Below are 70,211 nucleotides of genomic sequence, written 5' to 3'. Positions count from 1 at the left end.
ATGTATCCCTTGAGTGAATAACTCCCCAGTCTCTCCAGCTCAAGTTTAAATAAGCATTTGTGACTCTGAAGAAATAGAAATGTTTTGCTGAGGGGCAACCAAAGCAATATGGAGCTAGCTCAGGATTATTGCTGGGTGCTGAAGCAGCCTTTAAAGCTCATGTGTTCACAAATTAAAGAAGTTAAATACTTCATTCAGAAATTATACTGACACCTTTAATGCCATTTTTCTTCTGTCTCAGTAGCAACATTTCTTTTACATTACAGATATATCCATGGGCAGGGGGAGATGGCAGATTTGACCAGTTTTAGACAAAATACCAATGCTTCCATCTGAAATAAACTCTTAGGACAAGTAACCTCTTTTAACATCATGCAAACTATGATCTGCAGTTCCAGGTGGTTTAGATATACATATATTTATATACACACATTTGGGGGTACAGCAGTAACACGTTTTGATTGGTCATCACAACTTTTTAAGATTTTTCAGCAATGTGAATATTTCACCTTCTTGCCAGCTCCTTCCACTTCTTCCCCAGCTGCAGTGCTCAGTACAGAAACAAAACTGTGTAAAAAAATCACTCCTAGCTGGCTTACAGGAGTGCAAAGTACCCTCAACCCTCCTGAAACAGCCCAAAATCTCCTGTGTGTGGGTGAAGAAATCAGGAATTTGGGCACAAAGCTGTGCCACCCCTGATATCCTCACCTGGAGCAGCAAGCAGCCACGGACCAGATTTCCAGTCACTGGAACACCAACAGGACAGCAAGGGAAGGAATTGGAGACAGATCCCAAAAATCCCAGCCCAAAGTGGCTTCCAGGGAAGCTCCCAGGCTGCTGCAGATGCTTCCACCCACACACATTTTCAAGTACACAGAATTTTTAATTCAGAACCACATCCTTCATGATATGCAAGGCACAAAGATCCATCAATTCAGGGTATTTGGGGCGCAGGGGATGAAGGTTTTGTTAGCAGCTCACGTGAAAATCATTTTATTGAATATTGAATATTGAATATATCAATCTGATGGCACTGGAGTTTGACGCTGATGGCAGAACCTAAAGCAGAGGTTTCATCCAAAATCCTTTGGAATCAATGTGATTCTTAACACCAACTTCAGTGAGGCCAGGATTTCGGCCTAAATTCTATTTTTAAATAAAATGCATAGGTTATTTCTAGATCACTCTGATTGCTAACTAACTCATGGCAGCTTTTCTGCCTCCTGGGATATTTTCTGTGAATCCCAAAAGCTTCCATTTTGCATATAATAATTATATCCAATAAAAAAATAGTATGAAGCAACTCCCAAAATCCAAAGGTCAAAAATTCAGCTAATATATGTTAATCTTTATTATGGAACAATGAGATAATAAATAAGTTTATGAATTCACATGACCTGTACAAAAAGCTGGGAAGCTTTTGTACCCAGTTAGGTACCAGTTATTTGCCTTTCATATTTGTGAAACAAATAATCTAAATTTTTATACACCTGTGGAGTTAAGGCAAAACCAGAAAAGACCTTTAACACAACAGAAGGGTTGGGAAATACACAGAAATACAAACAAGGGGGATCTCATCTCCAGCTGACAAAGTGTCTAAGGAAGGAATCCCTCAGGAGCTGAATGAAGCAGTAATTATCAATCAAGTTAATTAAATTGAAGAACAAGTGTGAGGTGTCCTGCAGGGCAAAGCTGTGCCTGCACCCCACCTTTAACCCTGAATGGTTAGAATCTGCTTTTCCTTTTAGGAACCAGCACGTGGAAAAGAGGAACCCCTTCCATACCCAACCAGAGCACATCCATGACCCCTCAGCTCATGGAGGCTGGACTTGGCTGGGGCTGAGCTGAAATATTTGGGAGAACCATCCAACACACAACACGCAGAGGAGAGCCCAAGCCAGCCACTCAGGACCTGAATGACCTCTCTAAGACAGTGGGATGGGTGGTGGCAGTGCCCAGGACAGAAACATGACCAATATATCAATATATCAACACACAGCTCTTTGGCAGCAACACACTAACTCTTGCTTGAAGTCTGAACTCAAACTCTCCTACATGAAAGACTCAGTGCCAGTCTTTTCACAGGTAAAGGAAATCCACTTTTTCCCCGAATCCAGGAAGTGAAGTTGGGATAAATCTTGCAGGCAGCTTTAGGCTGAAACCTTAAGCGTTGATATTTATTGTCTGCTTTAGTCTCAGGCCAAAGATCTTGGACACACAAAATTCTGTGGAACTTCTGAGTGGTTCAGATGGGGCCAGAATCCATGGAGAGAATCCAAAACCACCCATGAGAAAGCAATAAGGAACCATCACTCCATGGTGGCAAAACGATCTTCGTGGGGCGGAGGCGAGGATGAGTCCACACCGGGATGGACACCACGGGAAAATTGATTTACAGGGGGAAGACCAGGAAGCCAGAGAATGTGGAGTACTGCCACCCACCAACCAGGTTTCCCTTCTCCAGCTTCAGGTAAACCTTGTCCTCCTTGTCCAGGTACAGCAGGACCCCGTTGGTGGCGGCTTCACGGGTGACGTCCTTGTCCCCAGCGAAAGCAGAGATCACTGGCTTCCCATTCAGCATCAAATTCACCTGCAAGAGAGCCCCTGAGAAGCTCTAATTAACTGCAAACCATCAATAATTTCCCCTGAATATTAACCACAGTGCAAGGCCCAAACTTCAGTGCTTTTTGGGTTGTTTTAAAGTAATAATGACATTTATTTGGCACAAGCACGTGGATGTTCATGAGCTGGACCTGCAGCTGAGTGAGGCATCACCTCAGTTGGTACAACTTTGCCTCTCAAGGGTTATTTAGTCACACAGGAAAAATAAATATATATTTTCAAGAAATTTGGGCACCCAGAGATGTTACACAAGGTGTCACACCACAGTGGGCTGGGAGCTCGCACTTCATGGGAACAAAATGTGTGTCCCTCTCAATACTTAGTTGTGAAGTTTAGAACAGATTTTTACCTTTATAAACTGGCTCCATTTTTTCTATAAAACACTTCTGAAGCCAGAACAGCTCTGAGAGCAGCGTCTCTAAATAAAGATGGGCAGGGCCTGGGGGAATGGGCAGATCCAGGCATTTTTCATTTCCCCCATGGCAAGCTCTCAGCTTTGCTGCTTTTCCTTTCCAAGCAGCCTTAATGCAGTCACAGGGGGTGAATTATGGGATGCTTACCCACATGCACTGTGCTGGCCGTGCATATGGTCCCATTAATTTTAATGGGAGTCACCACAGAATAAATTAGTGCTCAGCAGAAGTCAGGAGAGCAGAGGCTGGTATTTATTTGGGATTCACCTGTCTGGGAAATCCACTTAATCAGGTGTCTCCGGGGAAACAACTGCAGTTTAATGATATTTAATGGCTCTAACAGATGTTGTGGGGGCAGAGCAGCATCACTGGTGTGGGGAGCCTGCAGGTGATTTAGTGGGGCTGGCTGTGGCTGAGGCTCACACCCGTCTGATCCACTGCAGTGGTTTCTGGTTCTCCTCCCCATTTACCCCACAGGAAAAGGGCATCAGGGCTTTACTCGTTGCCTGGCTTGGGTTTCTCACTCTTTCTGCTCCATCAGGTTCCACTGGAATCATCTGACAGGAATTTAATCACACCAGAAGGCACATGAAGGTTTGCAGGGATGGTCTCGCACTGACTGCTCTCCATCCATCACTTCAGAACCTCTTATCCATGAAAGATTTCAGGCCATGAGCCACAGGTTGGAACACTCCCTGCCACGAGCCCCAGACTCCCACGTTTGAGCTCCTGGTTTGTGAAATTCCAGGGTCTGAGCTGAACTTCCAGAAGCCAAGGCTTGGCATCTTTCTTGGCAAGGGGCATTTAAAATCCACTGAAGGGGCTGGCATAGAGTTATTCAACCTTCAGCATGCCAGAGAGTGAAAAGAACACTTGTGTTTAATCAGGCAGCTCTGCTGCTATTAAGGTACAAAAGGAAGTGCAGAATTACCCCTTTTCTCTAATACATCACACACTTTTTATACATTGTATGATGAAAAAAGGAGTTTAAATTGCTGTAAAAGTTCCCCAGAAGACATTGCTACAGGGATATAACCAACCTTGGTCCTCAGCACACTGAGGGCATAACAGGTACCTGGCACCAGATGCCAGGGCACAAATTGTTCCAAAACCACTGGAATCTGGTACCCAGAACTCCTGTGCTCCACACAGTGAGTTTAACCCGGAGCAAACCCGACTCTTCAACAGCATTTGAGGAGAATTCTCTCTTTTACTCAGGAGAATTCTCTCTTATACTCTTGAATCACTCACTCTCTGGAATGCTTTATGTCACCCCGATATTCATGGCATGGAAGTGAAGTTGTGGTGATTTATCTGAGGTGAGGATCCTGCCTTATTTCTGTTAATTTTAAATTAATGGGCTCTATAGCTAGGTAGTCAACGCCACAGGTTGCTGTAAACGAAGCTATTTCTCCTTTAAATCATATTAAATGCTCCCGTGCTCAGTCAATATTCTCTCCTAAATAAACCATTTAAATGAAGATTTTATAATCATACTCATCAACATACCTGAATTGTTTGACTCTGGTAGACTTTAATTACGTGAAAATTGAAACTGTAAATTCCTTTCCGTGGTGATACAAAGACAGACTCCAACGTGAAGAAATTGCCCACATTTACAAGGATCTACAAACAGAAAAATACAGCATGGGGATTAGTACAGCTAAAGAAAAATACAGATTATTTAATTTAGAAACCATTTGCCCATGGAAAATTTAATCTACATCTAAGCTGGTTTATTCATTTTCTCTCTTTTACTTTGGAACAACTCATTAAATGGGTATTTAGTTGTATTTATAGGACAACTTTGCTACAAATAAACTAAGATGGGAATTATTTCTCACTTTGCTTCTACACCATACCCTCAAGTCCTTTCTTCCACACATGTTTTTAACGAGGCGTTTTTGTTCGTCATTCCCCAAAATGACACAAACCCACCAATTCTGGGAGTGGCACGTGGATTTTGGGTGAAAAGTGGCCAAGCCAGGGCTGCCTTCCCAAGGAGCCAGGTGTGAGCAAGGACTGCAGGAGCAGCAGGAGGCAAACCCGGCTCTCAGGCAGGCTGAGGTCCTGGAGCACCTGGCACAGCCCAGCCCAGCCCGGCTGCGAGAACCAGCTCTGCACCAGCACTAATAATCATAATAATCAGGGTTTAATTAAACAGGGAGCAGTGACAGAGGGGAATGCACGAGATGAGTGCATCACCCATATGCTACACATCCTCTGTAATGACTGCATTTTGCTCTCTTAACACCTAATCATGCGTTATTTTTAATTGATATTTCCAGGCTCCTCTGTGGCAGGCAGAGCCCTCGGGAGCCTCCAGGACTGTCCGTGGAGTTTTGGGGTGATTTTAGTGCCAGCACTAAGCTGTGGGGCACATCTGGCTGCAGCTGCCGCCACAACCGACTGCTGAGCACGGCGGGGTGTAGGGACAAGGAGAGCCATCAGTGTCAGGGACTCCGGGAGCGGGGATTGAAGCGTGTGTTGGGACCTGCCCGTTAACACCGGCGCTGAGCTGAGCGCAGCTGGACCGCCAGATGTGCCGGGAAAGTTACAGCGTTTTCCCTCACAATTCTCTCTTCTTCCCCACTCAAAAACTGCCCAAACCATCTAAATCCAACCCTGAGACCGTCCCAAACCCCTCTGGGGCGATGTCACCGCGCTGATGCCACCGAGCACCGAGGCACCTCCCGCGCTCCGCCCGCGCCTCTCCGGGGCCGCAGCTGCGGAGGAGCCGGGGTTCCGCACCCGCGGGACAAACGGGGACCCCGCGCAGCCCCAGGCTCAGCCCGCCGTGCCCTGCCCCTCTCCCGGGGCGGATTGCCAGCTCCCGGCCGGGATGCAGGATGCGGGATGCAGGATGCGGGGTGCGGGATGCGGGGTGCGGGATGCGGGGTGCGGGATGCGGGGTGCAGGATGCGGGGTGCGGGATGCGGGGTGCGGGATGCGGGGTGCGGGATGCGGGGTGCGGGGTGCGGGATGCGGGGTGCAGGATGCAGGATGCGGGATGCGGAGTGCGGGATGCGGGGTGCAGGATGCGGGGTGCAGGATGCGGGATGCGGGATGCGGGGTGCGGGATGCGGGGTGCGGATGCGGGATGCGGGGTGCGGGGTGCGGGATGCGGGGTGCGGGATGCGGGGTGCGGGCACCTGTTGCCGCGGGCGATGCTCGCCCAGCCCCGGCGGGCGCGGCGCTCACCTGGTCGAAGTAGATGATGCGCGTCTTGTTGCTCATCTCGGAGGGCTCGTGGTTGGTGCTCCGCACGGCCGAGAAAGCCACCTTGGAGTTGGCCGCCCGCACGGAGATGCCCAGCGGCGAGGAGGACGAGCCCTTGGCGTCGGGGGCCGGGTTGGAGTCGCACACCACCAGGCACTTGCCCTCCAGCACGATGGGCTCCGTGTCGTTCTGCGCGGCGGCGACGCGGCCGCCCAGCGCCAGGGCCAGCAGCAGCAGCCGCCAGCCCATGGTCCGCACCGCGCCCCGCTCCGGCCACCGCTCCGCTCTGCCTCCCGCCGGCACCGCTTTATGGCTTCTTCTTCTTCTCTTCTTATTCTTCTTCTTTTTTCTTTTTTTTTTTTTTTTTCTTTCTTTCTTTCTTTAAACCACGCCGCCAAAAGCCGCCCAGAGAAACGCGCGCTGCCCAGAACGCCCTTTTCTCCCCTCTCTCCACATCAAAAAAAGAGCGTGAGAAAGGGAGGTGGGGTGCAGAAAAGCCCTCAGGTGAATTATTGCTGAGAGGGAGAAGCGAGAGCTGGCGGGGCAATGAGCCCGTCTGGCGCTGCCATGCCGGCGGTTCCAGCTGCGGATCCGGGATGCTCGGAGCGCTGAGTGGGAGCTTCCCAAAGCTGCCAGCTGCTGCTCTGATAGCAGCGGCAGAGCTGCACACTCCCCTTCTCTCCCTCCCTCCCTCTCTCTCTCTGTGTCTCTGCTCCCCCGCTCTCCCGTCACCAATCCCCCCCTCCGCAGCGCTTAGGTCACAGCAGACCTGCCCGGCGCTCACCTGGCGAGGTTTCAGCCCCACAGAGGCTCCCCCGGGAATCGCCCCCTCCTCTCACACACTCCTGTCCTCCCTGGCAACTTCTGGGGGCTGCACAGCCCGAGGGAGAGCGCCAGGACATCGCAGCACCCCGATTTCAGCAGGAGGAGGAGGAGGAGGGTGGGAAAGAGCTGCAGCTCCCTGAGAGGCAGCACCTGAACCTGCCCGAGTCCCCCGGGGCACGGAGCTGCCGGGCAGGGGTTGGTGTGGGCTGCTGGGCAGGTGTCTCTATAGATATTCCTCCTAAAATCCATTCTAACCCTGCTCTCTGGCAGTTTGGAGCCATTCCCTGTGTGCTGTCCCTCCATCCCTGGAAATCCTCTCTCCATCTTTGCTCTTGGCTCCTCCAGGCCACACTGAGCTCACCCCAGAGCTTCTCCTGCCCAGTGAGCAATGCCAGCAGTGCCAGCAGAGCTGCCCCATCCCGTGCCCACCCTGGAGCCTCCTCTGGGCTCTCCCAGCAGCTCCAGCTCCTGGATGACTTCCACTGGAGTAAAATGGGCTGGAATTTGGCCAGGGGACCCCACAGCTGGAGCAGTGCAGAGCTGGGCTGTGGCTCTAACTTTCTCCATGTGCTGCTCCAAGAGACATCAGGGCTATCAATAATAACCCCAATCCACAAATCCACACCCGAGGAAGCAGCCTGTAGAGTCCCTACCACCAAAATCCTGATCCACGTCAGAAAACACCTCTTTTTTCCTACCCAAACAGAAGGAAGAGGGCACCAAGTTTGTTTCTTGCAATCCTTTTTTTTGGGTGGCTGAGCTGGGCTTTAATTGCTGAGAAAATGAGGGAAGTTTGCTGTGGGAGAGGTGAGCTGAAAAGTGGAGATAGCATTTCATTCATAAGCAGCAAGGTTAATGATTGCTCTTACTTTATCTGACAAAGAATTCCTCAGTATTGATCCAGCTCCCTCTAACAGGGATTTTGTGTTTCTTGCTTTGAAAGAAAAAATGAGTAAAATAAATAGCAACAGCACACAACAATGGAAATTCAGTCAGATTAAGCTCACAGCTTCTTTCCCTTTCTGGACACACACTGTGGAAGCCTGAAACTGCCTCCAGTTGGGAGAATTTTGCTGTTTCACAGGAGACTTCCAGCACTGGGGCAGCTTTCTGACAGAGGGAAGAGCCACAGGATAAAACACCACGTTTGCATTTACATTTCCTTTTACCTCTCGCCTTGTAAACCTGCATTAAATACAATTTCTGCATCAATATTGCATGATACCTCCCCAATCTCTTCTGCAACAGAACATCCTGTTTTGTATAATTAGACATTTGCCTTACAAACGGGAGGATTAATCTGCCTCAGACTTCCTCTGTGCCTGGAGGCCTTTGGAATCTTTCTAACCCCTCTGTAACAGAGCCCTCCTTCCCCTCCTGGCCTTTCTTCTTCAGCCTAATTATATTTCCCCTCTGTTTGCTGAGCCTGGGGAGGTTTTTGCAGGGCGCTGAGCACCCCCAGCCCCTCCAGGGTCTCCCCCAGGCTCTGCACGGTGCTGAGCCCACCCTGAGCAGGAGATGGGGCTGAGGGGGAGCAGGGGGCTCCATCCCATAATAGAGATGGCATTCCCCACCTGTCAGACCATTCCCTGTGCTCTGCCATCCCTCCAGGCTGGAACTGCAGCTGCTGGGCTGGCTGCAGGGCCCCTGTGCCTGCTGGCTCCTGGCTTGTGCTGCTCACTTTGCTGGGCAAACCCACGACAAGTTCACCTGCTTAAAAACGGCCTGGAAATGTTTTAGAAAGGAAATTTCACTTCATTTACAGGAGCATAAAATGTAAACGGATCCTGTAGGAGTAGAATGAAATCTTCTGCTGCACAAGTGACTTCAAGGAGTGGAAGGTTTTGGTCTCTAATTCACTCTGATGCAGACTCAAGCCTAGATTTTCCTTGCTTTATTTTAATCTAAAAATCCAATTTTCCTTGGTTTTCTAAGTAAGCTTTTTCTGTAGTTTGCCTATTTTAATGCACCTCACCTCAGTCCATCCCATCTTCAGGAATTTTTTTCACTTTCTGCAGCAGCAGAACAGAGAAAACAATAAAACCCAATTTCCTACATGTATTTATTGGGCTGCTTTAGTTTCCCTGGCACTCTGCTATGATAAATCTGTGTTCTGATGGCCTCCTCAGGAAAGGGGATTTTCAAACTGCCTGTGAATTTCAGGGTGATTAAGAAAATGAGTCAGCAGGATGTCTGCATGTGCAGGGTAGCCCTGCTCAGATCTGCTGACAGCTCTGGCATCTGAGGTCTTCATTCAGCATTTTCGAGCAGCCAGACCTTCTCCCTGAGCAAAGCTGAGCCCCAGGTGAAACCTGGGCTTTGAAACTCTCCCAGGCAGACGCTGCCAGTCCTTCCAGCAGCACCTACTCCTCCAGGGATGTCTGGGAATATTCCAGTTTTTCTGCTGCTCTGAGTCCAAGGCTTAGTCTGGGTTTACATCAGAGTAAAAGTGAGAGAAAATGTGACCCTGGAAGTTCCTCTCGCTCCCCCTGAGACCCCAGCTGTCAGCTGTCTGCAGATGTCATCATTAATCTTCACTAAACTACCCACAAATAGCTTGATATATCTCATATTTATGTTTATTCAAAATATTTCCAGGAAATATTCACATGTTTAACCTTCCTGTAAAAAGAGAGGTCAGGTGGATTAAGGCAAAAAAACAAGTACACACATTAACTGCTTTTAAAGCAGGTATTTGCATTTAAAACTTGTTATAAAGGAAAATTTAATTTTTATTTACTATTGTATTTCTGTTATATTTTTGTATGAATTCCAGCCTTTGGGGAGGGTGTCAGCAAAGCTTTCCTGCCTGCAGAAAGGGAGAGACAAATGCAGAAAAAGGATTTACACACCTGAACCACAAAATTTTGTGCATTTTGGGCTGAGGAGCTGCAGCTTGGAGAGCAGGGGCATCACAGCAGGGCTGTCCTTGCACAGGGCAAGTTCAGTAATTCCATCGTCTGAAGGGTTTGGATGGGGTTTGATTTTCCTCGTCAGCTGAATTCCTGACAGCAGAGGGAGAGATCAGACAGTTCTGAAGGAGCAAGCCTCAGTGTAAGCACTGATGGCAGCAACTGGGGATCTGATCTGGGAGTTATTTACTGACTGAGAAAAGTTCTGGGCTGGAATTGAGAAAATTCCTATTTATAATTGCATCATTTCAGGCCAAGTCCCACAGAGCTTGCTCAGGAACATTTCTAGGAGCTACAAGAAGAATTTGGGTATAAATCTGCTCATCAGTATTTGATCTTTCTGGACAATAACCTTTGGGGTTTTTTAGGTCAGTGCTTATGAGCAAATGGCATCACCACAGCAGAGCTCATCAGTTATTTACCCTTATGCAAAAGTGTCAGTGATTTCTGTTTCTGAACACATTTCCAAACTGCATCCAGGGACTCAAATCTGCATCTGAAACCTTTTGTTTCAAATGTCTCATTTGCCAAATGAGCTTAAAGCAATATTTAGCTGCTTTGTAGCTTTCTCTTGTTTAATTACCGCTGACTGCCTTTGTATGAAATGTCCCCAGTGGGCAAAATTCATCCCTGGGTAAACAGGCAGCAAGTGGGGAGGCTTAAAGCTCATTTAGCAATGCCTGCAATCATTTCTGTGCACACCCAAAACCTCTGTGCTGCTCACACACATCACAGCCCGCTGGGAGGTGAAGGATTCAAGTCAGTGCTAAAGAAAATCTTATTTTCACCAAGTGCTCACCCCTGAATTATTTGGAGCTTTCAAAGTCTCTCCTGCTCTTTGTTACTCTGGGAATAAAGCAGCTTTCAGGACATTTTAAACAGTGGAAAAATTCATATTTGCATTGAATGTGGGGAGAAAACTTACCAGTTGAGCATTCTGGAGCCTGACGGAGCCATTGATGCAGGGAGTGGAGCCTTGCACTGTGAATATCCACACCCCAAATCCTGGGAGGGGCAGGGCAGGCTCTGCCCAGGAGCTCTTTGAGGCTCTCCATCAGAGCAGCCCCTGGCTTTGGAGTTTCCCACATTTTCTTCTTTAAGATGAGCAGTTTCAAACGTGCTTGTGGTTTTTCTGAGCCATCAGCTTCTTGGAGGATTTTCTGAGGACTCTTCCAGCTTTGGTTGTTGCACAGTGAGCACCCAACAGCCCTTTCAAAAATGCACTTTTATTCTCTTTATTAACAGCATTTTCCCTCCTCCTAAAACTGGTTTGGATTAGAAAGGCATTAATTGAAACCAGAAACCAACATTCATAAGTGATATCAAAGCTTTTCTGCACAGAGCACCTTCCAAGTGACCACAGTTTTAATTTTACTGCTCATTTATAAAAATTAACAGCAGCACTCTGCCTGGTGCCTGCAGTTCAAGTAGGAAAGGGAAAAAAAAAATAGGAAAAGTGGAAAGCAAAGTTCAGCCACTGCCCTGGGATGTAATTGTCCATTTGTGGAAGTTACATTTTTTCCATTCTAGTGCTGGATAATCCCTGCTCTTTACATTATGGGTTAGAAACCCTGGGGGAATTCTGCCCCTGGGGAAAGATATTTGTATTTCAAGGTGGGAATTCCTGGAAAGCCCTTGTGAGTGGGAGCTCAGAGCCCTGCAGTGACCAGCTCCATTCCTTCCAGCATTTCCTGGGGCAGGTTCCAATGCTCTGAGGCTTTGGATAAAGGCAGGGATTTCTCCTGGGAGCCCCAGCCCGGGTGTGGGGCTGCTCTGAGCTCTGCCTCTGCTGAAGGCCACTCTTGTCCAACACCAGATACAGAAATTATCCTCCCTGCTCTGTCACCCTGCCAGAAATGTGCACTTTAAGGAAAAAACGTGCAAAGAAATCTCCTTTTGCTCCTGGAGCCAGTGGTTCTGACACTGCTGGGCCAGCAGCAGAGGAAACTCAGTGCAGATTTGACCCACAGCTCCACACAAATATTGAGATTAATTTCAGTGACCAGAACTTCTTATAACACCTTCACTAATAGTTCATATTCCAAAATATGCCAAAAAATCAGCTCTGTGGGGAAAAAATATGTAAAAATGTAAAAAAAAAACATGTAAAGATGTAAAAAACCTGCAGTTCTGGTAGGTCAGATTGTTCCTAAAGTAATATTTTCCACCAAGAGAAGCATCACCCAAAGCTTTTATGACTTTTGCAGGATAAACCCATCACCTGCTGAGGAGGGATTCCCAGGACATTATCCACAGGGAGCCTTGGAGCTCGTCTATATAATCCCCAATAAATGTTGAGGTGTAAAAAGCATTATTCTCTATGCCACTAAAACACAATAATACAATTTAAGGGAGCTGAAAACCCCAGCCTTGTGCTAAATAAGTTCAGAAATAAAGAATGAGGTATGGAGCAAGTTATTTTTACATATAAATCAGGATGTCTCAAGCTCCCAGGCACTGAAGGAGCAGCTTATTTAGGAAAATGGAATCAGCTCTCACGCCATAGGAAAGCTTTGTGCTCTCTGAAGGGGATAGAAGTCCATGCCAAGAAGGTATTTTTTAAAATTTTAATTATTTTTTTAATTAATGCTCCAGGATGTTCACACAAAGGCACAGATATCAACCACTGGGCAGGATATATTTTTAATTGGGAGAGGCCTTGCCAGTTGAGCTATGAAACAAGTACAAGCTGTTAAACAGAATAATGGAGAAGAAAGACTTGGGGGGAAAAGTAATGAGGGGAAAAAAAAAAGGAAAAAATCTTCAGTTAAAAGAGAGCAGGATTTTGGAGCTGAAAAACCATGAAACTTATCATGAGCATCACGAATGCTGCTCAGGGATGCAGGGATCCTGATGCCATGGGAATGGCTCTCAGATCCAGGGTTGTGTGACAGGAGTCCATGTAAATGAAGAGAATTCAGAATTTGGGGCTGTGCTCACACACATCCAGGGCTGATCACACACATCCCACGTAAATGAAGAGAATTCAGAATTTGGGGCTGTGCTCACACACATCCTGTGTAAATGAAGAGAATTCAGATTTTTGGGACTGTGCTCACACACATCCAGGGCTGATCACACACGTCCCATGTAAATGAATTCAGAATTTGGGGCTGTGCCCCCACACATCCCGTGTAAATGAAGAGAATTCAGAATTTGGGGCTGTGCTCACACACATCCCACGTAAATGAAGAGAATTCAGATTTTGGGGTGCTCTCAGGGCAGGGCACTGTGGGACAGGGCTGCAAGGAACCAAAAGGGAGCAGAATTTTCCTCTCTCAGGCAGAACGAGGGGTGGGAGCTGCAGACCCTGCAGTGCCACTGCTCTGGTGCTGACTGTCAGATTCACTTTTCTCTCAGCCCCCCCTGCTTGCAAACCTGGCAGGGAAATGCCAGATTTTGTCAATGCCCTTTTACAGCTGTTTGCTGCTTTTAATGCTAAACACAATTTTGTGTTTGCAGCTCTAGGCCTCCTTTTGCTCCCATACATTGAGCTCCAGGTAATTATTCGAATTAAAAACATGCAAAAGCCAACAAACACAACAGAAATATCTCCCCTTATAAAAACCGTGGATAATTCCCTCTCATGTCCATTCCTTAGATGCTTCAGGACAGTTTTTTATTTTGCTGCTCTGATGTTCTTCTCTTCTTGCTAATGCAAATCTTATATACTGATTCATTCCTGTAGCATTTATGGCAAATACATGACATTTGCTATAAAAAGTGCTATTTTTTCATCCTGCTTATTGGGACAAAGCAAAATAAAACACTCAGCCAGATACTTTCTTCATTACATAGTAAGTTTGCAATGTTTAATAACAAAATAAACAAGAATCTGTTTAAATATTCCCCTCTGTGGGTAACAGCTCCCCATTTCATTATAAAAATGTGTGAAGTATTCTTTAGAAATTAGATCATCATACAGAATAATGGAAATAATAATTAAAACTGGGTCAGAAGTCGGGGTATTCAAAGGAAAAGACTGAAAAGAGAAATTATAAAAGGTCAAAAGTGGGGGTTTTTTCTATATATGGGAATCTCAAGGTAAAAAGCACAAAACTGAGAGGCTCATCAGTGACCTGGGATATTACAGGTTAAATACCACATAAAATTACAGATTTGAAATAGAATGTCTCTCAAAATCAAGGTGTTCTGCTGCACAGGTGAGCTTGGCAAGGTGCTGCTTATCAACAATGAAAAAAAAACAATTAAAAATTGTTTCCTGGGCTCCTCCTTCCCTCACCTGCCCATAAAATGTGTGTTCTCATGGTGTGACTTCAGCACACGCCTTCCTGAACTCGCAGAGGAAGGAAGAGATCCACCCAAAGAGCTCCTGGGAGTCCAGGTCTGCTGGCTCCCCAAACCTCACCTGCAATTGGAAATAAAGAATATTTCACTTCAGCACACCTGAGTGATCCAAGCCAGGAGCTTAATGAAATTTCAACAGCAGAGAAAAGTGAAATTCCTCCATTATTGTTCATATTAATATAAAGAAGAAGAGGAAGAAGAGGTAAGAGAAGAAGGGGAAGAGGAGGAAGAGGCAAACTTTGAGCTGTCTGAAATCTCCAGGGAACTGAGATCCAAAATATCCCAAATAAAAGCGATCTAGGGGGCTGACACTGAATTACCTCAGTAACCTGGGTTAATGTCTCTGGCTGGACCACACATCTCCAGCTGGAGAGGAGAAAATTCAGCAAATCCTGAAGTTGTCTGGCTCTGCAGCTCGGAGGTGAATCCATTAATCAAAGAAAATGTGTACAAAATGTCCTAATCCCAGGACCAGGATATTGCTCCAGTTTCAGAGGTTATCACTGCATTTCTGTCCCTCTCCTTAAGATCTCTGACCACTGTTAAATATGGGATTTATTTCTTTTTCTGCAGCCAGCATAAATTTAAGGCAAGTGGGAATTTCTTGCACTCCCTTCCCCTCCTTTCTTCCATTTAAAAAAGAAATGTAGCTTTATTTTCATTGCATTTTAATGTGATATGTACCAGTACGTTGCTATAAAGCTTCTTCATTTCCTCACATCTTTTTGACAGCTGGGAGAGATCCCCTTCATATTTCTGAATTAAATCCTGTAATAAAATAGAACTTCTTAATTTGCTGTAGGAGCACAGATTAAAGCAGGAATTAAACAGCAGTGAAAACAAAATCATTCAAGGCAAAATTTTCATGTCATAAAAATTTCACATTTGACAAAAGAGAAGCACAAACATTCCCCTGCAAGTATTAAGACATCAAAGACAAAAAAAGGAATATTAACATTAGAGAATTTTAAGTGTATTATAAAATGACAAAACCTAAATCCATTCAGGATAAAGTGCAGAGCCAGAGAAGCATCACAAGGCCCTGATTTCCAGAATATTTGGCCTTTTTTTCCTGTGCAGCAAACACTGCCACTTCCAGGTGCTTAAGGGGCAGAAACAGGGCTCTAGAAACAAGCCTGGAAATAAAATTTCTTCATTTTGCCTTGTTTGTAACACCCAGATTTTTTTTTCTTTTTGAATTCTGAAAAACATTTAAAATTATGAGCTGGTATTGGGTTAAACTACAGAGCTAGTGTAAGGACTAATTAGAGAGTTAACTTGGTTTAAGTGATTATAAGTAGTTGGAGAATCAAAAGTAGGATCTTGAAAAGATATGTGTTTTATAGGTGATTATATAAAGAGATGATAAAGTATATGAAAATTGGTTATAAATACTACAATAATACTTTATAAATAATGTTTATTATACAAATCAGTAGATTTATATTATATAATTAATATATTAGCAGTAAGTGTTGGAGGAAATTTTTTTTTAAAACATTTATGCAGTATTAACTGTAGTAACTATTAATTAATGTTATTTACAGAAGACAAAACAACTGTGAAAGAAACTCCTGGAAGCACAAAGAGGTGTGGGACAGCAGAGGTGCACGTGGCCACTCAGAGTGGGGACACTGAGCTGCCAGCAGCCCTCCAGGGCAGGCTTGGGTGGGATTCCAGGATGAATTTCCCATCCAGAAGGATTCCCAGCCCTGGCACAGCTGCCCAGGGCAGGGCAGGGTTGAATTTCAGGATGAATTCCTCCATCTAAAAGGCTCTGCAGGGCTGGCACAGCTGCCCAGGGCAGGCTTGAGTTGGATTTTGGGATGAATTTGTCCATCCAAAAGGATTCCCAGCCCTGGCACAGCTGCCCAGGGCAGGGTTGTGTGGGATTCCAGGATGAATTTCCCATCCAAAAGGATTCCCAGCCCTGGCACAGCTGCCCAGGGCAGGTTTGGGTGGGATTTCAGGATGAATTTCCCATCCAAAAGGATTCCCAGCCCTGGCACAGCTGCCCAGGGCAGAGTGGAGCCCCCAGCCCTGCAGGGCTCAGGGGAAGGGGAGGTGGCATTTGGGGACAGGGGTCAGCTCTGCTGGCTTTGAATTCAGTGCTCCTCGAGGGCTTTTCCAACCTGAAGGATTGGAAATGATTGATGGATAATCAGGACTGGATGATCCTGTGGTCCAGGGCATGATCCTAAAGATGATTTTTAAGGTCCCTTCCAAACCATTCCATGGTTCTTTGATCCTCTCTAAACCCTCTTCTGTCTGAGGGCAGAAGAAATTCTTAAAAATTCACTCTAAAATTCCTGTTATCCCAAAGTGCTTCCCAAGGGCTGCCTGCTCCTCATCCTTGCCTGGGAAGGGAAAACAGGAGGTGCAGAAACCCTGAAAACCCTTCCCACACTGCAAATTACAACATGAGGCACCCTCAGAAGGGAATAAAAAGGCACTTTCCCTCAAATTCTCCTTATTCCCAGGTGTCAGCAATAACTCCCAGGTTACTCCTCCCTTACTCCAGCCCACGGGGAGGTTGTGCTTGATTTACCTTCAGTTCCTTGCAGAACTGGGACTCCTGGGGTGCTGCCTTGCTTGCTTTGGGTTTGAGGAGCCTCCTGCACTGGACAAGGTTCTCCAGTTCTTTTTTTAAAACTAACAAAAAGAACAGAAAATGAGGAATTTCACCAGCACGAAGAGCTGTCCAAAGGGCTGCAGTTGTCTCATTTAGGGCACAAGGAAAACAAAAGAGAATGTGGGTCTGCAATACATTTATCTAGGAGTATTGAGTTCCTGGTGGGAGGTAGAGCTCCTGAAGGAGGCATTTCCTCAGGGAAAAAATGTGATCACATCCCTCAAAGTGCAGGATAATGCAGAGCTCGAGAGTGTGGTAATGCTGCAGCCACAAACCTGACAATCCCTAGGCTGAGCACTGGGATCAGCCATGGAAATAACACCCTGAAAAGCCACATTTTGTGTAGGAAATTCTGGGTTCTTTTAAAAATAAAAGAATAAAGATCCCCTGTGGAACAGTAAGAAATCAGTAAGAATTCTTGTCAGCTGGGACAGAGGGCACAGCCTGGGCTCTGGGCTCCTCTGGCATCTCCCAGCCCGTGCTGGGCAGCTCCTGCAGCTCCTGCAGGCTGTGCCTGCAGCTGGCAGAAGCTGCTTCCCAGGATTTGGGTGCATCTCCTCCCTCTGTGCCCTGCTGGGACTGCCCTGGCACAGCAGGAACCCACGGAGGGAAGAGCCCAGGCAATCCCACCTGGCTGCCCTGCTGAACCCACCGAGCTCACAGGTCATGGGGCTGTGCCAGGGAGAGCTGGAAATCCATCCTACAAAATCCATCCTACAAAAACCATCCTACAAAATCCATCCTACAAAATCCATCCTACAAAATCCATCCTACAAAAACCATCCTACAAAAACCATCTCACAAAAACCATCTCACAAAAACCATCCTACAAAATCCGTCCTACAAAAACCATCCTACAAAAACCATCCTACAAAAACTATCCTACAAAAACCATCCTACAAAATCCATCTCACAAAATCCATCTCCCATTTCAACAACCTTGTTCTGCCCCTCCTGTTGATTTCACTGGTGCTGGAGTCCTTTTCAGAGAAGGAAACCAGTTTGTTTCCAGAAAGTTCTTGAACTGCAGAAGTTTCTCCTGCTGCACTCCCAGAGTCCCTCCCAGCCATCACTGTGATGGAGCACTTGTACCCCTTAACTTTTGTATTTTATGACAAACTCTATTTACCATGGCCAGTACATTTTTTTACATTTCTAAACCACCTGGACACACTTCAATATTCCTTTTCTTTTTTTAATTCCTCACAGTAGCATGGCAGGTTAAGCATCTCCATGGCAACACTTCACCTCAATGTTCTGAACCTTTAACACTCTTTACAAACTACAGAGGGGCAGTGAAAACCTGTTCCAAATGACTGCACAGTGCCTGAAAATCTGCCTGTGAATGTAGAATTTTACATTTTACATTTACATACCATCAACTTCAGCACTGAGGCCCTTCATGGACGCTGGAAAGGAAGAGGGGAAAATCATGATGATGACATTTATAATGATAATATCATTTATACAGTGAGAAGCACGGAAGGTGAAGGACTTATTTTTTTTATTTGTTGATTATTTTCCCCCTTTCCCTCCTCTCACCATCAGGAACAGCCTCAAACTCTGTCAGCTCCTGAGGAAAGGTGGCCAGCTCGGGCTGGTGCAGGAGGATCTGTTCCACCAGGGCGTGCAGAAGGGTGAACGTCCTGTCCCTGCCCCTCAGCAGAGAGAGCTGCAACAGAGCAGGGCAAAAACACCCTCAGCCATCAGCCCTCAAAAAGAAATAAAACACGGAAAAGGAACAGCAGAGATGCTGATAGAACCCAGGAGTCACTGTGATATTTTCTGGAAAAATCCCTTCGCCAGGATTTCTCTCCTGGGAAGCTGAGAAGCCTCAGAAAAAAAGGAAAACAATATTATCTAATGTGCTTCTGCTGTGTTTTGCTGCTTTAAAATGTGGTTTGGAGATTGTTTACCCACAGGTGAATTGTTTTTACTTATTGACCAATCACTGCCAGGCTGTGTCGAGGCTCTGGAGCAGAGAGTCACGAGTTTTAATTGTTACCCTTTAGCTTTCTGTCTGTATCTTTTCTCTATTCTTTACTATAGTTTTAGTATAGTATTCTTAGTTTTAGTATAATATTCTTATAATATAATATAATATAATATAATATAATATAATATAATATAATATAATAGATATAATAAATATAATAAATGTAATATAATATAATAAATATAATAAATATAATATAATATAATATAATATAATATAATATAATATAATATAATATAATATAATATAATATAATATAATATAATATAATATAATATAATATAATATAATATAATCTTTCTAAGAACATGGAGTCAGATTCCTTCCTTTCCTCACCATCATGTGGGGACCCCAAAAATACCACACCCAGGTATGTTTGGCAAGAACAGAAAACAACAGAATCCAACTTCTGCTTTTCATGTTGCTGCTTCACACACGTTCCTGGCTCACACCTGCTGTCTAACCAGGGCCTGCAGCCCACACAGCTCCTCATGCCAAGGGATTTTAATACCAGGGCAGGCAGCATTTTGATATTCTGGCTCGTTAGAGGCACATGCAGCAGCACAGAGCCAGAGCTGCTGCCTGCATGGGGAGCACAGCTTGTGGTCCCAGGCACCAGAGGATTCAGTGCTCAGAGCAGTTTATTCTCCTCTAACCCAGGGCAGGTGGTAAAATCTGAGCTCCTCATTAGGAGTTATTGCCTCTCTCCGCACTGAAAAGAATTAAATTTATTATTTTATGGCATTAATGTGCTAACAATATTAGGATACTAATGCTAGCAAACCTTAGAACAGGATGATTTTAATCAGAAGAAGATGTTCACTCACTTTGGCCAGAGATGACAGTCGGAATCCTTTGGCCACCTCTTTCCCAGCTTTTTCATTCAGGTGGTTCCCCATGGCTAAGATGTACTCCAAGACAGCAACAAACTTGGGGCTGGACTGCAGCTGCTTGCTGGCTTGGATGTTCTGGATGATCAGCTGGAACACACAGACCTTTGTCACCACGATATTGTCTGAAAAATACCTTGGCCAGGATTTTTCTCCTGAGAAGCTGAGAAAAATTCTCAGAAAATAAATGTAAACAATGACTATTTGTTTGGATATGAGGTCTGGAGGTTGTTTACCAACAGGTGATCTTTGATTGTTCCATGTGAATTGTTTTTGCTTAATGACCAATCCCAGTGTTGGATTCTCTGCGTCTGTCACAGGTTTTTGTTATTCATTCCTTTTTTCCTTTCCTCTCCTCACCTTCTGATGTATTCCTTTCTCTCTATAGTTTAGTATAGATTTAGTATGTAATATAATATAATATAATATAATATAATATAATATAATATAATATAATATAATATAATATAATAATCAGCCTTTTGAGAACATGGAGTCAGATTCATCTTTTCCCTTGTCCTGGGACCCACAAACACATGGACAGACCTTCCTCAGACAGACTGAAAATGGGGATAAACCTGTGGTGTCTGTGCCCTCTCTGCCACCCCTCTCTGTCCCCACCTGAAGCCCCTCCCTGTCCCAATCCTGTCACCCTGTTCCTTTGAGTTCTTCTAAGCCTTCTGATGTTGATATTCTTGTAACAAACTTTCTCACAGACTTTATATAAATAATTGGTTTGCATTCTTTTCTGGAAGAGGAGAAATCTGATGGGCTCTTGGTTTGTGCAGTGCCATTGGAGAGGTGGCACCTCCAATCACTGTCACCTTTGGAAATCTACAAATGTTGGAGTCAGAACTAAACTTCCCTCTTTTTCACCTTATTAAACCCATTGGCCACGTCTTTCTATTTTGTGTCCTAGAGTGCCAAAATCCCTCAGGGATTTTCAGCAGGGCCAAACTCCCCCAGACAAAGCTGTGCTGGCACAGCCAGCCCAAAAGGAGTCACATCCTTTGTGGCTGCCAAAACAACTGCAGCTCCTGTGCACAAAAAGGCTTTTGCTGTTGGGGTGCCCAAATTCCAGGGATCAGGGGAAGCAGGGTATGGAGCTCCATCCTTCAGCTCCCTCCCTTCATTTACACCAGCTCAATGCTCTTATCAAAATTCTTAGCACAGTTTCCCCACAAGGAAGAATAATAATTTCCTGTACTCAAACTCAGTATAATTCAGTTTTCCCAGGGAAGCCACCTCCCTTCTAGGACTATAGGTACAGGAGGGGATTTTGTTTTCAGTTTAAAAATCTGTATTTTTTTAGTACCACACCTCTTTTCATCAGTCACCAACACAGAAATTTAAAAACAGGGAGAGGATGAAGCACATGGGTGCACTGAAAGCTGTTGTTAAAGCATTTATAGCCCAGCTCAGGGCCAGAAGTTGCTGAAAGCCAAAATTGACATTGTCCCTCAGGATTTTAGGTGTATATTTTGTGGTTTAAAATACGTGCTAGCATGTATAAGAACACACTTAGACACTAATTAGCTCTTCAGTGAACATTAAATATCCATCAAAGCAAACAGTGCGTGGATTAATTTACAAATATTCAATATTTGGCTTTAGTGGAAGACAGCAGAGGTGCAGCTGCACCAGGCAGGGTCAGGAATGTCTGCATCTCCCCCGTGCTTCCCATCTGCTCCTCTTCTGAGCTTCCCTCTCTGCTACTGTGCTTTTAATCACAGCCAGGCAAAGGATAACTCACAGAACTTTCACATTTTATTTTCATTCCCGTGCAGAACGAGGGCAAAACCTCTGAAGCATTTTTGTGGTGTGGAAATGCGTGTTTTGCATCAAAGCATGGACAAAACCTGGCAGGTAAGGCAGGGTCCAGTCACGAGAGTGGCACTTGTTTGTTTGCATCCCCCCAGCCTTAGTCACCCTGGGAAAAGGCAGAGAAGACTTGAGCCCTGGCTCCCAAAAATTCCAGTCCAGAGCTGTCATCCTTAGGGGGAACAGCTCCTTCAGTCTTCAGGAAATAATAAATTTCTTGGAGATTTGTCAAATAAACTTCCTCCTTGCCTTAGACTGTTTCTTTCAGAGGCCAGAACCTCCCCACAAAGGGAATTGAATTTTAATGGTGAAATTCACTTCTGTCTCACCCAAAGGAGGAAAGTTTAATATCTCCAGTAAAATTTTGAAGATCTTTTCCTGTTCTTTTCTCTCTCTCTTGTGGAAGTCTGTTCTGCTGCCACACCCATTACCCTGAACCTTGGTGGAATAAGGACAATATCAATCACACAAGTGGAAAAAAAACCAAAAAACAAACAAACAACAAAATAATCCTCCCAAACTACACAGCCTTGAAATCTGTGATTTGGACCTCTCTTATCAAGCTGCCAGGATGACAGGCACACCAGGAGGGCTCCAGTACTCACGGGCTCCAGGTCTCTGATGCTCTCGGGGAGCTCACGGACGCTGAGCAGCAGATCCAGCCTCTGGCCCAGCTGGGGGATTTTACACATCTGCACAGAATGGAGCAGAACAGGAATAAAAAACTCACATTTATACCAGAACATGCATATTCCTTTCATTATTGACTGAGCAATTCAGCTGTTTGTCTAATTTCTGTGCTCATTTATTCATTTTGTTCTTGGCCTTGACCCTGTGGATACACTCTGGGACATGCCTGCAGATTCACTGTGTGCTGCTGGGCAGACATGATTGAAATCAAGTGCAGTCCTTTCTTGTGAGCAAAAATGGTTTAAAAGCTATAATTTTATAGATTATGGCTTCTAGATTTTGGGAATCTAGATTTAGATCAGGATAAATGCTCTGTAGGAAGAGGAGGGAGTGTGACTTGGAGACACAAAGGGATCCACTGTTCTCTTTTTGTCATCTACCTGTCCCAAGTCTTCATCAGAATAATCCTTTCATTCTGATTCTGGGTGAGACTGTAAATCTGGGTTCTAAACAACAGCTTCTTGCAGTGGTTTTAGCTTGGAGAATGTCCTAAAAATAGGATGTGGTGTCTTTTAGCATTGAAACTCCTCACCTCTAACATAAACTGGTCAACCACGTGCAGCTCTGAGCAAGGCCCCTTGAAGGACAGGTACCTTTCTGCATCTTTGGGTGTGGGCAAATATCTGTAAAGAGAAAATTAAAATTAGGGCTCCTCTTCATTCTGATAAAATAATTCTGCCATTCCTTGCCCTGGAATTTCCTGCATTTTGTGTGGTTTGTGTGGTTCATATTTACTGCTTATCCTTTGGAGGCATTTGAACCAACTGGGAGATGGGAAGCAAGAGTGATCTGCAGACACCTCTGGATATGTGGAGATGATTCCATGTAGATAAGGCTTGAAAACAGCCAGAATGTCCACCTGCAGACGTTCAGGGGATTTAGAGTGACAGAATACTTTAGAAAAGCTGAAACCATGAGGCAGAGGAGTTCAGGCCCTGATTTCCAAAGAGGCTGGATCCTTTCTTATCTCTGTTATCAAAGAATCACAGAATATCCTGGGCTGGAAGGAACCCACAAGGATCATCTTTGTAATCACAGAATATCCTGGGCTGGAAGAAACCCACAAGAATCATTTCTGTTATCACAGAATCACACAATATTCTGGGCTGGAAGGGACCACAAGGATCATCTCTGTTATCAAAGAATTATAGAATATCCTGGGCTGGAAAGGAGCACAAGGATCATCTTTGTTGTCTCATAATCACAGAATATCCTGGGCTGGAAGGAACCCACAAGGATCATCCTGTCCCCTCCTGGCTCAGACACCCCACAACCCCAGCCTGGGAGGGTTTCTCTTCTTTATCATGATTTTTACAGATTTTTTTACTTGCTGAAACAGTGACAGCACAAAACACAGACCCACATCCTCCTCCCGAGGCCGCAGAATATCCTCCAGGGCCACAGATTTTCAGAAGATTGATGTTTTCAAACATGCCTCCACTTGGAAAAACAAACACAGCAGCACAGCTGCCTTCCTTTGGAGGTCTTGCTGCCTGTCTGAGCCACACTGGGGGAATTCACAGCATTTCTTCAGAAAAGCTGAATCCGTGTCACAGCTCACATGTGAGCAGAGTAAAGAAGCTGAAATAAGTATTCAGGTCTGCTCTCTTTACTTTCTCTTAAAACAAACTTCTAAATTTGCAGCAAGAGTGATTAAACATTCATGGGCAGAGCTATGCATTTCCAGGAAAAGTCAGGGAATTGACTCAAACATGGAAAAAAGCAAATATTTTAGCACGTTAAGCACAGGACAAGCACTAAGACTTATTTTGCTGTTGTCAATAATTAATATGACATTTCAATTGTAAAATTGCTGGGGTTTGAATTAACTCTGGATTGTAGCAGATGAAAATGTAATCCTTTCAGCCCACTTTACCATTAAGAAAAAAAAATGAATTTTCATTTAAAAATAAGTTAGCTGTTGGCAAATGAAAGGGTGTTTACTCATCATTAAAAATAGTTTGAGCTTTTAAGCAAATTCATAGAACGTATTTCAAAAGGTGACAGCAAACATCTTCATTTAATCAAGAGTCTGATACCCCATAAAATTCTTTAGCTGCATTATGCATAGAAAATGGAAATAACAGATTATCTGGAAGGTTTAAAGCTTAAAGCATTAAACAATGGGAGCCATGAGAAAGGAGGCACAAAACCACGTGAATGCATTCCATAAATATCTTTGTACATGAATGCAGCTCTAATGGAATTTGCACAATGAAAAAGATTCCTATTCCTCTGAAAAAAAATTAAGTTTAGAGAGGCATGGAGTGCTTTGCTGGTAAGACATGAGGATAAAGAACCATCCAGAGATGGAGAGGTTTCTGTATCAAATTTATTCTGGAATTTCCCAATGATATCCCACCACTTCCACTGGATACATGAGCAGGACACTCTGCCTTGAAAATGGAATTTTGGCTTTGACTTTAAGTATTTTTCACTCTCCAATAGCAGAATTTTGACATCTTTAAGTAATTTTCTCTCTCCTGATGCCTTGGGTTTTAGCTTTTATGTTTTTCAGGTTCTGTGCTGCTTTAGTGTGTGGGTCTGGGTTCACATCAGGGGATGGTGAGCTCTGCACAGAGCAGGGACACAAAACAATTCCTGCTCTGGTCAGTGACGAGTTTTTATTATTCATTCTTGTTAAGCCTTCTGATGTATCCTTTCTCTATAGTTTAGTATCGTTTTAGTATAGCATTAATGTAATTAATATAATATAATTAATATAATTAATATAATATAATTAATATAATATAATATAATATAATATAATATAATATAATATAATATAATATAATATAATATAATATAATATAATATAATATAATATAATATAATATAATATAATATAATATAATATAATATAATATAATATATCAGCCTTCTGAGAACATGGAGTCAGATTTATCTCTTCCCTCATCCTGGGACCCTCACAAACACCACTCAAGCCTTCATTTTGAGATGAATTTCGACTGTTTCAGTTACACTCAAAACTCTTGGGGTGGAAACAAAAATTCTGTTTCCTCTCAGTGCAAGATTTGCACATGGATTCATCGATTTTGGCAGTAAATAACAATCCCAGGGACAGAATCCTTGAAGCCAGATAGCATGGCTTGAATCCTTGAAATTATACAGCACAGAGCAATACAACAATCAATACCCCTTACACATTCCACTGCTGGGAATATTCCCTCAGCATTATTGCCATCAAAGAAAGACTTCAAGGAAAAAAGTATGATATTTCAAGCTTCATTGCCATCATCATTATTATTATTATTGTCTGATGGCAAAGAGCCCAGAGGCCATAAATCAGTGGTGCCACAGCAATTTCAGCAGCCTGGAGATCCTGGACTGAGGCTGCAGTGCCAGGACTGAATCCTGAGTGTGAGAATTCACTTGTGGGGAATTTTGGAAGGAATTTGAGAAGGGATTTTTGAGTTGAGTTTTGATGATTTTTCAGTTTATTTTTCTTATTTTCTACGCAGGTAGGAAGGGTGAGTTCAGCTCACATCGTTACAGCACGGTTCAGAAGGTCACTAGACCCTTAGTTACATGACTTTTTGAGCAGTTATTGACTAATAAAACACAGCAATTCCCCCCAAAATTACCTTCTCAGCGCTGTAATCTGCTCATCTGTGAGCCCACCACTCTCCTCGTGGATGATGAAGAGTTTGTCCTTCAGCTCACTCGGTTTTATACGGAAACTTTTAAGAAAAATGTCTGGAGAAAAAGGATTCTGGGTTACTTGGAAGGAAATGCTCAAGGGAAGGGAAATCACCAAAGTATCTCATCCTATGCTTAGCAGAATTTAAAAAACATTTTAAAAAAAAACCCCAAATAACCAAAATATAAAATATTTAGCAGCTGCTACCATAAGGCAAAATCTCAATCTTCATATTTTCTTTAAATTTACAGAGCAACCATCAAGGAAAAACAAATCTGAGGATGATTTTCTTGTCTCTTCCTGATACCTGCTCCCTGTGTGGCAGGAATTTCTTTTTTCAACAAGAATCCATTAGAGAACTTTGCTTTTATTTGTATTTTCTCCCACACTGGCCTTGAATTTAGTGTGGAGATCTCTCAGAACTCTCATTTTCCTCTGGTGTTCCACTCAAAATCTCTCTCAGAATTTGGAACCTACTGGCATTTTGGAGCTTCATCTTTTTATTCATTAATTTAAGGACTGTGGTTTGCAGCACTTGCAGGAAGATTAATCAGAACTCTCAGGATCAAATTAACTTTTGATCTGAGTAATGTCCATTATAATAAGGACATGCCAAAACCCTCACTGATGAGGATAAGATTAAGAAAGGGATGTAGAACGTCTCTGTGAAAAACTGTGAGAGGAACAGGATCAAAAGGAGGAATTGTGTTATTTGCAAAGCAAAAGAAAGACATTTCCTCAAAGAAACTGCAATAATTTAGTAGATAAAAGTGCTATTACAAGATTCTTTTATCTGCAACAGCACTTTGCCATCACTCTTCCTTTTAACCCTTCAAACTGTTAGTCAAGGGATGCAGTAATTCTGAGATATCTCCATTTACATGTCCCAATTAAAACTTTACATGCTCTCTAAAAAACATTTTTTCTTATTCATATTCATCAAGATGAAATCATTAAAACTTCAGAACTGACTGCCCCAAATTCTTTACACATGTAACCATCTTAAAGCATCTCTAGGTTATAGAAATTTTTTGGAAAGGCATCTTTGTAGCAGAAATCAGAGTGCTCTTTGAAGAACAATTACTGCTGCTCCTTTAACATCTGCCTCTCCTCACCAAGGGAATTAAAAGAGCTCCACAATGTTTTATCAGGAAGAGCAGGACTGGGTGTTGAGCTGCTTCATTAGCTCTGAAAGGCTGCTCTAGGTCAGGCTTTGGGTGGAATCCCACCTGAAGCAGGAGAGCAAAGGGTTGTGGAGTCCTCAGCCAGGGATTCCTGCCCTGGAGCTGCCCCAAAGGCTCCTCACCCCAACCCACCCCCCTGCAGGGATCCCTGACCCCAGTGCAGCTCAGCTCTGTGAGTTCTGCCTGCCAGCCTGCTCCTGGGGGCTCTGCAGCCCACAAAATGGGAAAAGCCTTCGTAGTCAGAGGCTTAAATTGACTTTACAGGTGCTGGGGATGATTTACACATCTGCCCCAGGACAGCAGCATCACTGCTCAGTGCCACGGCCAGGTTTGGACCAAAAAAAAGCAGCTTGGGGGTTTGTCTGTACTTTGGAGCAGCTGAGCCCTGGGGTCTTGTTTTACAAAGACAGAAGCACTGAATGAAAAGAGGATTTGCACCCAGATCACTGCCTGGGCAGGGGCAGAAAGCACAGACAGCAAACGCAGGCAGAGCTCAGCCCAGGCTGCCGGAGGAGCACCAGCCCCTGCTGATCCACTCACTGAAGTTGTGCGCAACTTTTCTGTCCAGCAGGATGTGCTGATTCACGGGAGGCTCGCTGCCCAGAGGCACTGCTGTGTCCTGGATCTGGAACTGCTCACACAGCCTGCACACATCTATTTTCCTCTTGCACGGGTCACACGATCCCCAGACAGATTTTTGAATCTAAAAATACAGGAGGGACAGAGGGTAAACAAAAAGCCAGAATAACAGAGGCTCTTTGTTCCGGGCAAACACAGAGAGGAGCATCCAGGTCATTTTGTGGCACGGCTGGATTCCTGTAACTGCCCACGCCACATGGGCTGCAATATTTAGGTTTTTTCCCGTTAACGGCTGCCCTCGGTTTCATCCTCACCTTGTCACAAGGAACGACATCCCAGTGAAAGGCTTTGGTCCTCTTTGCTGCTGGAGGGGCACTGCAGGGCTGTGGGAGGGCAGGTGGGGCTGGTGGCACCTCGGCCCTGCCCAGGGCAGGTGGCAGAGCTGGGGCTGCCTGCCCCTCTGCAGTCCCTGCCAGGGCTGCTGCAGGCTTGCTCAGGCTGCTCCTTGCAGAATTCCCACCAAAGTTGGGCGTCTCCTCTCTCTGCTCATCCACAGGCACAATGAATTCCTCATAGTCAGCTTCGGGGGAGCTGCATCCCTGGGAGCCCCCCGGGGTGGCAGCGCTGCCAGGCTGGCAGTGCCGCTCCAGCAGGGCCAGCCAGTCCCTCTGCAGCCTGGCAGCAGCCTCTGGCCTGCTGCTCTGGACACTCAGGGGTATCCGCAGCCTGGAAGGGAGAAATGGCACCCAGACACAGCAGCAAGAGAGAACAGCACCCTGCCCAGCCAGCTCCTGCACCCGCCAGAGCAGCCCAGGGCTGCTGGCTCTGCCCTTCTCAGGGTTCTCTGCTCTCCAGAGCTGAGGTTTGGCCATGCAGGGGCTGTGCAGTGACCCCTCCATGCCTCCTCTCCCCCTCGGGAAGCAGCAGTGTGTTACAGGCACTCAGAACCTGCCCACGTCCATCCCTGCATGAGCCATCTCCTGTCCCACCAGCTGCTCTGGGCAGGATTGCCACGGACCAGCTCAGTTCCACTTTGGATTCCTCCTGAGAATGCTCCCCAGAGCTCTGCACAGCAATGGGAGGGGTAATCCTTGTGATTGTGGTGGCCTCATTCCTCCAGGAATGTTGTTTTACTCTGGGCCATCCTCTGCTGCCTGAGCCTGTTTGCAGCACTCAGAATTTGGAACCTACCGGCATTTTGGAGCTTCATCTTTTTATTCATTACTTTAAGGACTGTGGTTTGCAGCACTTGCAGGAAGATTAATCAGAACTCTCAGGATCAAATTAACTTTTGATCTGCGTAATGCCCATTATAATAAGGATATGCCAAAACCCTCACTGATGAGGCTAGACACCTCTGTATGGGATTCAAGGCAACCCCACAGCAGGAGAAATGACAAGGAGGACTCCATCGATATCAGAGGCTAATTAATTACTTTATTATACTATATTATTCTATATTATATTACACTACATCTAAACTGAGTCTACACAAGAACTCAACCAGATCTCGTGGCTGTCTCCTGACCAACAGGACACAGCTTGCAGAGATTGGTCAAAGAAACAAAACCCCATCACTCTGGGTAAGCAATCTCCATACTCCATTCTACTTCTGCACAAACACAGGCACAGCAGATGAAATAAAAATTGTTTTTTCTTTCTCTGAAGCTCCTCACTGCAATTCCCAGAAAACATCCCTGGGAAGATGAGCCTTGCTTTTCCCTGTGGAGGGAAATGCAGCCACAGCTCTGCTGCACCAGGTCACTGAGCAGCAGCTGTACTCACAGGTAGTGGTGGTCTCTGGTGTGCAGGGAGAAGGTGCTGCAGGCAGTGTCCCTGCCCTCCCCCAGGCTCACAGCTGCCAGGGGAATTGTGGCTGCAGGGCTCCTGCCCCCCAGCCCCAGGCAGTACAAGGCCAGTTCTCCTTCCCGCAGCTCTGCCAGGCACCTGGGGGACAAGGGATGGACACACAGCTCATTCCTCACTGAGGGCTTCTTACACAGCCTGGCCCTGGCTAAAGCACCCACAATGTCAATAAACCTCCACATTTTTACAGCATCCTCCATGGAACAGTCAAAAATATCAATAGCAGAGAACAAACTCTTTGAGATGTTCTTATTTGAGAGATTCTTGTTTTCATCTGACACCTAAATAAAGTGTGACATAAAATCTGAGCAGCCTGCCATGCCCAGTGAGAGCTAAAATTAAATCTGACCATCAATTCAAAATCACCCAAGTCCTGCTAATTTTTCAGCCATGCTCTGTCCCTCCCTCTCCATTTGCTCCTCTTGTTTATTTGGGATAGTGGATCTTTGGGACTGAGCTTCTAAAGGACTCCACCTGTGGATTCCAGCAGTGCATAAGGCTCCAGAGTTCTGTGTCTTCCAGGTTTCACTCCACCGAGCTATAAACAAATCCCCAAATTTAGTTCCCCATCATCCAGCCCAATATCCCTCTCCTGGAACTCCTGTTACTCCGTGGCAACCCATCCTGGACCCATCATTCCCAGGAGTCACTAGGCAGGAAAGGGTTAAAGTATTCTGCTCTTGAGGGCTTCCAGCAGAGGTGACTGTGCCAAAATTCGGGGAAAAGCTCTTTAAATTATAATTAACCCCAGAAGAAATGGCCTGAGCATGCAGAGCTTCCACTGCAGCAAAGTCCTGTGCTTTGGCCTCTCCTCTGGAATTCTGCCCTGCTCTTTATAACAAGGGGTTGGGCTTTGCTGTGGGTTTACTCTTATTTAACATTTTGCCTCCTCCTTTTTCTGGAGGGTTTCTGCCTTTCTTTTTCATTCTGGCACTTCTACAAAACTCTCCCTCCACTCTCTCTTCAAGGTGTGGCTGGTTGATTAAAGTGTTCTGCGAAGAATTTAAGTAAGTTTAGCTGCTCCAGAACAAATTAAACATAAAATAAAAATTGCATCAATTCCCATACAAGCAGTCAAAGTGATAGGAATTGTTTAATGGGGCTGGCAGTGCTATTGATCTCTGCTTTCTTCCAGCAGGGACTTATGTTTTAATCGGATCTCCAGATGCTGCCACCATCACTTACTTTGCCAGGAAAAAAAAAAAAAAAAAAAAGGAGGAAAAGAGAGGATTAATATCGAGAAGAACACAACAAGGGCTTTGCTTCACCAGATAAATAGAAATCAATTTGTGTTTGTTCACAAACCTGTTCAGCGTTGCAAGGTAACAAATCCTGGACACACTCGAGGATAGTGTTTACAGCACATACAGTGGCAGCCTTTTAAAACCAATTAAAATCATTTTCTGTGAAGTGTGAAGTCTTTTGAGGTAATTACCCTATGCAGATAATTACAATGTGAATTTTTTTCATTAGCTAGACAGAATTTTTTTTTCTTTAAGAAATTTCCAGGTGTTTTAGGAGCTGTCTCAGGTTTGTTGGCAGAATGGGGAGCAAACCATGGAAAACCAGTGGACTACTGAGAATGGAGGGAAAAAGTCATGAGAGAAACAAAGTCCCAGCATCAAATCGGTTCTGAGCACCATCACCATTAGAGATTTGTGCTGCCAATGCTCCCAGCAGGCTCCAGGTCACAACTTTGGTTTTTTGGGTGCCCTGACAGCTCATTGCAGTGCTTCCATCTCGTGCAGACTGAGCATCTACCTTTACACTTTAAAAACCAACTAAATAATAAAGTTATTATCAGCACATTCAAATCTAAATGCTTCTATCAGAAGTTTTAACAAAATGCAGAGCTCATACTTCACCCATTCAGAGGAGGTTAAGGTGTTCTGCTGCAGGTCCAGCAGCCCTTCGTGGATCACATCACATTCTGCAGCTCTCCCAGGGCAGGACTCTGCTGGTCTCTTGCAAGAATTGCTCTGAATAACTCTGCTCAGCAGGTAGATTATCTAGATAATAAGTGGCAGCAGAGAGAAAACTATTTTCCACATAAATTCCCTTGAATAAGACATCAGTAGTTGGATTTTACAAGTACAGAGCCACAGTAAAATGGGTAAAATAAATCAACATAAAAAAACTCAGGTCTTTCTATGATGCAAAACTCCTTAACTGCAATTTGGTTTTATGCCCAGCGTTCTAAACCTGTCAGTCTAAGGAGGATATAATTTTACTCTGAAGGGGTTACTGTAAACCAGAACTTTTTAATTCATGTACAAAGCAGTCCAGCACAAAGTTTCTGTTCAGCTCAGTTCAAGCCCAAGCAGCACTTGATTGATTCAGCTGAAATTCTCAGACAAAGCTCAAAGATGAACCACTGGCTCTTTTCTCAGCATGAGGACAATCCTAATTCATCCTTAAAATGGGGCACTTAATGAAATATCTTATACAGAGAACAAAAAGTGCTTGGAAAGCTCCAATTAGGATTCAGCAGTGCGCATCACCAGCTTTGTTTGCTTGTTTTAACACTCCAGAGCAGCTCCAGCCACGCTGTGGCTGCAGAGCTGCCCCCACTCTCCCATCTCACCTCGAGCTGCATTTACAGCTCCTCTGAGCTGTGCCAAAATCTGAGGCCAGACTCCACCCCGAGCTCACACTGCCTTTGTTCCATGTCCCAGCAGAACAAATCCATCCCTCCTCCCCTGCCTGTGGGATTCAAACAAGCCCCATGGCAGGGGGAAATGATGAGGAGGACTCCATTGATATCAGAAGGCTAATTAATTACTTTACTGGATTATAATAAAGAATTATTATAGAATTTTATCATAGTATTATAGTATTATAATAGTATTATATTATATATAATGCAATATAATGCAATATAATGCAATATAATGCAATATAATGCAATATTATATTATGTTATATAATAGTAACTATATTATGTTATGTTATATTATGTTATGTTATATTATGTTATATTACGTTATATTACATTACATTACATTGCATTATATTATATTACATTATATTATATTACATTATATTACATTATATTATATTATATTATATTATATTATATTATATTATATTATATTATATTATATTATATACTATATATTATATATTATATATACTATATATTATATATTATATATATAATATATATTTTATATATAATGTATATTATATATAATATTATATGATATGATATGATATGATATGATATGATTAATATAATATATTAATGTTATATTATATTATATTAACATTATATTATTTTATATTAACATTATATTATTTTATATTAACATTATATTACATTATATTAACATTATATTATATTAACATAATATTATATTACATTGTATATATATATTACATTGTATTGTATTACATTATATTATATTAATATATTATTCTATAATATCTTACACTACATCTAAACTGAATCTGCACAAGCACTCAGCTCCCCTGCTCAGAACCTTGTGGCTGTCTCCTGACCCATAGGACACAGCTTGCAGAGATTGGGTCAAAGAAACAAAACCCATCACTCTGGGTAAACAACCTCCATATTCCATTCTACTTTGGCACAAACAATGAGATAAAAATTGTTTTTTTCTTTCTCTGAGGTTCCTCGCTGCGATTCCCAGAAAATATCCCCGGGAAGCTGAGCTTTGCTTTTCCCTGTGGAGGGAAATGCAGGCACAGCTGCCTGCACCCGCTGGAGCCTCCATCCCGGCTGGGATTCACTGCAGTGCCTTCCCAGCTCACCTTCCTTTTGTCATCCAGGGACACAGCCTCCAGCTCGTAGTGCTGCCTCCCGTGGAACAGGATGCTGAAACGCCTCCTCTCCGAGTCCTCGCAGCCTTTCACTTGGGAGAAGGGGAACTGCTTCCTGATCGTGCCCTTCTCGATGTTGAAAATGGTCCTGGTGCTGAAATCAAGCTGCAAGAGAAAGTTCTGCAGCACTCCAGGCAAGTGGTGTTAAAAAAAAACAACTAAATATTTGTAGAAAGGCAAAGGCAGAATCCCAATTTTGCCACGTAAAGGTGTTTAGATAAAGAGCAGAATAAATAGAATTTATAATTACATTCTACCATCAAGAATATAATGTTTGTTTTAGTGACAAAATGCTCAATGTTTGTTTCAGTGGCAAAACCCCTCCCAGATATTCCTTGTAAGCTGTGTTTCCACGCGTCTCTTTTGATGAATATCCATCAATTTATCACTCTGGAATATAATTTCTTTTAAAATTCTCCTTGTCTCACAAAACCCAGTGCAGAAACTTCCCCTTCAGCACAAGCTAACAGCAGAACCACTCATCCAGTTCCTCACTCCTTCGCTCTCTGAAATGCAGGGGGTTAGAAAAGCAGTTCTAAGTTGGAAGTTAAAACTTGCTCAGACCACACCACCAAATGCCCACACTGTGGCCTTTTCCTCGGTCCTGTTTACAGCAGGAAACCTCCAAAGCAGAACCTTTCTCAAGATTATCTCTGACTTTTGAAGGCTGCTGGTAATTAGGGAACTGAAATTAAGCTAATCCAGCTTCCCAGACTGGTAACTTCCACGTCTACTACACGTCTCTCCATTTTTCCACTTTATGTCTAAAGAAATAATCTTTTCATTCCAAAAAAATTGTGGATAATGCTGGAAAAATTATATTTTGTACAGTTAAGATGTAGTAAATAAAATCCACCCTGTCGTATGCATGATTTGGATTGTTCCTTATCAAATGTTGTCCAAACTGAAAAAAGTTTTAGTGAAATCCAGGAAAAAACCATGAAACCTTAGTCCCTGACTTCATGAAACAGGAAATCACCATCAGGTGCTGTTGACAGAAGCTGGCTTTATTATATTTTATACACTGCACCAAAAGTGAGAATTGTTAAGGGTACCTGCAGGATCCGTTTCTGCCACCGGTAGTGTTTGTATTTGTAGATAATGAAGTTAAATTGGGAGCCAGTTAACAAATCCTGGGCATCCTGGAAAGCAGAACAGAAATCAGGAACACATCCCACGCTGGGATAACCTTGGGCCACCCAAACCCTGCTGTGCTCAGGTGAAATCTCTCTCTGTGAGCAGAAACAACACTGGAGCCCTGCAGGAGAATTCTGCGTGGAGACAGATGGAAAAATCCTCCTGCTTTTTGTTAATCACCTTAATGAAGGTGGGGAGAGAGATTATCCCCAAGGGCAGGGACAGGACACAGGGAATGACTCCACATTGACAGAGAGGGAGTTTGGATTGAAGATGAGGAAGAAATTCTTTACCCTGAGGGTGGTGAGGCCCTGGAGAAGAGGAGCCTTGCAGGAGATGCAGGGAAGATGGAGAGAGGGGATTTACAGGAGGGACAGCACACAGGGAATGGCTTCACACTGAAATTGAGGAGGGTTACATGGGATATTGGGATGAAATTCTTCCTTGGCAGGTGGGCAGGCCCTGGCACAGGTGCCCAGAGCAGCTGGGGCTGCCCCTGGAAATGTTCCAGGCCAGGCTGGACAGGGCTTGGGACAGTGGGAGGTGCAGGGAGATGGCATAGGATGAGCTTCAAGGTCCCTTCCAACCCAAACCAGTCTGTGATTCTGCAGTTCTGGGATTCTGCCCCACATTTATCAATGCAGGACTCGTTGCTACCCTTGGAATAACACCCCTTGTGTGGGTTTGAGCTCCCCAACCCAGGCAATGCCAGCATTTCCATGGAGCAGCATCACACAGGGCACGGGCAGCACCAGCCAGCTGCTCCTGCCCTGTTGGGCTGGGAATTGGGCTCTTTGTGATTCCCAGACCAGGATTGTATCCTGGAGAGCAACCAGACACCCTCTCAGCTCAGCAGGGCTCTCCAGAACATCTGAGCTTGTTACCAAACTCATCAAAGGAGCAGCCTCACCTTCCCAGCGTACACCTCCTTCTGTGCCAGATGCAGAGCTCCTTCAATGCTCACTTCTTTATTCTTCACCATGTTCATGATTTTGAGGATTTTTTCCTGGCTTAACTAGGTGGGAAAAAAAAAAAAAAAAAAGGTCAATCAAATGTTTTTAGAGACTGGTTTTTCATCTGGCTGTGGAGGACACAGAGTGCTCATGACACAGCCATGGTAGCTGCCATATAATTACAATTTCACTCATATTTTATCTTCTACTGACAACCTGCCCAGCAAATAGAATCTCCCTTTGAAACCTGGTCAAAGTCCACAAGATATCAAATATACAGGGGCTTTTACAACTTCAGAAGATGTGCTGGTAATATCTGGAGATAGAACTGCCAGGGGGAAACCCTTTTGAGCTAGAAACCCTGGCAAGAAGTGAAAACATCAATTTTGCATGGCAGGCTGTCTCATCCTGAGTGTAAAGCCCTGCACACAGGACAACATGAAAGAAAAATCAGGAGCATTTGAAATGTTCAGGATGAAGAGGGGGCAAACTGCTGTTGGTACAGGGAGGTGCAGCTGCCACGGGGACTCAGTGAAACAGGAAAAGCCAGAGTTCCACTTCCCCTTTTTCTCTGCCCAAAACAGCAGCTTGAGCTGCCAGTGAACTCCCCCAGGAATTTCTGTCACTGCTGAGTGCAGCAGGTGTGGCTGTGATGGCAAACAGGAGCCAAGCCAAGAAGAAAGGAGAGGGGAGGCTCGGGGGGCACAGGAGTGCAGCTGTGACACCACTGGCAAGGCAGTGCCAGGGTTTTGGGGGGGAAAAACAACCTTTGAGACAGACCCCGTGTGACAGCCACTCCCCAGCAGGGATGGGAGCTTGGAAGAGCCTGGAGGTTTTACCAGCACAGCTCAGGAACTTGGAAATTTTTATCCAGACTCCAAGATCCAAGGGGTTCCCTGTGCCCTGAGAGCAGCTGCACCACCTGGAGAGATTCCAGGGGCTTCCAAATGTTCTTCTCAAAGTCTCCAGTGGACACCCGGGTGCAGATCCCAGAACAGGATGTGCAGGAGGGTTGAGAAGGGACAGGAAGGTTGGGAAAGGTTCAGGGAGGACAGGGAAGGGACAGGAAAGGGGTCAGGAGGGTTGAGAAGGGGCAGAAGGGTGGGAAAGGGTCTAGGAGGGTTGAAAATGGTCCAGGAGGGTTGGGAAGGAGCCTCCCCTGCAGCTGGAGCACCTGCCCTGCTTGTCCTACCCCCCAAACAGAGCAGCTCCTCTGCTGAGCACCCAGCAGGGCAGCACGAGCTCCTCTCGGAGCCACACAGCATCACTGAGGCTGGAAACCCCTCCAGAGCATGGTGCCCAGCCTGTGATGGATCCCCAGCACGGCCAGTCCTTCCTTGGCCACCCCAGCCCCATAAAAGCCACCAGCCCCAGAGGTGCAGCAAACCCCCAGATCCCCCTTTCCCACACCACAATGTGCCCCACACTCCATGTCACCAAATTTCTGCCAGCTCAGCCACTCCCTGGGACACACACACACACACTCTGCACGCCTTTACAGCCCCCAGAGGAAACCCAGAGCAGGAGAAATATCCTGGTTTTAAAGGCCTGGAGTTTTCAGTGCTAATGTAAAGGTAATTTATGGCCCAGCTCCAGCTGCACGCAGAAATGGGAGCGGTGGGGAAGGAGGGAGAGCTGCCTGGTCGTCCGTTCTCAGCAGGTGCCCACAGTGACCTCGCTGCTGGGATTTGAAATGGCCACATTTCACACCTCACGTGCACTGGGTGGGACGAGATCTGGATGAGTCTTGTATTGTGGGGTGCCCAGGTGAAGGGAGGAATGATGAACCTGACTCCGTGTTCTCAGAAGGCTAATTGATTATTTTATGATCTATATTATATTAAAGAATATTAAACTATACTAAAGAATACAGAAAGGATACTTATAGAATGCTAAAAAGATAATGATGAAAACTGGTGACTCTCTCCAGAGTCCTGACACAGCTTGGCACTGATTGGCCAATAAATCAAAATAATTCACATGAAACCAATGAAACAATCACCTGTGGGTGAACAATCTCCAAACACATTCCAAAGCAGCAAAACACAGGAGAAGCAATCAGATAATTATTGTTTTCCTTTTTCTCTGAGGCCTCTCAGCTTCCCAGGGGGAAAATCCTGGGCGAAGGGATTTTTCCATAAAATATGACTGTGACAGACAAGACCATTCCCCACTGGACAGGCTCTGTGTGAGCAAACAGGAATGTGGCTCTATTTGAACTGGAAAATAGAGTTACCTTCAGGCAAAGCTGTGCCAGCCCCAAACTGCAGGAGCCTGTGGAACTCAGGAAGGGTTTTTGCCTCTTTGGCCTTTTGGAGAAAGGGTCAAAGAATTTTTGCAGCACAATGACAACCTTAATTTAATTTTTTTTCAAATTTAATGTTTTAAGATATTTTCTTTTTAAAATAAATTGCAGAAAGGAAGATATTCAACTCAATTCTTCTTCTTCCTTACCATCACCAAAGTCTCTTCTACACTCAAATGGATTTTTGCCCAAGACATGAGAGCAACAAGGAACATGTCTTAATTTGCTTAATAATGGATGAGGGAAAAAATGTTTACAAAAGAGAAACAAATCATTCTGTGTATTTAAATCCAGGAAGGTTTGTTAGAGAGTCAAACTCCTGACAGAGAATCCATCCCCAAGGAGCACAAAAGACTCTGCTTGGGGCAGGTTATTTTTAACAGCACCTTGTTATTTTACACCTCTCTTAACTCTCTGCACATCTGGAATGAGGAGAGAAACATTTCCACAGCTAAGAGAGGTAAAAAAAGCATTTTTCACCTCATGAGAACTGTCAGAATTATTTGTCAGAAGTCTGCCTGGCTCACTTTTAGGTTGTTGACAATCACATTTCATGGTATTTTTACTTGCAAATAAGACTTCTGTACCAGACCCTGACCTTTATCATTTTGTGTCTCTGGGGCTTTTCTCTCAGCATGACATAATTTTTATCATGTGTTTGTTTTGGTTACATTTTTCTTTAAAAAGAAACTAAATTTGTCATATTATCCACCAAAATGCCACTAAGCCAGTCTGTGTTATATTGCCTAATAAAATGTGACTGGAGCAACCAAACTGAATGTTTCACACGAGACCGAATAACAAAACTTAGAAAAAAAATAAATTCTTCTATTACAAAGCAGGCACATTAAGGAAATACACGAGATTGTGTTAATGATCACTCACCTGCCAGGTTACAGCAGCTTGTTTAAAACAGATTAAATTGTCATCACCCTCCCCAAATTCAGCAGAGCCACACAAGGGCTTTGAAAGAATTCACAATTGAAGGAAGAGCCTGGGGCTCCAGACTTTCTCTGGAAGGAGAGCTGAGGTTTTTCTGCTTTTGGCCTGGTACAAAATGTGTTTAGTGGGGAGAGGGGAGATTTCTGCCCTGCTCCGGGGCAGCTGCCAGCAGTGCCCTGCACATGGCCCCTCCCAGGCCTTCCTGCCTCTCCCATTTCCCTAAAAGGACCCACTAGAGGGTTTGCAGGGAGTCTGAAAGCTGTAGGACATCACTGAGAAAATCCCAGATCTGCCAGGACCCAGTGAAGGAAAAGGGTTGAAGCCACATCACCCAGGAGGTTCTGAGCAGGGCAGGGGTCAGAGCCCAGGACACCCCTGCCAGGGGGCCAGAGACACTGGGGATTTCAATCCTAACCCTTGGAGCAAATGACCAACCTTGTGTGAAGAATGACAACTCACAGAAGTTTAAGTAGAGTGATGATGAATTAATCACAGGGTGAAAAGTGGAGTTTTGGGGATTTTACTACAGGGGTCTAGGAGGCAAGATGGAGGGATGTGGGTGTTGTCCTGCTCTTCTTCCTAGCCTCCATCTTCTGGGTGATGGTGGCACATTTGGATTGGTTTAGAGCAGAAGTTGACAGTCTAACATAGGTGATAGGTATTGGAAAATAACGATAAATAAAGTACAGGTAGTTCACAGTATAAAATGCAGACACCAGCCCAGGGGCGGGCAGTGTGCCCTTGACAGACCTGATGGACAGAGCTCTGCGGGTCAGAAAAAGAGTGTTTTAGATAAGAGACAATAAACAACCTCGTGAACCAGAGCTGAAGAATCCCAACTCTTTATTAAACCATTGGGTTGGGGAAAAAAGAGACTCTCGGGGTCATCCTGACAGCAGGATGAGAGGCAGAGGGAACGCCCAGCAGCTGGGGCACTGCCAGGGGTAAAACACCAAACCTCTGGCTGCTCTCTCAGCCTGCAGCTCACTGCCCCAGAGGGTCACAGCATGGCTCTGGCTCCTGGGCTTCCCCAGGGGACAATCCCCCCCTGCCACCTGAGAGCCCTTCCTGCACTGCCTGCAGAGGAACCGGAGCCAGCCGTGGCTTTGGCTCAGCTTGTTCTTATTCCTCTCATCCCACAGCACCAGGCAATCCCCTGCAGAAATGCTCCTGGGATGTGTGCACGTGCACCCACGGGGGCACAGAGCAGGAAATGTGGCTCCCAGCCCCACAGAGGTGTCACACACACTGCTGTGACAGGGTCAGACATCATCCCAGACACACGTGGGGGAGATCACAGCTCACCCAGCCCTGTTCTATCATCTCTGGGGGCACAGAGCAGGAAATGTGGCTCCCATCCCACAGAAATGTCACACACACTGGTGACAGGGTCAGACATCATCCCAGGCACACCTGGGGGGAGATCACAGCTCACCCACCCTGCTCTATCATCTCCTGAGATAACAAAGCCCAGCCATGCAGAAATCCTGCTCCCTGCACCAAAGAGGAGAGGTTTTCATTCAGCTCTAGCCAAGCTTTTCATTGTTAAGCATTCCTTACTCTTGTCCTGATGAAACATTGAACATCCTCACCTGCTCCCTGCAGCTCCTGGGAGGGCAGGATGCAGAAGGAAGGGGCTGGGAGGGCTTGCTCCAAATCCTCTGCCCTCCAGCAGCAGCTTCTGGCTCCAAGGAAAAGCATCAGGTCAGGGCTAATTGCTGCTTTACAGGGAATTCATTAATTTTGAGGCATAAATCTGAGTGAAGCTGGCTCTGCCTGCATGCTGAATGTGCCATTTTCAAGACAACAGACACAATTTGGATTGCCTTAAAGCTCCAGCCTGGTGTTATCAACTTCCCTCTCCTGATTTATTCACTTTCACCAGGTTTGAACTCGGCCCAAAAGGTGCTGAGTGCTCCCAAACATTTCCAGTGGTTTTCTCCTAGGACTGGGGTATCTGAAAGGCCTTCAGTTTCAATTTACATGAAATCTCAAACCAAGTGACTGATGTAGATTTTTCATGTGGCAATACCCCCTTTTGCAGCCTAGAGACAGACTACTATTATTTGTCAAACAGAGCTGCTATTCATCATTTAAATTATCCATCTGTAATAATGTTTTGCATTATTTTTGCAGATCCATATCTGGCTGAATAGTATCTGTCAACATTTATTCAAAGAAGAAAGGATTCATCAAACAGGAGCTTGATTTCCTTGAAAATATTGGAAATTCTGCCACTTCCAGGAGGAGATGGAGGAACCCAAAGACATTTTATTGTAATTTATTTCTTACTGGTATAAAGGTGTGGAGTGATTGATTGCAACATCAAAATCTCCAAGAACAGTTCTCAAAACCATGAAAATATAAAGTGGTGCCCAGTGATGTGTCCACAGCATGGCTACAATGCCAACAATTTTAACTATTTTCAATATTGAAAATATCACCACATTGAGGAATCTCAAAGCCTTGACATTTCTTAAAATTCCCTCTGAAAAAATGACACTTTCTAAGTCTCACACGAGGAAAACACTTCAGGTTTTCCCTCAGTCACCAACACGGAGCCTCCTGCTCCTTCAGCTCTGAGAACTCATCAGGAAATGACACTTGGAAAGTCATTTCACTGTGAAAATTCAGGATAAATTGCATGGAGACTGATGTAGTTTTGTGCTACTTGATCACTGTTTCATCAGTGATCTGCTGAAGGACTGGAGATTATTTTTATTAAATTTGCAGATTTGCTGGGCAGCTGGAGAGAACTGAGAGGGGGATTCAAATTCCAAACAACCTTGACAAATGAGAGCAGCAATAATCTATAATTCAGCAAGCAGAGGGAGGAAAAAATCTGGATGTTCAGCAGGAGCTGCCAGCTTCACAAGCACTGGCTGAAGAACACATTTTTTGCAGAAAAAGCCCAGAAGTTTGAGCAGCTTGCAAAGTGACAGCAGCTCCCACCGTGGTGCTGCTGCAATAAAAGGGAATTTCCCTCGGGGAGATTCCAGACAGCAGCAAAACACTGAAATCAGAGAGCTCAGCACTGACAGGATCCTGCTGGAATGGGGGGCAGGATTTCCATGAAAAAAGCTGGATGAGTCCAGCTCAGGATAGTGAGAGTAAGCAGAGCTTTGGAAAAATGGGATTTCCAAGGGAAGGATTGGGATTTCACAGCCTGGGGCAGGCACAGGTTCATAAGGGAAGGAGCAGGAGGGTGGTGGTAAGGAGAAATAGGAGAGAAAATTACAGCAAAAGAGAGAAATTACATTACAGCAAAAGAGAGAAATTAATTACAGCAAAAGAGAGAAATTAATTACAGCAAAAGAGGGAAATTACATTACAGCAAAAGAGGTTCTGCTGAGATGTTTGGAAAATATAAGGATAACACTGATCCATTCCAAGGAAAATTATGGAGTCTCCCACCACTGCACATCCTTAAGAAGAATTAAACAAATGCTTTGGCCCATATTTAACCTTGTTTTGCACTTTAATTCAGTGCAAGCCTGCAAAGAACTGAAGGTTCCACTGCTTTTCCAGGGAAAGGGGCAGGCAGAGATTTAAAAATGTTGGAAAACTCCATCCAGCCTGTGAGCCTTTATTTCCAAGGCAGAGATATTCCCTGGAAATCTCCTTCAGGCACCATTGTTGTGTGTCAGAACCAGCCTCAGCATCACCACAGGCCTGAATATTTTAAATTAGACTTGATTTCAGAACAATACTTCACTGTGAATTTACCCAGATTTTTGGGTACCAAGGGACAGTTTAAATGCTCTGCTGCAAAATGGACTGAAATAGAATAAAGGAGGTGCCTCATACAGGAGCATTTCAGTTTGCTACTAAAATAATAACACTCTGTGCCCTTAGTGATGGCAATTAAAATAATCCACAGTGATAAGAAGCATCAAGGATTATCATATTTGCTTATTAATGTGAGAGTCAAATTAATTTTGTGAGGAAACAAAGATTGCTGGGTTCCTTTACAGCCACATCTAATTTTTTAGGAGAAAAACATGCATCCTTCTGCTCACAACCTCACCCTGTGCCCTCGTGTCTTGTAACAGAAAGATTTGTTCTAAATGGAATGCTAAAATTGCTAAATGCTGAACAAGAGGTTTCATCCTGCTGGAGGTTTATTAAATCACATTAACACCTGCTAAGCAAAAGGTACGAAGTGTGGCAGAGAGAGAGCACCACTGATTTCATGCACGTTCAACTGAGGATCCAGGGGCTCCACCAGTTTCCTGTTAATTAGCTGGAACATTTAATGAACAACCCCTTCATTATGCACTAATCAAAACATGGACTAAGAGCTTGGGAAAAAAAAAACCCAACGAGCATCCCTCTGCTGATGTATAATTTCTGACCTGGCTTTTCCTTCCCAGGATTCTGGGTTGTTGTTAAATCATCCCAGCAAAACCTTGAGGTAAATTTCTCCTTGTCCATCTCCTCCTAAACTCTGACAGGTTCAGCAGGATGTGATCCTTGTCTCTATACATGGCTTTGTTCTGTTCTTTCTCAATACTTTAAAAATACACTATTTTTTTTTTCAAATGGGCAGATTCCTCAGGATCAGCTACCTGGAAATCTATTTAAGCTAGGTCTTAAAGTCAGAAAATCATTTCTGTTCAAAAAAAAAGGGCTTGGGGATATTCATTGTGCTCCCAGGAGAGTGAATATTGGGAATATTCATTCTGCCACTTCCAGAAGGAGCTGGAGGAACCCAAAGACATTTTATTGTAATTTATTTCTTACTGGCATATAAAAATATATTTTATAGTAATTTATTTCTTACTGGTATAAAGGTGTGATTGATTTTAACAACATCAAAATCTCCAAGGAATTTTGGCAATATTGAGAATGGAACATGGAGCTCCAAATGGCTCAGGAGCAGGAAATTCAACTTTGTTTGGGTGTGAGGAGGACACACCTCAGGATGTGCTTTAGCCCTGTCCCTCAGAGCTGCTGCCAAGGCTGGGTGCACCTTCATGAACACACACCAGAAAATATGGACTCATTTGGCCTCATTTAAATAGAATTGATCCCTTGGTAAGTATACAGTGAAAATCCACTTTAAGCTACCTTAGAAAAGACCAGGGAAATAAAAAAAAAAAAAAGAAAAGAAAAGAAAAAAAAAGAAATAGGGGAAAAAAATCAATCATCTAAGAGAGGTGGCCTTTAAGAAAAAGTCTAATGAAAATTTTAGGGGAAATCCATGGGGATAAAGTGCTTTAAAGCAATTGATTAAAGAAAAGCAGGGTGGAAAAGCAAAAGGGTCTGACCTTGCAGCACGATCTTAGCAGCTCTCAGATGAAAAGCCTCAGGAAGACATAAAGTCTGCTTTTAAAAGGAGCTCACAAGAAGTTTCAAACTGGTTTTTCTCTGTGGGTATTTTGTCTTTGTGGGTGTTTTGGTGCTCCTGCAAGCCCAGCTCTGTGCATGTGCTTTCCTGGGGGTGAAGCCAGTGACAAGTGGCACCACCTGGCCGTGGTTCCTGCTTGCTCTCCGTCAGTAAAGCCCTCTCTGGAGGCAAACATTTGATTATTTCCACACCTGGGCTGCCCCTGAGCCCCCAGCAGAGCAAGGGGGACGATGAGAGATCCCTGAGCTGCCTGAGTGTCTGTGCCAGCCAGAAACACCCGGGCAAGCAGGGAGAGGGGAAAAAACCCTGCAGGGCTGGGCTTGTGCCCTCCCAACCCCAGCAGCTGCTCCAAAGGGATGGCAGCACCTCAGCATCTCCTCCAGCAGTGCCAGATGGGAGCTGCAATTTTATGGCACTTCAGGTGGAGCAATTGATGTGTGGCAAGCTCAAGAATTCAGTGTTTGGACCACCCATCCCTGCCCTTCTGATTTTCTCCTCTGCCTCTGCTCAGAGGAGAACTTTCAAAATGTGCAAGGGCAGCCCCTGCCCTTTTCCCCTGTGACAAACAGAAAGCCATAAAGAGGTTTTGTTTTCCTCCTCGTCTGTGTGATTGCTCTGGGGTTTGCCAGAGCCTGGCCTGGCAAATCTCTCACTTGGAGAACCAAGAGGAGCCAAGCAAGCAGGGCTGGATCCACCCAGCCCTCACCCCTGGCCAGCCAGGAGAGCTCAGAGCCTGCACACAACACAATCCTTCTTTTCCTGATTCCTCTTTTCCCGATTCATCTTTCCCTCTGCCAATCCCCTCTTTTCCCAGATTCCTCTTTTCACGGATTCCTCTTTTCCCTGACTGCTCTTCTCCCTGATTCCTCTTTTCCCTAATTCTTCTGTCCCTTTGCCAATCCCCTCTTTTCCTGGATTCCTCTTTTCCCTGACTGCTCTTCTCCCTGATTCCTCTTTTCCTGGATTGCTCTTTTCCTTAGTTGCTCTTCTCCCTGACTGTTCTTTCCCTCTGCCAATCCCCTCTTTTCCCTGACTCCTCTTTTCCCTGACTGCTTTTCTCCCTGACTCCTCTTTCCCTCTGCCAATCCCATCAGCTGTCCCAGGCACAGAGGAGCTTCCCACGACTCAATGCTCCCAAATATTGAAACAAGCAGACTGCTCCAGGTCTCTGTGTGTGGCAGGCACTCAGACAAACCCACAGTGCTGCAAGCTGATGTGTGTTCAATCCTGGCATATCAGTCACCTCCGATTTCACTAGGATTATCAAAAGACTGCTTTTGCCTATAATATAAAGCACTTTTTCTCCCCTCCAATTACCTTATGGAAATTTTTAGCACAGATAATATAAAGTGTTAATAAATCCTCTCTAGCATGGCAGGAGAAAGACTGATTTTCTCTCCTTGTATCAGGAAAAGTTTGCACATTTCAACTTTCTCAAGAATAAAGCACAGAAAAATATTGTCTCCTGCACACCTTCTGCAAACACTCTGTGATATATTAGAGCAGGCTGAGCTCAAATCACATAATAGTCCATTACACCAAAACCTACTGCAAATCCCTTGCCAATAAAGCACAAAGTCATCCCCAGTTTCTGACAAACCATCTCAGCTACACACAACAAGCAGCACTTCCACACCAGCCATAACACTTTGTGCTTTACCTGTGAAAAAGTGTCTGCTGTTCTTGTATTATCCATGTCTGGGGAAATTCTATTTGTTTCATCAGTATCCTACAGGGTGCCAAAGAGCAGTTTATTCATGAATCACACCTGCTTCTCCACAGCATGCTGCTCCTCTCTCTCTCTGCCTCTCTCTCTTATGAAATCTTGCAGCCAATGGCTTTTATTAAGTGTTACTTCCTTTTATGCTGAGAACTGAAAGAAACAATAATGATGCTTTGCTTCCTTATGGCAGCTCTGTGGAAAGACTAAAAAAATGTAGAAGTTTTATGTTTGCTTTTCCTGAACTGATATTTATGTTCCAGAGCCTTCCTGAAATCACTGAGCCCTGAACACTGAAATGCTGATTTATTACTATTTATTATGATTGATTACATTGCATCTGTCTGAACACCCAACATATGTCAGTTCCCACATAAATTCCATGCTAAATGTGAGGGAGTTTGCCTGAGGAGCTACAAACACAATGCTGAGTGTTCCCAGCAGTGTTTTTGTGCACAGCAGCAATTCTAACACATCTCCAAACTCCAGCATGGGCAGCTGCACATTGGGGGGAGCACCTGCAGCTTAATGCACAAGCTCCTTCTAAAGATAAAGAGCATTTTAAACTTTCTCTTTGCTGTCTGTACTGCTGGAGAGAATTGTGATTAGGAGAGGGAATTACCAACAAAACATTCCTGAAATCAAACCCCAGCCCTGACAAAAATTGTTCAGCAGCTGCAGGGAAAACACTCCTTGGTTTCCCCACCTTTCTGTGGTGACTCCTGCAACATCACAAACCCGTGTCAGAGTCAGTGGTGAGGCTGAGAGTTCTGAGGAGACACAGCTGGAAGGTGAAACTCTGCACATTTTGAAAGTTCTCCTCCAAGCAGAGGCAGAGGAGAAAATCAAAAGCTCTGAAACGTCAATGCAAAGCAGAGTTTTTAAGAAGCAACAGGAATTGAAAACGTTTGGGGTTGATGAAGGTTGAGTTCCTTCCTCTGCTGCTCTAAAAGCAGATTTTTAACAGAAACAAGGCAGGAAGCTGAGGGGTCAGGGCAGAGCAGGTGCCACTGGGTCTCTGTGAGCCCAGGGTGGGCTCTGGCTCAGCCCCACTCTTGTGTTTGGGGGGTGCCCCGACGTTGGAAGGAAATTATGAACCTGACTCCATGTTTCCAGAAGGCTAATTTATTATTTTATGATCTATATTGTATTAAAGAATACTATACCATACTAAAGAATACAGAAAGGATACAGACAGAAGGCTAAAGATACTAATGAAAACCTCATGACTCTTTCCAAAGCCTCAACACAGCTCGGCCCCAATTGGCCAATAAGTAGAAACAATTCACATGAAACCAATGAAACAATCACCTGTTGGATAAATAATCTCCAAACCACATTCCAAAGCAGCAAAACACAGGAGAAGCAAATTAGATAATATTGTTTTCCTTTTTCTCTGAGGCTTCTCAGCTTCCCAGGAGAGAAATCCTGGCAAAGGGATTTTTCCAGAAAATATCACAGTGACACCCCCCCAGTACAAATCCCATCCATCAGTGCCAGAGCTCTGCAGCAAATGGGAGAGAAAGGATTAGGGATAAACTCTCCCAGATCACTCAAGGCACTGGAAATTAAATGGAAGGTCAATACATGCTGATATAACCAGGCTTTAATCGTTTGAACTGATTAAAAGTAATTCTTTGATGGAGTGTTAGCTTAACACAGCCAATAATGTAACAGGGCCTGGCTTAATCCAGCTCTTCTAAAGAAATATTTAATAAAAGATTGTCTTTCAATGCCCTCAGCTCTGAGTGCTCTATGTCCAGTGTGATAGATGGAAATTTTCCACTAAACTAGAAACAGGATTCATTGGAAACACAATTCTTCGACAGCTATCTCAAGCCATTTGGTTAAAATAAAATAGCAACTAATTCACCTAGAATCCCATTTCTAGTACTGGCCTGTTCCCCTTAGAATGCTCAGCCCTTGAGGAACAACAATTTTCTTTTGAAATTAGAGAATCCCAAGGAACTCCTCTTTCCAACATGATTACAGCAGCACAGAACATTTCAGAGTGGGGAAATGTCAGGTTCCCCTCACAAAGGTTCTGCAGAGATGTGAGAGGCTCCTTTCCCCTCTGCGAGGCCACAGAGGCTGGGAGCAAGCACTTAATCAGAGCAGAGCTCAATTGCTGCTCTTGGAGCAAACATTTTCAATTAATCTGAAGCCCTTAATTACACCTTCCTTGAATAAAGGCTCTGGTGTAATTTCCCTCTCTTTGCTCTCAGTGAATGGATTCCAGCACATGCCAGAACCAGGAGCTGCAGCAAATTCCCTGCTGGAACAAAGCACCCTCCAGAGGGGATGGAAACCATGGGGGAAAGGGCTTGGAACCAGCCTGGAAGAACAAGAACTCTTTGTGCATTGTCTGAGCAGTGCACCAGGTGAAAATTTTGGACCAGCAGTGCAAGTTTGGCTGTAGAAAAACATCAACTCTGCTCAGCCTGGCCTGGGACACTTCTCACAGCTGCTCTGACACCCGTGCCAGGGCCTCACCACCCTCACGGGGGATTTTTTCCTAATATCCCATCTAAACCTATTCTCTGTCAGTCTGGAGCCATTCCCTGTGTGCTGTCCCTCCATCCCTTGGAAATCCTCTCTCTCCATCTTTGCTGCAGCTCCTTCAGGCCCTGCAAGGCCACACTGAGCTCACCCCAAAGCCTCTCCAGGCTGAACTATCCCAATTCTCTCCCTAAACCTCATGGTTTTTAGGCTAAAAGGGCTGGATTCTCTCAGATTCACTCCCAGAGGTTCTGAATACCTTTTCCCAAGCTTCCTTCCAGCCACGAGGTGTGAGCATCCCCTCCAACCTTCTGCTCTCTGTTACCTCACAGTGACTTCACAGGCCACAAACCAAACTCCCTGAAATTCTAAACCCCAAAGGGTTTTCCAGTCTCAGATAACCCCATGTGGACTCATTGTTTTGTGCTTTTTGTTGAAGTTAAAGGAAAAAACTCTAAATCTATGACCAGTAGGTTTTCAGTCAACCTAAATATGTGTTTAATAGGCAAAAGTCTCTTTTTCATTTCATTAAAGAACGTTCCAAAACTTTTTCATACATAAGAAATTAACATCATGAAATAAGTTATTTCAGGTTAAAAAAATGAGAGCTGAATTAATTCATTCTTTAAATAAATACAGCATGAACTTCATAAACACATTTTTGCCTCTCATTCAAGCATGAATGTTCCAGCAGGGCCGGAATGCTCCCACAAAGAATTTCAGAGTTGAAAAACAAAGCCTTTCCCTGAAAACTCACTTCACCTGAAAATTACTGCCTAAACCTGTTTTATAAAAAGGGCCCTTTCTTTTTTTTTTTCTTTTTTTTTTTTTTTTTCCCTGTGGAAATGGTGCTGAAACAGAGAAGTCAGAGCTCCTCGTGACTTTATGGGCATTTGACCTCAGCATTCCTCTTCATTTCCCACGATGGAGATTCCAACAAGATCTGAACAAAATCCAACCAGACCCCTTAGACAGAAACCCTGTCCCAGGAGGTTTTGGTTTTTCTGTCTCCTCAGTGCTGATGTAGCACAGAAATTGATGGTACTGCAGATTCCAGCAATTGCTATTTGGCCTAATTTTGATTCTGGTTTTAAGGACAATATTGATGCACGACAGGTTGTGCTGCACTGAACTGGAAGATGCATTAAATGCAAGGGGGGGAAGGAAGGGAAGAGTTTAAGAACAGAAGATGAGTTATTTTAATTTAAAACTTCTGTGAAACTAAATTCAGGTCGAGGGTGACATCTAGTGATGCTCAGCACAAATTCTACCCATTTTTGCAGCACCCTCACTCATGAGGAAAATTTAAACGTTTACCATGTTTCACCAGATGTGCCATGAAATAAATATTTTCCCATAAAATGTGAGTTTTAATTTTTGGGGGGCAATATGAGTTAATTTTTCAATTAATTCAGTATGCTGAATGCATAATGGCAGGATCTGTAAAAGTAAAATAAAATAAAAGTAGGAACTTGGAGGTAGAGGAAATACATCTGCTCATGACAATGAGGAAGTTGGTACACGAGGTCTGATTGTTGGAAGCCATTTTTTGGCTTCTTTTCTTATTTTTCACTTATTTTCCAATACATCTGCAAAGCACAGTGGCAGCTTGACACATAAATACAGCAAATCAGTAATTAGCAATGGAGCTATTAGTAATTCGCACGATTGATAATGCACAAACTACCCAGTTGCTGAATTTTAAACAACAAAAATGTTCCCAGCAGCTTTCTGCCTTGGACATTGGTCATGGTCAGCATCAAGGAAAGGGACAGCCCACACATTTCCAAAAATAACAATTCTTCATTTACCTGAGCAATTTGCTTTGAGCTCCTCACTGTGTGCAGCAAACAGCGATAAAGGAAATCATGGAATCACAGAATGTCTGGGTTGAAAAAGAAATTTAAAGCTCATTTCGTTCCATCCCCTGCTGTGAGACACCTTCCACTATCCCAGGTTGCTCCAAGCCCTGTCCAACCTGGCCTTGAACAATTCCAGGAAAAGCCAAAGCACCAATTCATAACTTAATTAATTTTTCAACTGCTTCAAACTCATTTCATGCAGAAGTGTCACCCTCTGAATCTCCCTGGTGACCTGACCTTGTTAATTCTGATGCTGCACCCCAAAAGAAAAGTTAAAAATAAAGAAGTTAAACCCGCATTGTTCCAATGCCCAGAGGAAGTGACAGCTCCACAGATCTGCTCCTCTGTGACACAAGGTGGCACCAGAAACTGCCTGAATTTCAGGCTATAAAAAGTGGGTCATAAAGCAAAACCTTTGAAGAGTTTGTGGGTTTAAATGAGAGGAGTCAGAAAGCCAGGGACTCTCAGGGACTGGGGCCAGGGCACTGCAGGGGCAGGCAGCACCTGCTGAAAGGTCTGAGACAGCAAGGAACTGGCTGTGGAATCAAAGATGGAGCTAAAGCAGTCCTGGGGGCAGCTGGATCATCTTCTGAAAGCTGGGAAACAGCAGCACCCTCTGAAGGGGCACAGAGCCGGGGTCTTGCATGGTCCAGGATGGATTTTCCTCCTGGAAGAGCTCTGTGACCAAGGGGTGCCCCTTCTCCTGAGCTTCCTTTTGAAACTTCAATCCTTTCATCATTAAGACAGATATTCTGTTTTTGACAAACCAAATATTAATTTTTTAAATCACAAAATATTAAAAATCATAACAGGAGATTGCAGCTGCCTCCTTACCTGTCTGGTGTGGACAGCACAGGCTGAGGCAGCTCTGCTCCAGTCCCTGGCCCTGTTTTCAGTCTTGGGCAGCAAGATGAGAATGAAGCAAAGGTTCCCCACTGTGCCCCAGGTCAGAGATTCCACTGGAGCTCCTCACCCACCTGTGCCCTGCACGGGGAATTCCATTGCAGACAGGAATTTCATTCAACATCCAAGCACTGCCCAAAATCCTCACCCTTTTCACATCCACTGGTGGAACTTGAAGCCCAAGCAAGGCACTGAATCACCCAAAATTCAGCAAGCAGGAGTGAAGGGCCATCTTTCCTGAAGCTGTGGCACAGAGAACACCAGCCAGCTTTCCTCCACAAGGACTGACAGAATTGCTGTTCAGAGGAGGAAATCTGTGGGAATCAGCCTCACCTTTGGGCAGCACTCTGGCACAGGGGCTGGGGGAGCATCCCCAGGGGAAGAGCCCTGAGGACACAGTCCTGGGAGCAGCAGCCACAAATCTGAAAAGGGCTAAACTGAGCCCAGGCATGGCAGTGTTCCCTCCAGGAGGAATTCATCCTTATCCTCTGTTTTACACTGTGGGGAGCACGCAGCTCTGCCCTCTCCTGTGTTTTTGCTCTTAGGAAACCTCAGCCACTGATGTTTGGCTGTTGTTACTGAGAGCTTTTGGAAATTCCAGCCTCAGTGTCAGGGAGTTATTCAGGCTCTTTGCTCTTTTTTATCGCCAGGCTCTTTGCTGAGGAATGGGAAGAGCAGGAGGAGTCTGCACAGCTTGGCTGTGCTCACTCCTCACTTCTCTCTTCACAGGGAAATTAAGGAAATTTCCATAAAAAATCCCTGTCCTGCTACAGAGGAGAAATCGTGAAGCTCAGATCCCAGGCTGAATGAGCTTCATGCTCTGCTTTTCATGGAGTGAGAGGGAAAGGAGAACTAAACTGAGGAGAAAAAAAACCCTGTCTTGTAGTTAAGATACAGGAATGATGTAGCTGGCTTCCAGTCTCAGCCCTGCACTGCACAACGCTCAAAGAAGTAATTTATGCTCTGACACTTAATGAGCCAGGCAAGGAACAATAACCCACGAGGCAGGGGGGAATCTGCAGCAGGGACAGATCTCTGGACACCCTCTTAGCACAGAGGCTCTCCTTCCACACAAGCCTTTCAAGCTGGCATGGCTGAAATCAAGAAAATCCTAAGTGATAATGTCTCTAGATATTATAACTAGACACAGCTAATGTCTTAGGGTAAAAGATGTGGCTGGGGGTGTGTATTCTACCCCCACATCTTCCCCTGAGAGCCCCTTAATTTCAAAATTATAACAGTTTGGAGAGAGAGGGTTTACATTCTCCATTTCAGGGAGGCTCCTGCCTTTTGTACATAAATCTGCCTTTTCAAACCAAGACAGATTTATATCCAAAAATAATTAATAACCACCAGAAGACAATAATAGAGCACAGATTCAAAGAGGGGGTTGGGGAGGAGTAGGGGGCATTGAGGGGTCACTCTGCCCCTCTGCCACAGGCTGTGGAGCAGTGACACAAAACCCTTCTGTGGGCCAGGGAGCTCCTCAGGTCAGCCTTGATTGCTTGGAGCTTCTGGCACCTGAGTCCTCCAGGGCACTGGCGTGGAAGAGCAAGGCTGCAAAACATTTTGGGAGCTTTCCAAGCAGCCACAAAAGTGTGAAATCAGCTGCAATTCCATTATTTCTGCCATCAGAAGTGGTGCAGGATGAGTGACAGATGTAACCTTTTCATGACACCCCCTTTTCTTTTCAAGACAATATTCAGAGCAAACAAAACTTGTACCTCAGCTTCTCCTTTTGTGCCAAATGGGAAAATGTGCTATTCAGAAATACCTAACTATAGATTATTATTAGACTCAAAGATGTGTAAATAACCTTGTACTCTTTCAACTGAAAATAAAAAGGAAAGAAACAGTAGAATAGCTAGTTGTCACTTCTGTTTTCCATAATAAATTCATTCAAGGTTACATGAATCAGATTGGCTTTCCAAATCTATTTTGCTTTCTAAATCAAGGCGGTTCTGTTTCTGACAGAAAATATTCTGTATTGTCACCTTGTAGTCTGACATTACTGAAAAGAGCTGGCTCACTTTGCAAACTGCAGAGTCTGGGGAAAAAAACCTCTATAAACCTGAAGAGCATTTAAATCCCATTTTATTGTTGAGGAGTAACATTTTGGAGGGCAGCAAATTCCTTGTTATCCCCAAACCATAACAAATAACCAATCTCTCTCTGTCCTAGAAGTTACTGGCAAAAGCAGCGCAGATAAAAGCACTGAAGTTGGAATTTTTATAACCATAGGACACCGTCTTCCACACAAAACAAAGAATAGAGCAGGAAAGACTTGGACTAAATTAGAAAGGCAGAAGTTAGACCTAACTGGTAAATAAAATTAAAGGATTTCGTCTGGTTGTGGAGCTTTTTTCTGTCCTTCTTGCCTGGAAAGCTCCAACACTGCAAGTACTGCAACAAACTGAGGAGCTTTGAGCATCAGCAGGACAATTTGTCCCAATATCCATCCACCCACAGCATGCACAGCTCAGTAAAATCATCTTTAAGTCTTTCCATCCCTCAGTTCTCTCTGGTCCAGGAATGAGGTCAGTCAGCAGCAGCAGTCGGGTTTGAAAATGCCAAATTCACCCATCCCTCAGCCCCAGCAGCACAGGGCAAGGAGATCCAGGAAGCTTCCAGGGAGATGAGGAAGACATCCCAGGGATATCTGGCCCTGATGAAGCTGAAGAGCAGAATGCAGCTGGATCAATCACGTCTGCTTGTCTCTCACTCTGCAAATGAGAGAACAAAACTGACACTGAGCATTATTAAGTCTAAAGCCCTTAAAATCCCTTTCACATGAGAAGCACCTGCAGGTGCTGGGGAGTGTTTTGCAATCAGGTCTGCTTTGTCTCCTTTTACGCAGGGATGAGAAGGAAAATTGTCCAAAATGTCCCAAAGTTGAGTCTGTTTAAATTAACCTTTTAACTGGCTGAAATTATAGAAATCTTCATCTGAAAGCCCCCTCGTTGCAATCAGGATTTCGTGCTCCTTCTCCTCACTAATCACAGCTTGGCAGGCTGCCTCCCCACTCGCAGGGCTGAAGGAAAATTGAGAGGATAACATCCCAAAGATGCAAACTCCTGGTGCTTGGCTTCAGCAGGGACTCAGCTCCTTGGGTAAGGTGAGGAATTACTCTTCCAATGTGAAAACCTCTGCCAGAAATGTGGTACAGGCAAATTTAACTCCCACTGACCTCAGCTGATGTCAGATTCATCCTTGCCTCAGACTAGAAAATAACATGATCAGCTCTGGGCATGACTGGGCATGACTGGGAGCTGTAAGAGCTACAACTTCTTGGAGGAAGAGCATGGAAATCTTTCCATTATTATATTCAATACCTGATATTGCAAGTGATCCTGAAGCCTGTGACTCTGACAGGACAAAAATTGCTCTTGGAAAGCTGTTACCTCAAGATGCTGAAGAAAAACACAGCTTTTCAGTAGACAGAACTTAATCACCTCTCTGTTTACTTTGGTCTCCTCACCTGTCAGGTTCTTGTGAGGCTCCTAAATCCAGATTTTTTTGAATTATCATTAATTAGAAATCATTTTATATAATTTTAAGTACTCCATAATCATTTTATATAATCATAGAAAATGTCCCAATGTGTGTTTCTGCTCTTTATCATAACGAGTGATCTCTCTGTGTTCCAGCGAAAATTAATAAAGAGGTTTTTTCTTTAATTAAGTCAGTAGTCAAGCAGTTCATGTTCTGCAAGCCCTGAATCAGATCTGAAGTTTCCTTCATTTTGTCAAGTATTCCATTATCAAAAACTTCAACTCTACTGAGGCAGCCCTTGAGCACTGAGCAGCTCTGCAGGTCAGCAGAGCTCTGAGCAGCCTCTGTGAAGTGCCCAGGTGATGAATTCCAGCCTGGGCTTACAGATATTCCCAATCAAACCCGAGTGCACACACCAGAAATGGGCACAGAATTCAAAACCAGCATCGTTTGCTTTGCTGAGAGAAAATATTTCATCTTTTAAGTCCTTTTCCATAAAGAATAACACAGAGAAAAAATCTTCAGGAGTTTTGCACTCACTGGTTTGGCTACTTGAAACTTCAGGACAACAATAATTCCCTGCTGCATGGGAGAAAATGTCTAGTTATTATCCTCTAATTTCCTTTAAAATTGCCACTTTTGTCTGGCAGAAACTGTTGCTAAAAAGAGTGAAAATAAAGGAAAGTGATACACATTTATCAGCCATTATCAGCCTAGTCTCATGTCAAGCATTAAACAAGATTTTTCATTCAACAACATCACAGGGGAATTCTCTTAGGAAATTCCATGATCCACATTTAGCAGTAAATGCTACTTTCTCTTTCCCTGAAGATTAAATAGTTTCACTAGTGAAGAAACAACTGAGAAATAACAGCATTTAAAAAATAAATCAGCCTTGCTTTTAACTGCTTTGTAAAACATGGCAGAGGTTTTACCTAGGCAAATTGTTCATTTCTGCTGGTAGATAAAACAACCAAACCTTTGCTCTCCCCTCATCACAGCCAATATTTCATTAACTGTGCAGACATCCTCTTATTTACAGTTATTTTTCTTAGAAAATGAGTTATTTTAGGACAGAACATGAATGAGAATAATGTAAGAGACATCACAATGAATCTGATTTCCACATTTAACCCACTGCATCTTTGTGGGCTCGGGGCAGGTTGTGCTGACCTTTTTTTAAGGGCTGCTCAGGATTCTTTAAGGAATCCATCTGCTATGATTAAAGCACACAAAACTTTCATTAGAGATTCTTGGGCTGGATAATAATTTCAGGTTTGGAAGGCTCAGACAGTGAAGGGCAGCCCCGGCGTGGGTAGAGAGGCAGAGATGGTGGCAGGGCTGGATCAGAGGCTGCTGCTGAAGGAAAGGTCTGGCAGTGCAAAGCTGACAAATCCAGCTTTGTGCTCGGGATGTCTCATCTTTTCTGGCCAAGGAAGGAGTGGGAATTGGGTCCTGCACATCCCTGGCAGGGGCACAGGTCAGGAGCCCAGAATGCAGAACAGCACAGAGGCGTTTTCCCCTGAACACACTGCAAAAGGATGAGGCTGCTGATAACTATTGTCCAATCTAGGCATTTAACATCATTTTTGTGGGGTTTTAAACAATGATCATAGAAGCACAGGGGGTGTTTTCCTCTGTAAAACTGCCCTAGTTAGAGAACAGGCTTTAACTGCAGCAGCCCACCCAAGGGCTGGAGTTTGCACACAGAAAAGTTTTGAGCTCGAGGTGCATCCCAAAAGGTTTCTGTTCCTCAGCTGAGTGAGACCCTGAAGCCCATCTCCAGAACCCACCCCCAGTAAATCACTCTGGGGGCTGAAGAGCTCCTCTGCAGTCAGAATCAGTCTAGGGGTCAAGTAAAACAAGCAGGAAAATCCCCCCTTGTCTCTATAAACGTCTGGGGGTGTGAAAGCTTCTAAGAAATACTCAGAGAGGGGGATTCTGGCAGCCAAACCCACAGAGATTTCTTTCCTACCTGTTTGATGAGCACAGCTGTGAGAGCCTGAGTCATGGCAGGTTTTTGAAACACACATTTCCTCTCCATCTGCAGGGAACAGAACAGGTCAGGGATTCTGAAAGAATGAAATATGGGAAGGAGATGCAGAGGGAAAACAGAGAGGGGATGAACAATGGTGCAAGGGATGTTTTTCATCCCAAGAACTCGTTCTCCCCTGGCCTCTGGCCCCAGGGCTGTGGGACTCAAACATGGCATGAGAGCTCCAGGAGTGCCAGCTGCATAGCAGCTACAGGGACAGCAGCAAGGACTCCTCTTGTTCACTCACCAGGGGATGGAAAAACAACAGGTTGGGTCCAGGGAGTGAACAAGAACACAGCTGAAGGAGGACTCTGCTCCCTGGGTGCCAAACAAACGTGCTGCACAGTGCCTGGAGAGCAGGCTGTGAGTGGAGCACTGGTCAGAGATGCAGGACAAGAGGTGGGGAGGGCATTTCAGTCACTGATTTCAGATGGTGGCACTTTCTGGACATTGCCAGAGCTGCGAGGAAACCCTCAGCTGTTCCATGAGCTTCCTGACCCGCCCTGAGGCAGCAAAGCCAGGAGATGCCAGCCTTGGCTGGGCCACCCAGGCTGTTTTCCATGGTGGATCTGCACTGCCAGCAGCCCTGAGCAGCCCCAGGCTGCAGCTCCTTCCCCCCAGGCCTTGGCAAAGAGGTGGAAGAGCAATGGACAAGGAAAACTTGGGGAATACACACAGACATCCCCATCTAACTCCCCAACCTTCTCTGCACCAGGTTCTGATGGAAAGGGGGACCCAAACCAAACTATAATTTCATTTTATACACCATGGACTGGAGCAATGCTCTGCCCTTACTCTGCTCTCCTGTCCTGGACAAGTGGACTGCCCAGGACACTGAGGACAGGATTGTGAGACATCATTCTGGCAATTTTCCACTCCTCAGGTGCAGAGCAGCAATGCCAGGACACAAATCCACTGCAGCACTGGGGTGGATGTGAGAGCAGCCTGTCTGTTTTGCAATAATTGCAATTGCCATTGTTTTTACATTGCAATAATCCCAGTCACTCTCTGGATCCCTGGACATGAAGCAGGGATCTGCTCAGTTGCAGCTGAGCAGCAGCAACTTTCTACATGAGAATACAAAATATTTTGTGACAGATCATGGAGATTTTCCAGTGCTGAGCAGAGAAATCCTTCTGGAAATAAGGAGAAAACAAAATATTTAGTGACATTTCAGATCACAGAGGTTTTCCAGTGCTGAGCAGAGAAATCCTGTTGGAAATAAGGGCTCACATGTTGCTGTCTTTCATGCAGACACAGCTTCTCCCCCTCTCAGCACAGGTCTCAGAGTCAGTTTGCTGTCACACAGGAGGCTCCAGCCCACTGTTTTTAGTGCTTAATGGCAAAGCTGATGGTGCCATTAATCCACTTGGGTGTACAACATTCCATTTCCACTTCAAATTGCACCTCAGTGCAAATGGTAGCTTGTCCTGCTGTCACATACATTCAGAAATTCATGATGCAAACACATTTAATGACTTCCTATCCCAGCATATTACCTGTGCCACTTGGTGAGCAAATCCCCAGCTGTTTATTCACTTAAAACTGCTGCACTTGACACTGTCCTTGTAAATCTGTCACCTGGAGGTTAAATGTGAGAAGTGATGCCTCTTGGTCTTGAATTATGGGTGCAAGACAATAATTCTGTGTGCTCACAATGAAACTGGGAGAGATTTGTTACTTTTTTAAGCTACAAACCTGCAACAGAAGCCCCAAACATTAATATAAGTGGCATTGCACTTGATTCCAAAGTATTTCTCCAAATTAATGAGGTGGGAAGAGTTTAGACATCAGCTTTTGAAAAATCAAACTAAGAAAATTGCACCACAGAAATACACAAGGAATGAAGTGCAAGGAAAATCTACCTTATGCTTGCCTGCTCACGTGTGATAAATGAAAGTCTCCTCAGTGCTGCCGAGGTTTAAATGGGTACAATCCCAGTTCAGACCAGTCCTAGTGGCTGCCCAGAGGTGCACGGAGGGCGTACGAGCATCCTGCCTGCCCCAAACCCTCCCACCGAGCAGGCAGAAAGTTTTTCCGGCTGAAAAGCTCGTTTTGCAGAGGGATTTCAGGGCAAACCCACGCTGCTGGGTCTCTGCAGAGGGCGCCAGACGGTTTGGGATGTGCCGGGATGCCTCTCCAGGTGCTCCAGCTGTCACTCACAAAGGTGCTCGCTCTCCAGTGGCCAATGCTCTGCTCGCAGGGTGAAGTAGGAGTTGGTTTTTCTTTCTTGCATGTATAAATCCCTTCGTTCTCGTCTCCTTTCTTCGCACTGGAATAGCAACAGATGCTGGGCTGAGCTGCAGCATGCTGGCAGCCCAGCTGCCCCGGCAGAAGGGGAAACTCCCGGCTTTTCATCTCCGGGAGAGCTGAGCCCAGCCGTGTCCTGCAGCCGACTCCTCCCTGCAGAGAGAGCTGTTTGCTGCCTGCAGGCTTTGGAGCTCACTTTCTTCTAAAGGAAAGAGCAGCCTGGCATAAAATTCACTGTAAATGCAGATTGTTTGATGTTTGCCCTGGTAAAAGTGACTAAAGTCCTGCTTGATTGCACCCCATATGCACAGCAGCAGCTTGGAAGGACTCGTTTTCCCTTTTCTTTTTTTTTTTTCTCTTTTTAACCTGTGCTGCCTCAGGTCCCCAGTCTCTGGCGAGCTCAGCTGCTCTGCTGACAATGAACACCACACGCTTTGCATTCTCATTCCAGCCCGTGCTGCTCAACACCACCGAGGACTTCAACGACTCCATCCCGACCAACCGGAGCGGCGACGGATTTTGCGAGCAGGTCTTCATCAAAGCCGAGGTCTTCTTGACTTTGGGGATCATCAGCCTGCTGGAGAACATCCTTGTCATCCTGGCAGTGCTGAAGAACGGGAACCTGCACTCCCCCATGTATTTCTTCCTCTGCAGCCTGGCCGTGGCAGATATGTTGGTGAGCATGTCGAACGCCCTGGAGACCGTCATGATCGCAATCCTCAGCAGTGGCTACCTGATCATTGACGACCACTTCATCCAGCACATGGACAATGTTTTTGACTCAATGATTTGTATTTCTCTGGTAGCCTCCATTTGCAACCTCTTGGTCATAGCCATCGACAGGTACATCACTATTTTCTATGCCCTCCGTTACCACAGCATCATGACGGTGAAGAAAGCCCTGACCCTCATTGTGCTCATTTGGGTGGCTTGCATCATCTGTGGCATCATTTTCATTGCCTACTCGGAGAGCAAAACTGTCATTGTGTGTCTCATCACCATGTTCTTCACCATGCTGCTGCTGATGGCCTCGCTGTACGTGCACATGTTCCTGTTTGCCCGCCTGCACGTCAAGCGCATCGCGGCGCTGCCCGTCGAGGGCGTGCCCCCCCAGCGCACCTGCATGAAGGGGGCCGTCACCATCACCATCCTCCTGGGCGTCTTCATCGTCTGCTGGGCGCCCTTCTTCCTCCACCTCATCCTCATCATCTCCTGCCCCATGAACCCCTACTGCGTCTGCTACGCCGCGCACTTCAACACCTACCTGGTGCTGATCATGTGCAACTCGGTCATTGACCCGCTCATTTACGCCTTCAGGAGCCTGGAGATGAGGAAGACTTTCAAAGAAATCGTGTGTTGCTGCTATGGCATGAGTGTGGGACAGTGCATGCTGTAAACGCCTGGTTTTGGGGTGGAAAAAACACGCCCTAGGTGTATAAATATCAATATATTGATGTATATATTGAGATACAGAGCAGCTCACTTTAAACGCAGTGCCTGAAGGAAGGGTGCGGGAAAGACAAAAGCCTCCTACATGATGCCTTGTTTCCTACTTTTTAGAGTGAAAACCGGTTTCAACTGAATTATTTGACTGAATTATTTTAAATAGTCATAATGGAAGGAAATCCAGAGTGGCTTACAAAACAGCTTCAAAAACTTACTGGGTAAAAGGAATCCTGAAAGGGAATGCCACTTTCTAGAGACTGAGATACTATTCCCTCTAGCATTCATTTGTGCCTGTTGCTTTATCTCCATACCACTGCCAACAAGTCAGTGTTTTCTGAAAGATTTCATTGGTAACGTCTGTGAAAAGCTATTTTTCCAAACACCAGCAGGTAACAGCATTGTTCTACACCCACCTTTTAATGAAAGAGTAGGTTGACATTTTTGCTGCTTGCAGCCTGAGTACATTTTCAAAGGGTGAAAGCAAACATTTCTCTTGCTCTGAAATCAGTTATCACTACAGTGTCAGTGACAGCGTGGCTTCAACAGCTGCCTGATAGGATTGACTCATGTGAAGGCTTTTGCATTATTTATTGTGATATAAGAGTATTACACCCTTGAATTTTTGATTATTTTTTTAAAGCTGGAATGCCCTGATCAGTGTAGTAATTGCTGTTTGTAAAACCTCACAGAAGCCTCCTTTTGATAAACCCTCACTAATGAGATCCATGGATCTGAACAGCAGAAAGAGCTAAAATGCAAAATACTCTGAATGCAGCTTTGTGTAAGAGCTGCAGGGAGTCCTTAGAAGGATCCACCTCTAAGTTCAGCAGCTGGAAGGAATCAGATGTTGGTGGCAGAGAGGACTTTATCCATTGAGAAATAAATCTCCTGGGGCAGGACAATGTAAATGTCCTTCCTTCAGCTCCAGCCTGCACTCAGGGGCTGGGTCCCCCTGCCCTGGGACAGGAGAGCACCAGGGCTGGCTGCCACCCTCTGCAGCCCCTGTGTCAGTGGCACACAGAGCAAGCACCTGCAGCTGCCCCAGCTCAGCCTTTGCCTCTGCTCTGTGAGGAGCAAACCCTGCAGGTGGCCAGCACAGTGTCACCGAGCCAGGGCTGCTGCAGACATGGCACGGGCAGTGGCACCAGCAGTGCCAGGCTGAGAGCACCCTGAGCCATCCTAGAGGCTGCTTGGCACCTTTCTGGTACCTTGCTTTCAGTGGGAGGGGGATCCCCAAACCCTCAGAGTTGTTTGATGCTTTCAAACATCTCAAAGATCTCATTTGACTTAAAACTCTGGTTTATTCCCCCCACCTTCTTATTTTGGGTGAAGTTACTGGGTTGATTTTTTTTTTCCCTTGGGACTGCCCTCTGCCAGGTGAGAATCTGTCCATGCACCCAGACCTTCCCCAGCTCCTGTGTCCCCAGTTCTGCCCCACACTGGTGCTGGTGTTCCAGTGCCGGTGGCAGTGACCCAGCCCTGCTGCCCCTGGGGAGTCACATTTCCCACTCTGCACCTCTGGCCTGGGTTTGATCCTCAGCACCCACAGGGAGCAGCCCCATCTCCCAATCTCATGGGCTGGATAATCCTCCTGGGGCCAAGAGCCACCTCTCCCCGTGCTCCAGCCACACTCTGTCCCACCACACACCAACCTCTGGTTCCCTATTTCTGCTGCCCTCTGATCACACCCAAAATTCCCTAACTGAGATCTCACTTCCTCTCATAATCACATCCTCCAGACTTCCCCCTTTCCAGCACTCTCTCTGTTCCAACACTTACCCAACCCTATAACCCTTCATTTCAGAAAGGTTAAATTTAAATTTTTTTTAAAAAAGCAAAACCTCACTGTGGAGCAGAGCAGGCACAAATGAAAAATCTCCTGTTTCAAGAAGAGACCAAAGACAATCCCAGTGAGTGGCAAAGCCAAATGCTTTCAGCTTTACGTGTGTGTCACAAAGCCCAGCTCAGCAGTACCAAGCTGTGCTCTGCCAGCCCAGCCTGTCTCACCTTGCAGCAGCTGATGTGGCACAGGGAGGTGAAATCAGCATGGGCAGCCACAAAACTTCTGTGGTGTGCAAAGACTGTGCCTACCTGTTGTAACAAATCTCTGCTTTTTCTCAGTGTTCTGTATCCCTGCACTCTGGAGCATGGTTTGCCACGATGTTCTGCCTCAGGTTTTTGTGTATTTAGCTCTTGTTGCACCTGATGTCCTTCCATATTTCTCTGATGTCCTCCTTTTTTCTCTTTTAAAAGCAATTTTAGCAGGACTGATTCACACAGTGCTTTGCCTTTATGCAAAACATACTCTGCTGAATAAAATCTGGAGAGATCACTGAGAATCGTGTTTGCTTCTGTCAGAGCAGCACACCACAGCAAACAGGTCTGGGGGCTCACAAAACTGAAAACACAGTCTAACACTGGGTAAAAGACTCTTAATTCAGAGAATCATGGAATGCTTTGGGTTGGAAGGGACCTTTGTCAGCCAGTCCCACCCCTCCCTTGGGCAGGGACACCTCCCACTGTCCCAGCTGCTCCTGGCCTGGAACTCTTCATCAGCCCACAGAGCTCCACAAAAAGGAGGGAAAAAAGCCAAATTCTCAGTGCCATGAGCAAACACGACAGGAAGAGAATCCATAAAACCCCCCGAAGATCCCTCAGCCCTTGTGCACCAGGCTGTCCAGGAGGTGGGGTGGGTTTGTTCAGCCCCAGGTGCACACCCTCAGCTCCCAGCCGGCTTTGGAATTCTTGGGGCACCGATGGATCCAGGGCTGCAGGATCTCAGCAAGGCTGGCCCTGCTGGGAAGGGAAAGAGGGAAGGACCGTGGGGCTGAACCCCAAAACAGCAGTTAGAGAGGGAATACTCACAGCTACTGACCGGGGTGAAGGAAAGGGAAAGGGAAAATGGGAAGGGAAATGGAAGGGAAAAGGGAAAAGGGAAAAGGGAAAAGGGAAAAGGGAAAAGGGAAAAGGGAAAAGGAAGGGGAAAGAAAGGGAAATTGAATGGGAAGGGGAAGGGAAAGGGAAGGGGAAAGGGAAAGGGAAAATGGGAAAGGGAAAATGGGAAGGGAAAGGGAAGGGAAAGGGAGAATGAGAAGGGAAAGGGAAAATGGGAAGGGAAATGGGAGGGCAAAGAAAGGGAAATGGAAGGGGAAAGAAAAAGGGAAAAGGGAAAAAAGGGAAAAGGGAAATAGGAAGAAGAAGGGAAACTGAAGGGGAAAGGGAAAGGGAAAGGGAAAGGGAAAGGGAAAGGGAAAGGGAAAGGGAAAGGGAAAGGGAAAGGGAAAGGGAAAGGGAAAGGGAAAGGGAAAGGGAAAGGGAAAGGGAAAGGGAGGGAAGAACATGGCTGCACTGCAGCCAGTAGGACAAACAAACATTTTGATGAGAGGGGGGCCCTGGAAGTGGTGCTCAGCCACCCCCAGGGACAGAACTGCAGCAGGACCCATCCAGGAGACCCAGAGCCACGGGCAGTGCCCAGCCCAGCCCCACTGCCAGCCCTGCACCCTGGGGCTGTGCACACAGCAACCCAACCCAGCCTGGGCAGGGCAGGGCCCCTCTGCCCTGCTGGCAACCAGAGCAGCACTTCCAGCTGGGAATCTGCCCCTCAGCAGGGCTGCAGTGAAATGCCACCAACTGCAGAGCTGTCACTTGTAAAACAACATCTAATCTGCTCATAATAAGAAATGTTTCTTCCTTCTTTGAGGAGAGTGCTGGGCTGAACAAGATATGTGCAGTTTCCTCCAGATGGTCTAAGAAATTACAGGCTAAATTATATATTTTGCATCTAAAGGTATCATTATTATGGATTTATTGAGTCAGTTTTTCTGCAGGAAAATCAAGAAGTTCACAGACACTGTAGGATTGCCATTTGCTCAAAGATGTGTTAGGAAATCCTCCTATATTTAAGACAAATATTTGAATTCCCAGGAACATGAGTTATCCTGCTAAGTCAACTCAGCACAGCATATTCTGCCAATTACAGACAGATTTGTTTCTTTCGTATTAAACTCAGCACTGTGCGGGCAATTTCCCCATCAATAATATCTAAATATTTCATAATTGACAGCATTTGTATTAATGGGCAAATAACCAAGTCAGGCACAGAACTCTGCAGTCAAACAAGGTCATTATTCAGGCCATTAGCACAAACATTACACTGCCACTGAAATTAGAAGTTTCTATTTGTTGAGGACCAGGGTTTGCTCTTTGGTGGCTTCACCTAAACCACTGAGGTGATCTGGCAGGAACCCACAGATGGGGTGTCACACTGGAAATCCCTTTGCTGTTTGCAGCCCAGTCTCAGCTCCACAGCCCTGGCACCTGGGCACTGAGACCCAGCAGGGGCACAGCAGCTGATCCACGGCTCCCTGGCTGCACATCAGTGCAAAATCCACTCTGATGGGGTGGTTCAAGCCCTCAGAGTGAAACAGAGGAGGTTTGGATGGGATATTGGGCAGGAATTTTTCCCTGTGAGGGTGGGCAGGCCCTGGCACAGGTGCCCAGAGCAGCTCTGGCTGTCCTGGCTCCCTGGCAGGGTTTGGAGCAGCCTGGCACAGTGGGAGGTGTCCCTGCCATGGCAGGGGTGGCACTGGGTGGGATTTAAGGTCCCTCCCAACCCAAACCATTCCACGATCCCCCAGCCCTGCCTGCAGCCAGGAATGTTAACACACCAGAGCTCCCTGTGGCAGTGCAATGCAGATTTTCCTCACCCAGGAAACACCTGTAAGGAAAGATCAGGTGAAAAAGAGTCAGGAGAAGGCAGGGTGGGCACAGAGTGTGAGCAGGTGTGCAAACAGCCCTGGGTGCCTGGTGATGTTTGAGATGTGGGACAGGGACATCCCTGGGGGTGAATATCTTTGGTGCCAGGCAGGAGACAAAATGTGAAATCAAGAGTGTGCAGCTAATTAGGACAGAGATCATCCTTGCTCCTGCCTGATCTCACAAAGCCTGCACCTTACTCCTGTCTTCAGCCTTCAAGACCAAAGAACCTCTTCACAAAGCCCTTGTCTCTCAAAGTGAGTCTGAGCTTATTCTTCACTTGGGCAAAACACCAGACCTTGCACTTGCAGCCTTTTATTGCCTCTACTTGCAGTCAATTATGTGCCACTTGTGAGGAAGTTTGCCTTTAGTAATCTTAAAATTGTACAGCATGTACTTGGAAAGGTCTAAATCTAAACCAAGGACTCATAATTTCAGGGTTTGAAATGGTACAGGGAGAGTAAATAAATGTCATCTTTCATTTTCAAATTTCTCTGCATGAAAGGAACTGACTTGGGGAATCCAAAACTTTTGGCAAAACAAAACGGAAAGGAGGCAAGACCAAATATGAGGTGTGCAGTAAATTTATCTTTAAGAAAGTAATTAATGTGTTTGAACATCCAGCTTGATGCACAAAACTTAAACCAAACACTTCACTGCTGTCATCACAAGGGGACCTGCATTGTCTTTGATGTTTATGTAACAGAACATCTATTTCTCCTGAAGGACAGCTGTGGCTCATTGAAAGCAGGGGCTATTTAAAACCACAGATCAAGGCAGAATACCAACTCCTGCATTGTGCTGTGACCTGAACACTCAGCTCCAGGGGAAGGCAACAGCAAAAATGGACACAATGCCCATCACTGAACACCAAAGCAGTGCTAAAACAGATCTTTTTTTTTAAAGCAGATTTAGCTACAATTCTCTAAAATCAGTTTTCCTCTCTGGTTTGTTTAAGCTGACAGGGACACCAACAAAACTGGGCTGGAAGGGGCTGCTTTGGGTCTCTGGCTGCCACTCTGTGCCCCCTGCCAGCCACACCCCAGAGCTCTGGGCAGTCTCTCAGCTCTCTCCTCTGCTGTTCCTCAAATGAGATTCAACAGATAAATAATTCCCCCTCTGTAATATTTGACGGTGCTTCCCTATTTTCTGCTGGAAGAAGTCTAAAAAACCCCAATAATCCACGTGTAATGTGACACAAAGCTGCCATGCCATAAATAAACCTACAGCTGTGTGGCTCCAGGTGCTGGGATGTCATTCCTATTCCCAAAAAAAAGCAAATGTGTGCCCAGGAGCAGCTCTGAGCAACTTCCTCTTGGCAAATCCACTTTGGAGAGGCCAGAATAAACATTTCATTCAACCCAGGTAAATTCAATCAGCCAGCATCACCCACAGGAGATTCTTCATGAAATCAAAGAATCCTTTGATTAAAAAGAGAAGCAGCAGGAAAATGTGCACTGGGACACAACAACAGTTCCTGTTAAATCAGGAATTGTGTGTGTTTGTAGACAAAGGGACAGTTGCATATTTCAGTGGTAAAAAGCTTTTGCTAATGAGCCACTGTTCTCTTTGGCTACCTGCATTTAGATTAAAAAAAAAAAACACAGGAGTTTTGCTTTTAACTAAGCAAGAGAAGTTGAAACTGAAATTATTTCCACCTGAGAACAAGTACAAGTGGACTTGTGGGTGTAATAACAGTGCAAGCATTGCTTCCATCACTGATTCATGGAATTTAGACTCATTGTGGATGATCTGATACACCGTTTGATAAGTGCATCCTTTTGTTATTGCCCAAAATCCATAGATTCTTTTGTTCTTAACACAAGTCTCTTCCAAATACGAACCAGACATTTCATAAATTCTGTTACAAAGATAATAACTACTAAATACTAAGTGTTAAATGCTGGAAAAATGGGAATGACATTGAAAACAGGCAAATTATCATAGAACAGTATGTGTTTATCAAGAGATAAAAGTGTGGCTCTTTCTTTTTCAGAATTTCTGTGAGTGGGTTATAAACAGGTACAAAATCCATTGAAATTAAACCAGGTATACATGGAGTCAGACAGGGCACACAGAAGTGACCAAATATTCTTCTTAAAAACCAATTCACCAAGCAGAAAAAAACATGATGTTCTCCAAATTTCAATTCATTGCTTTCTTTTCTGATATCATATTATCTAACTTGGTTTGGGTTTGATTTCTACCTTCTCTGGCTGTTTATTTGGCAGCTTCACCAGGAGCTGACACACCACTGTGACTTCTCTTGTAAAGGGCTTTTTCTCTTGTATTAAAATATCTCCTTTGCTGGCTGACAGAAGAAGCTGCAGCAGCTGCACTTCCCATGCTCAGCTATTTCCAGAGGCAAACACAGAAATGAGGCAAGGAAACATTTGCCTCCACCCTGCTCCCTTAGCAAGAAGATTTTACATTATTTTATCTACCCTTCAGTTGGTTTGATGGGAATTAGTCCCAAACAGTGCTCCCAAAAGGAAAAACTCCAAAAGATTCCAGAAAATGTTGCCCTGTGGCTTTGGCCTTTCTATTTTAGCATTGTTAATTTGTATTAGCTAAAATCATATTGTACTTGTAAGGGTTAAATGACAAATAAGCCAATAATCCTTTAAAACTTAAAATACAGACATTTAAATCACCCAAGACCAAATAACAAATTTCAATAACGAATAACATTTTTTTTTTTGTTCAAATAACAAAAAATATTCTAACAGGTTCTGTGTGATAGCACAAGCACAGTGAAAATCAATGCTCTCCTCCCAAATGGAACTCATTATTTCTCAGGCAGGGTGGATTTTAAATATCATCTTTTGACCTACGTGCAGCTCCTCACCAGAACCTAAGAGCTGTTAAATCACTGCCAGGCTGAACGGAGGAGAAATATTCAAGCCCAGCTCAATTATTATGTGCAAAGCAATATGTGGAGAGGTGTTGGATTTCCCACTGGGCACCTCAGGTTTGCTTTTCTTTAAAAAAGCTGCAGGAAGGGCTTTGCTTTGCTCTGGTTGATGCCTTGCAGACCAAAATGGGACTTAAGTGGTACCATGGACAGAAGCACCTCTCGCATCCCTCCCTGCTGGTGCTCCCTCCTGAAGGAACAGGAGTTCTTATTTAGCCACCAAAACCTGCTGCTCAGGAGATCTCATCCTGGAAGGGGAGATATCAGAGAATATGTAGGGGACCCCACATCTTCATCAAAGTCAAATAATGAAACTAGAAAAGTTGGCAGGGAGGATGTTTAGCCCAGGGAACAGCATCTTCAGGAGACAGCTCAGGGAGCAGAATTCCCTGGGAGAGCTGGAGCTGTGTGACAGTTTTGTGCTTTGTTTTCTTAAATGCCGTCCCTTTGGAAGTTCTCCTTAATGAAAAATTATTCCGCTATCCCAAAGTAATGCTTTCCTTTTAATGTGATAATTACTACCAATTTGTTGCCTAACTGCTGAGCAGAAAAGGCAAATAACTTCTGAGACATATGCACAAATATTGCTATTTGGAAAATTAAATCACTGCTGGACTGCCCCCTTCCTTGCTCTGTTGGGAGCTGGGATGAGCAGGACGTGCAGCACAAGGTTTAATATCACTTTTTGTGAAGGGATAAGTACATCTGGACAGCTCTGTAAATGGTGAGCAAGAGCCCTCCATGATCAAAACCACCACATCAAAGAACCTGGAGCAATCTGATACTCCAAATAAAGGCAAAGATGGAATTAACTAAGAATACAGCTCCCACACTGAAGCAGCAGTGAATACAAGGTCATTAAGCCATCTGCATAATCAGTGAGCATGTGTTAAAAGCAAAAAGTAATTTCTGTAAGGGAGAAGAGTCTGGAAAAAAGGCCTTTTTCTGATTGAAAATTTGTAATTGTTCCCAAAAAAATTGCTTGGCACGCTCATGTTAATGCTGTAATGAATGGATTTCAAACATCATTTTGTTTTCTTTGTGAATCCAGCAGGGCCTGGGCCGGTGTGCTGGAAGCTGGGTAATCACACCCACTTGGGCTGGACATTTGTGGGCTCTAAGTAGCCAAGATGAGCATTTCACATCCTGCAGTTGGAAGCCCACAGGAAAAAATAGCAGCTTGTTAAGAACCTTCCAGTCATCATGAGTTAGAGATGCATTTATACATATTTATATATATATATATATCTATGCATTTATACCAGTGTATGTACAAGCCATGTTCCATTTTCCTGATGAAGCCACACTTGGAATCAGTGGCTGACAATTCACAGAAAATCTGGAATTATCTGGGTTTTTCAGTCACATTTGTGCCTTGCACATATGAAAGTTGGTTTTGTTCATGTTGTTTTAATGAAAATTTAAGCACCCTGAGTTGTGCTGCCTTACACCCAGCTAGTTTCAATTAAAATGTGGAAAACAAACAAGATCCACACATTTACAAGGGTCATTTGAAGATAAACTGGCACAAAGCAATTTACAATTTACTTAGAAAGATGAACAAATGGTTCTCTTCTAAACATTCTGTCAACTCAATCCAAGCTTATGATTTTTATCTTATTTTGTAGAACTTCAAAACACAGCTGGAGAAATTGGATGGAGAAATTCTAAAATTAAGGTGACTTTTTAAAAAATTTCCTTTTCTCCCCTTTAATTTCTCTGTGTATTTCAAGACATGCTGGGGCCAAATTTCAGGCTAAGAAAAGTGGGATAAGGCCAAAAGAATTGGGATTGTTCAGCCTGGGGAAGAAAAGCTTTGGGGTGAGCTCAGTGTGGCCTCCAGGGCCTGAAGGAGCTGCAGGAAAAATGAGAGAGAGGATTTCCAGGGCATGGAGGGACAGCACACAGGGAATGGCCTCACACTGGCAGAGAGGGGGGGTAAAATGGGATATTGGGCAGGAATTTTTCTCTGTGAGGGTGGGGAGACCCTGGGATGGAATTCCCAGAGCAGCTGTGGCTGCCCCTGGATCCCTGGCAGTGCCCAAGGCCAGGCTGGAGCCCCCTGGGACAGTGGGAGCTGTTCCTGCCCACAGAATGAGAGGAGATTTAAAATCCTTCCAACCCAAAGAATTCCGTGATTTTATGAAATTTATTCAGAGAATGGGAACATTGAGTTCTGGGAGAGAACAG

At 44.8% G+C, this 70,211-nt stretch overlaps 4 protein-coding genes and 1 long non-coding RNA gene across 5 annotated transcripts; 1 reads left to right on the top strand and 4 right to left on the bottom strand.

Annotated features, from left to right (window-relative positions):
- Positions 1 to 193: 193 nt before the first annotated feature.
- CBLN4 (cerebellin 4 precursor) lies at positions 194 to 7,203 on the bottom strand. Its single transcript, XM_064391607.1, has 3 exons — positions 6,237 to 7,203; positions 4,545 to 4,661; positions 194 to 2,590 (listed from the first exon to the last, which is right to left on the bottom strand). The coding sequence occupies exons 1-3, from the start codon at positions 6,501 to 6,503 to the stop codon at positions 2,393 to 2,395; spliced, it is 582 nt and encodes a 193-aa protein (XP_064247677.1). The 5' UTR covers positions 6,504 to 7,203; the 3' UTR covers positions 194 to 2,392.
- Positions 7,204 to 13,773: 6,570 nt separating this feature from the next.
- LOC135281997 (uncharacterized) lies at positions 13,774 to 29,350 on the bottom strand. The gene is made up of 11 exons (XM_064391417.1): positions 28,067 to 29,350; positions 27,714 to 27,876; positions 25,934 to 26,045; positions 22,861 to 22,951; positions 22,244 to 22,330; positions 19,755 to 19,907; positions 18,474 to 18,603; positions 18,308 to 18,340; positions 16,848 to 16,951; positions 14,984 to 15,067; positions 13,774 to 14,360 (listed from the first exon to the last, which is right to left on the bottom strand). The coding sequence occupies exons 1-11, from the start codon at positions 28,649 to 28,651 to the stop codon at positions 14,256 to 14,258; spliced, it is 1,647 nt and encodes a 548-aa protein (XP_064247487.1). The 5' UTR covers positions 28,652 to 29,350; the 3' UTR covers positions 13,774 to 14,255.
- A 183-nt stretch (positions 29,351 to 29,533) lies between these two features.
- On the bottom strand, positions 29,534 to 45,982 carry LOC135282316 (uncharacterized). Its single transcript, XM_064391950.1, has 6 exons — positions 45,806 to 45,982; positions 35,506 to 35,610; positions 34,514 to 34,600; positions 33,390 to 33,563; positions 31,479 to 31,627; positions 29,534 to 29,699 (listed from the first exon to the last, which is right to left on the bottom strand). Exons 1-6 carry the CDS (start codon positions 45,839 to 45,841, stop codon positions 29,534 to 29,536), a joined length of 717 nt encoding a protein of 238 aa, XP_064248020.1. The 5' UTR covers positions 45,842 to 45,982.
- A 7,322-nt stretch (positions 45,983 to 53,304) lies between these two features.
- LOC135282214 (uncharacterized) lies at positions 53,305 to 58,851 on the bottom strand. The gene is made up of 3 exons (XR_010348506.1): positions 58,156 to 58,851; positions 56,597 to 56,665; positions 53,305 to 53,852 (listed from the first exon to the last, which is right to left on the bottom strand). It is a non-coding gene; the product is annotated as an uncharacterized LOC135282214 (long non-coding RNA).
- Positions 58,852 to 58,861: 10 nt separating this feature from the next.
- Positions 58,862 to 62,176, top strand: MC3R (melanocortin 3 receptor). Its single transcript, XM_064391775.1, has one exon. The coding sequence runs from the start codon at positions 59,325 to 59,327 to the stop codon at positions 60,300 to 60,302; it is 978 nt and encodes a 325-aa protein (XP_064247845.1). The 5' UTR covers positions 58,862 to 59,324; the 3' UTR covers positions 60,303 to 62,176.
- Positions 62,177 to 70,211: the final 8,035 nt, after the last annotated feature.

This window comes from Passer domesticus, chromosome 16, assembly GCF_036417665.1.
Source record: "Passer domesticus isolate bPasDom1 chromosome 16, bPasDom1.hap1, whole genome shotgun sequence".
Lineage (NCBI taxonomy): Eukaryota > Metazoa > Chordata > Aves > Passeriformes > Passeridae > Passer > Passer domesticus.
Note: the sequence above shows the minus strand (reverse complement) of the source record. Positions and strands in the feature narration are given on the sequence as shown.

Bases quoted from the DNA above. Each gene is read 5' to 3' on its own strand.
- CBLN4 (XM_064391607.1), bottom strand. From the start codon at position 6,503: ATGGGCTGGCGGCTGCTGCTGCTGGCCCTGGCGCTGGGCGGCCGCGTC. The intron at 4,662-6,236 runs GTGAGCGCCGCG...TTCTGTTTGTAG, and splicing joins GCATCATCTACTTCGACCAG to ATCCTTGTAAATGTGGGCAA. The intron at 2,591-4,544 runs GTATGTTGATGA...GCTCTCTTGCAG, and splicing joins ACCAGAGTCAAACAATTCAG to GTGAATTTGATGCTGAATGG.
- LOC135281997 (XM_064391417.1), bottom strand. From the start codon at position 28,651: ATGGAGGGGTCACTGCACAGCCCCTGCATGGCCAAACCTCAGCTCTGG. The intron at 27,877-28,066 runs GTGAGGATGAAA...CTGTATTTTTAG, and splicing joins ATGTCGTTCCTTGTGACAAG to ATTCAAAAATCTGTCTGGGG. The intron at 18,604-19,754 runs GTGAGTGAACAT...GCTCTGTTGCAG, and splicing joins GACTGTCATCTCTGGCCAAA to CTCTCTCTGCTGAGGGGCAG.
- LOC135282316 (XM_064391950.1), bottom strand. From the start codon at position 45,841: ATGGATAATACAAGAACAGCAGACACTTTTTCACAG. The intron at 35,611-45,805 runs GTAAAGCACAAA...TTTCCCACCTAG, and splicing joins CAGCAGACACTTTTTCACAG to TTAAGCCAGGAAAAAATCCT. The intron at 29,700-31,478 runs GTATGAGCTCTG...CTTGTCCCCCAG, and splicing joins ACCTCCTCTGAATGGGTGAA to GTGCCTGGCAGAGCTGCGGG.
- MC3R (XM_064391775.1), top strand. From the start codon at position 59,325: ATGAACACCACACGCTTTGCATTCTCATTCCAGCCCGTGCTGCTCAAC.